Genomic DNA, 72089 nt, shown 5'->3' with positions numbered 1-72089 from the left:
GAACCTAAACCGTGGAGCATAAGAATTACAGACATGATGTCACGTTCCTGACCGGTTTTCTGTTATTTTGTATGTGTTTGACGGTCAGGGCGTGAGTTTGGGTGGGTAGTCTATGTTATGTGTTTCTATGTTTGTTAAAGGGTGACCTGATATGGTTCTCAATTAGAGGCAGGTGGTTTTCATTTCCTCTGATTGAGAGCCATATTAAGGTAGGTGTTTTCACATTGATTGTTGTGGGTGGTTGTCTCCTGTGTCTGTGTTTGTCGCGCCACACGGGACTGTCTCGGTTTGTTTGTACGTTCGTTCTTTTGTGTAGTCATTTTCCTGTTCGTGAGTTCTTCGTTTTATGTAAGTTCGCATGTCCAGGTCTGTCTACTCCGTTTTGTTATTTTGTTAGTTATTCAAGTTAGTTCGTTTTTGTCTTGTTTAAATAAATTCATTATGTCCCATTCCAACGCTGCATTTTGGTCGAATCCTTGCTCCTCCTCTTCGGATGAAGAGGAGGAGGAAATCCGTTACACATGAATACATAATCAAGCTCTGTTTGTTTGTGTGGATGTTGGATTAATTGGATTTGATGTGATACAGGAATGAGGAGAAACCATCATTGTTTTATGTTTCTAAATACGAGATTCACCGGCACAAAAGGCACATCTCTCTTTTATGGGCACTGTGCATCACAGCTGGATAGGCTGTGCTTCCGCTCTAAAAATCCATACCAATATTATTTCCGTTTAGACCTCCTTTCGTGGGTCTTAAAACGTCCTATTAGTGCTGCATGAAATTATTTAGTTTTTAAGGACGCACCTCAAATATTGCCACCCCTCCCACCTCAGCGCAAGCAAGCTGATGTTAGACAGGTAAATTGTCGAACCTTCCGGGTTTTTTTACATGACGAAATTGCAAACTAACGTGTGTTTGACACTTGCTGAAAATACAGCCCATGGTGTGCATCCCAAATGGTACCCTATTACACATTGCACTACTTTGACCAGAGCCATAGAGCCCTGCTATAACGTAGTGCATTATATAGGGAATAGAGTATAATATGGGATGCAGCCATAACTGATTGGAACATGTTCAAAGATTCATCCACCCAGGACTCATTCATCAACATTGAGGAACATACATCGTCAGTCACAGGCTTCATTAGGAAATGTGTTGTACCCACAATAACAATTCGGACATACCCCAACCAAAAACCCTGGATGAACGGAGATATCTGTACAATGCTGAGAGCCCGTACTGCAGCATTTAATGTCAGCAGAACGAACCCCAATGACTCGGTGGCGCACGACACGTACAAGGCAAGCAGGTAAAAGCTCTGCAATCCATTAGGGATGCAAAAAGACAATACAGACTCAAACGTATCACAGACTACAAAGGCAAATCCAGCTGTGCGGTGACCACCGAAGCCTCCCTCCTAGAGGAGCTTAACACATTCTATGCTCGCTTCGAGGCACACAACACCGAGCCATCCAGGAAGACACTTGCTACTCCGGATGACCAGGCCCTTTCACTCTCAAAAGAGTGAATACTCACAAAGCTGCCGGCCCAGATGGCATCGCTGGCCGCGTCCTCAGAGTGTGTGCTGACCAGCTGGCGGGTGTCTTCTCGGACATCTTCAACCTGTTCCAGGCTGTAGTCCCAACCTGCTTTAAGGAGAACATGATCGTCCCAGTGCCCAAGAATAACAAGGTGACATGCCCAAATGACTATCGCCCCGTTGGGCTCACCTCGATCATCATGAAGTGCTTCGAAGGGCTGGTCATGGCCCACATCAATGCCAGCATGCCAGGCACACTGGACCCACTACAATTTGCCTACCGCTCCAACAGATTCACGGTAGTTGCCATTTCGATCGCTATTCACACGGCCATAACACATCTGGACAAGAGGAACACCTATGTGAGAACACTGTTCAATGACTACAGTTCAGCATTCAACACTATTGTTCTCTCCAAGTTCGACACCAAGCTCAGAGCCCTGGGTCTGGATACCACCCTCTGTAACTGAATCCTGGACTTCCTGATGGGCAGACCACAGGCTGTGAGGATTGGCAACAACACCTTCTCCACACTGACTCTTAACACAGGGGCACCCCAGGGGTGTGTCCTCAGTCCTCAGCTGTACTCCCTGTTCACCTACAACTGCGTGGCTTTGCATGACACCAACTCCATCATCAAGAGAGTGTCCTGACCGATTGCATCACAGCCTGATATGGGAATTGCTCCTTTCATGACCTCAAGGCCCTCCAGCGGGCCGTGAATCACTGGGACCGTGCTCCCTCCCATCCAGGACATCTACTCGAAACGGTGCCGGAGGAAGGCACGCAGAAAAGTACGATACTACACCTGTAGGTGTTACTAATGATTTATCCTAATCATCCAGACAGAAAATACAACATTATGTGATTTATGTGAAAAGAGGACATAATACTTTCCTATCATTCATGTGAGGCTAAGCACAATCTCATTCTAAATGTAGGGTGATTCATCGAAAGAGACGAAGCCCTCCCAGTGCCTGAATGCCCTCACCTCAGAGTTTATCTGTGTTCATCTAGTAAACATGGGCGGCTCCAGGGACGGGCTTGAAGGTGCCGAAGCCCCCTTTAGCATTAGCACCCCAAAGAAAGATTGTATTAGTACAAAGATTGTATTAGCTACCCCAGTGAAAAGTTCCTGGTGTGCTAGTAAAGTATTACCATAGCCATATGCCTATTCTCTTTCCTGTGCTTTTTCCAGTGCTAGTAAAGTTGAATTATTGGGGCCAGAGCCATATGTCTATTCAAAGATCCACACATTTGTGTTATCTTTCCTGTCACATGTAACCTTTGTTTAGATCATCTACAGGACAGAGTGCAAACGTATTTAATGGTGATCTCAAAAGAAGGATGGAAGAGGCTACTTCGCCTACCCCCAACCCCCACTCCAAGCTTTGGATCTCACAGATACTAGTACGCGCTCGCACACACTCCATTACGAACTACGAACTTGACAAAATGATGTGCAGCAGTCCATGGCTGGCACGGTCTCTCCTACACAATTCCCCATGGTGTCATTTCAGTCCGAAATACACCACTTTGCAATTTCCGTTTAATTTCCATTTACTCACTTTTCGAGTTAAAGGTTAAAGCATGAATCTGTTAAAGTTCCAAAACGACATTATATTCATTAACCCTCATGGATAAACTATGGGATTGGGACTTTATGTTAAACATATGGACGAATCAGTTGATTTCTATTGGATTATCATACGTTATCATACATTCAATAAAGGAATGGGAAATCATTTATTTAAAATGTCCTAGACAGCCTGAAGCCTATAGCCTAATTTTTCAATGATTGGCTATTGGCCTACGCATCAATGAAAAGGACAATCATAATTTTATGAACGATAAGGGATTTTCCATGCATTCTGTTGAGCATTGTCCAATTAAAACACATTCATCTTAGTTAGATGTTTATTTTTCTGGAAAGATACACCCTTGATCCCTTTTATTATATTACAACAGTTAAAAATAAACATAAATAAAACATAAATTCCCATGAAGGAGAAAATACTAAATTAATTTGTTCTTCAAGTTAATTAAAAAGTCATTCCAAAACAGTAAGCCAGATAATATCTAAAGAAGTCAGATATACCTTATTATTATTATTTCGTTTTTTTGCTTGCGTAGACAAGTAAGTTAATTTTCACTGATCATTTCGCCACAATGAACATTTAAAAAGAAACCAGATGCAGCTATTCTAAACGTAATCATGCAGTCGATAACCAAGAAGGCAACATTTACCTATACAGATAACTGTGATTGATCAGACTACAGTCTGACTACAACATCCTAATACAAAGGTATAGTGTGCTCATTTAGAAGTGTTGGTAAGTTTTGTGCGCAACGCATCGCTTACAGTGTATCGTTTTTCCAAACTCTTTTGGAGCGTCATCATTTCAATATCTTGATGTAAATGAAGAAATCTGTCTCCGTTGAACGTTGGTTGTCCTCAACGAGACAGTAGGTTTTTGAGCGCAATTTCCGGCGGTGAACCGCGCTGAACCGTTCATCAGGTGTCCTTACATTTGCGAACTGAAGATTTTCCACTGAGGGTCTGCAGAACCTTCGAATAATCCGCCGCATTAGCTCTGCACATAGGAGTGCACTGATCTCATTGTTCTAAATCCGGACGTTGCCGAGTTTATCGGGAGAACTCATAAAAAAATCGTTCTGCCGGTTATTACAGACACTTGGATGCTTTGGTTGTCGTCTCCTTACAAATATCAAGGTTGTCAGTGAGTTGCACTTGAATGAAACGCACGCAAACACTAGGGGTCACCTTTTGCTAGAAGCAGTTGAGCATTCTCATAAAAATTGACCAGGCAATATCAAATCAAACTTTATTTGTCACATGCGCGAATACAACAAGTGTAGACCTTACTTACAAGCCCTTAACCAACAGTGCAGTTCAAGAAAGAGTTAAGAAAATATTTACCAAATAAACTCAAATAAAAAAACATGAAAAAAAGAAACACAATAAAATAACAATAAGGAGGCTATACAGGGGGGTACCTGTACAGAGTCAATGTGCTGGGTAAATGTTAGTCGAGGTAATTTGAACATGTAGGTAGGGGTGAAGTGACAATGCATAGATAGTAAACAGCAAGTAGAAGCAGTGTAAAAAACTAATGGAGGGGAGGTGTCAATGTAAATAATCCGGTGGCCATTTGATTAATTGTTCAGCAGTCATGGCTTGGGGGTAGAAGCTGTTAAGGAGCCTTTTGGTCCTAGACTTAGGGACACTGGTACCGCTTGCCATGCAGTAGCAGAGAAAACAGTCTATGATTTGGGGGACTGGAGTCTTTGACAATTGTGGGGGCTTTCCTCTGACACCGCCTAGTATATAGGTCCTGGATGGCAGGAAGCTTGGCCCCAGTGATGTACAGGGTCGTTCGCACTATCCTCTGTAGTGCCTTACCATACCAGGCGGTGATGCAACCGGTCAAGATTCTCTCGATGGTGCAGCTGTAGAACTTTTTGAGGATCTGGAGACCCATTCCAAATCTTTTCAGTCACCTGAGGGGGAAAAGGTGTTGTCGTGCCCTGTTCATGACTATCTTGGTGTGTTTGGACCATGATAGTTCGTTGGTGATGTGGACACCAAGGAACTTGAAACTCTCGACCTGCACCACTACAGCCCCGTCGATGTTAATGTGGGCCTGTTCGGCCCGCCTTTAGTATAGCAATCATACTGCATGATTTATATTGAGTGATGTTTCCAACTCAATAGGTTTTAGCTGGTATGAATAGGCCCATGGAAAATGGGAGTTGAGGTCTGAAAGGATATCAGGACCAGGCAGGCAGGCCCCTAGGGCACGAGAACACTACTGGTCCATTGGTGAGGACCCTCTGAGGACGTACAGTATCAGTATGAGGGAGATCTATATCAACAGCCTGGTCTCATAAACTAGACGTAACATAGTAAATGTAAATCTGGACACTCAAATGAGTATGATATGTTACGTTGGGTATGGTTACATAGGCCGGGGTGTATGGGTGTGCGTATAACACGAACATCTAGCAAACCAAAGGTTGCGAGTTTGAATCTCATCACGGACAACTTTAGCATTTAGTTAATTAGCCACTTTTCAACTACTTACTACTTTTTAGCTACTTTGCAACTACTTAGCATGTTAGCTAATCATTCCCCTAACTTTAACCCTTTTAGCTAACCCTAACTCTAACCTTAACCTTTTAACCTAACTCCTAAACTTAACCCTAACCCCTAGCCTAGCTAACGTTAACCAGCTCGCTAACGTTAGCCACCTAGCTAGAATTCATAACATATCATGCGCTTTGAAAATTCGTAACATATACGAATTGTAATTAGTAGCATTTCATACAAAATGGGTGATGGACATCCACAAATTAATACATATCATATGCAATGTAACATATCATACTAAATGGAGTGTCTCAGATTTACAGTACCAGTCCAAAGTTTGGACACACAATCAATCAATCAATCAATCAATCAATCAATCAATCAATCAATCAATCAATCAATCAATCAATCAAGTTTATTTTATATAGCCCTTCGTACATCAGCTAATATCTCGAAGTGCTGTACAGAAACCCAGCCTAAAACCCCAAACAGCAAGCAATGCAGGTGTAGAAGCACGGTGGCTAGGAAAAACTCCCTAGAAAGGCCAAAACCTAGGAAGAAACCTAGAGAGGAACCAGGCTATGAGGGGTGGCCAGTCCTCTTCTGGCTGTGCCGGGTGGAGATTATAACAGAACATGGCCAAGATGTTCAAAATGTTCATAAATGACAAGCATGGTCAAATAATAATCAGGAATAAATGTCAGTTGGCTTTTCATAGCCGATAATTAAGAGTTGAAAACAGCAGGTCTGGGACAGGTAGGGGTTCCATAACCGCAGGCAGAACAGTTGAAACTGGGACAGCAGCAAGGCCAGGTGGACTGGGGACAGCAAGGAGTCATCATGCCCGGTAGTCCTGATGTATGGTCCTAGGGCTCAGTTCCTCCGAGAGAGAAAGAAAGAGAGAAGGAGAGAATTAGAGAGAGCCAAGATTTTCAAAATGTTCATAAATGACAAGCATGGTCAAATAATAATCAGGAATAAATGTCAGTTGGCTTTTCATAGCCGATCATTAAGAGTTGAAAACAGCAGGTCTGGGACAGGTAGGGGTTCCATAACTGCAGGCAGAACAGTTGAAACTGGAACAGCAGCAAGGCCAGGTGGACTGGGGACAGCAAGGAGTCATCATGCCCGGTAGTCCTGACGTATGGTCCTAGGGCTCAGGTCCTCCGAGAGAGAGAAAGAAAGAGAGAAGGAGAGAATTAGAGAGAGCATACTTAAATTCACACAGGACACTGGATAAGACATGAGAAGTACTCCAGATATAACCAACTGGCCCTAGCCCCCCGACACAAACTACTGCAGCATAAATACTGGAGGCTGAGACAGGAGGGGTCAGGAGAAACTGTGGCCCCATCCGATGATACCCCCGGACAGGGCCAAACAGGAAGGATATAACCCCACCCACTTTGCCAAAGCACAGCCCGCGCACCACTAGAGGGATATCTTCAGCCACCAACTTACAATCCTGAGACAAGGCCGAGTATAGCCCACAAAGATCTCCACCACAGCACAAACCAAGGGGGGGCGCCAACCCAGACAGGAAGATCACGTCAGTAACTCAACCCACTCAAGTGACGCACCCCTCCTAGGGACGGCATGAAAGAGCACCAGTAAGCCAGTGACTCAGCCCCTGTAATAGGGTTAGAGGTAGAGAATCCCAGTGGAGGGGAACCGGCCAGGCAGAGACAGCAAGGGCGGTTCGTTGCTCCAGAGCCTTTCCGTTCACCTTCACACTCCTGGGCCAGACTACACTCAATCATATGACCTACTGAAGAGATAAGTCTTCAGTAAAGACTTAAAGGTTGAGACCGAGTCTGCGTCTCTCACATGGGTAGGCAGACCATTCCATAAAAATGGAGATCTATAGGAGAAAGCCCTGCCTCCAGCTGTTTGCTTAGAAATTCTAGGGACAATTAGGAGGCCTGCGTCTTGTGACCGTAGCGTACGTGTAGGTATGTACGACAGGACCAACTCGGAAAGATAGGTAGGAGCAAGCCCATGTAACGCTTTATAGGTTAACAGTAAAACCTTGAAATCAGCCCTTGCCTTAACAGGAAGCCAGTGTAGGGAAGCTAGCACTGGAGTAATATGATCAAATTTCTTGGTTCTAGTCAGGATTCTAGCAGCCGTATTTAGCACTAACTGAAGTTTATTTAGTGCTTTATCTGGGTAGCCGGAAAGTAGAGCATTGCAGTAGTCTAGCCTAGAAGTAACAAATGCATGGATTAATTTTTCTGCATCATTTTTGGACAGAAGATTTCTTATTTTTGCAATGTTACGTAGATGGAAAAAAGCTGTCCTTGAAACAGTCTTGATATGTTCGTCAAAAGAGAGATCAGGGTCAAGAGTAACGCCGAGGTCCTTCACAGTTTTATTTGAGACGACTTTACAACCATCAAGATTAATTGTCAGATTTAACAGAAGATCTCTTTGTTTCTTGGGACCTAGAACAAGCATCTCTGTTTTTTCCGAGTTTAAAAGTAGAAAGTTTTCAGCCATCCACTTCCTTATGTCTGAAACACAGGCTTCTAGCGAGGGCAATTTTGGGGCTTCACCATGTTTCATTGAAATGTACAGCTGTGTGTCATCCGCATAGCAGTGAAAGTTAACATTATGTTTTCGAATAACATCCCCAAGAGGTAAAATATATAGTGAAAACAATAGTGGTCCTAAAACGGAACCTTGAGGAACACCGAAATGTACAGTTGATTTGTCAGAGGACAAACCATTCACAGAGACAAACTGATATCTTTCCGACAGATAAGATCTAAACCAGGCCAGAACTTGTCCGTGTAGACCAATTTGGGTTTCCAGTCTCTCCAAAAGAATGTGGTGATCGATGGTGTCAAAGGCAGCACTAAGGTCTAGTAGCACGAGGACAGATGCAGAGCCTCGGTCTGACGCCATTAAAAGTTCATTTATCACCTTCACAAGTGCAGTCTCAGTGCTATGATGGGGTCTAAAACCAGACTGAAGCATTTCGTATACATTGTTTGTCTTCAGGAAGGCAGTGAGTTGCTGCGCAACAGCTTTTTCTAAAATTTTTGAGAGGAATGGAAGATTCGATATAGGCCGATAGTTTTTTATATTTTCCGGGTCAAGGTTTGGCTTTTTCAAGAGAGGCTTTATTACTGCCACTTTTAGTGAGTTTGGTACACATCCGGTGGATAGAGAGCCGTTTATTATGTTCAACATAGGAGGGCCAAGCACAGGAAGCAGCTCTTTCAGTAGTTTAGTAGGTAGGAATAGGATCCAGTATGCAGCTTGAAGGATGATGGCTCCGAAAGCCTTTTGGAGTGGGTCTGTGGACTTTTCCATATGAATATTAAAATCACCAAAAATTAGAATATTATCTGCTATGACTACAAGGTCCGATAGGAATTCAGGGAACTCAGAGAGGAACGCTGTATATGGCCCAGGAGGCCTGTAAACAGTAGCTATAAAAAGTGATTGAGTAGGCTGCATAGATTTCATGACTAGAAGCTCAAAAGACGAAAACGTCATTTTCTTTTTTGTAAATTGAAATTTGCTATCGTAAATGTTAGCAACACCTCCGCCTTTGCGGGATGCACGGGGGATATGGTCACTAGTGTAACCAGGAGGTGAGGCCTCATTTAACACAGTAAATTCATCAGGCTTAAGCCATGTTTCAGTCAGGCCAATCACATCAAGATTGTGATCAGTGATTAGTTCATTGACTATAACTGCCTTTGAAGTGAGGGATCTAACATTAAGTAACCCTATTTTGAGATGTGAGGTATCACGATCTCTTTCAATAATGGCAGGAATGGAGGAGGTCTTTATCCTAATGAGATTGCTAAGGCGAACACCGCCATGTTTAGTTTTGCCCAACCTAGGTCGAAGCACAGACACAGTCTCAATGGGGATGGCTGAGCTGCCTACACTGACTATGCTAGTGGCAGACTCCACTAAGCTGGCAGGTTGGCTAACAGCCTGCTGCCTGGCCTGCACACTATTTCATTGTGGAGTTATAAAATATATTTTATACTACTCATTCAAGGGGTTTTCTTTATTTTGACTATTTTCTACATTGTAGAATAATAGTGAAGACATCAAAATTATGAAATAACACGTGAAATCATGTAGTAGCCAAAAAAGTGTTAAACAAATCAAAATATATTTTATATTTAAGATTCTTCAAAGTAGCCACCCTTTGCCTTGATGACAGCCTTGCACACTCTTGGCAACTGACTGGCTTTCTTGATGTTTATAGTATTCTCTCTGGTATGCAATCTGGTTTACGCTCAGGTTATGGATGTGTCACTGCAACCTTAAAGGTCCTCAATGATGTTACCATTGCCATTGATTCTAAGCAATGTTGTGCTGCTATTTTTATTGACTTGGTCAAAGCTTTTGATATGGTAGACCATTCCATTCTTGTGGGCCGGCTAAGGAGTATTGGTGTCTCTGAGGGGATCTTTGGCCTGGTTTGCTAAATACCTCTCTCAAAGAGTGCAGTGTATAAAGTAAAAAAATCTGCTGTCTCAGCCACTGCCTGTCACCAAGGGAGTACCCCAAGGCTCAATCCTAGGCCCCACGCTCTTCTCAATTTACATTAACAACATAGCTCAGGCAGTAGGAAGCTCTCTCATCCATTTATATGCTGATGATACAGTCTTATACTCAGCTGGCCCCTCCCCGGATTTTGTGTTAAATGTTCTACAACAAAGCTTTTTTAGTGTCCAACAAGCTTTCTCTACCCATAACCTTGTTCTGAACACCTCCAAAACAAAGGTCATGTGGTTTGGTAAGAAGAATGCCCCTCTCCCCACAGGTGTGATTACTACTGCTGAGGGTTTAGAGCTTGAGGTTGTCACCTCATACAAGTTCTTGGGAGTATGGCTAGACAGTACACTGTCCTTCTCTCAGCACATATCAAAGCTGTAGGCTAAAGTTAAATATAGACTTGGTTTCCTCTATCGTAATCACTCCTCTTCCACCCCAGCTGCCAAACTAAACCTGATTCAGATGATCATCCTACCCATGCTAGATTATGGAGACATAATTTATAGATCAGCAGGTAAGGGTGCTCTTGAGCGGCAAAATGTTCTTTACCATTCGGCCATCCGATTTGCCACCAATGCTCCTTATAGGACATATCACTGCACTCTATACTCCTCTGTAAACTGGTCATCTCTGTATACCCGTCGCAAGACCCACTGGTTGATGCTTATTTTTAAAACCCTCTTAGGCCTCACTCCACCCTATCTGAGATATCTACTGCAGCTCTCATCCTCCACATACAACATCCGTTCTGCCAGTCACATTCTGTTAAAGGTCCCCAAAGCACACACATCCCTGGGTTGCTCGTATTTTCAGTTCGCTGCAGCTAACGACTGCAACGAGCTGCAACAAACACTCAAACTGGACAGTTTTATATCAATCTCTTCATTCAAAGACTCAATCATGGACACTCTTACTGACAGTTGTGGCTGCTTTGCGTGATGTATTGTTGTCTCTACCTTCTTGCCCTTTGTGCTGTTGTCTGTGCCCAATAATGTTTGTACCATGTTTTGTGCTGCTACCATGTTGTTTTGCTACCATGTTGTTGTCATGTTGTGTTGCTACCATGCTGTGTTGTCATGTGTTGCTGCCTTGCTATGATGTTGTCACATCTCTTTATGTAGTGTTGTGTTGTCTGTCTTGTCGTGATGTGTGTTTTGTCCTATATTTATATGTTATTTTTATTTTTATTCAATTTTTTTATTTAACCTTTATTTAACCAGGTAGGCAAGCTGAGAACAAGTTCTCATTTACAACTGCGACCTGACCAAGATAAAGCAAAGCAGTTCGACACATATAACAACACAGAGTTACACATGGAGTAAAACAAACATACAGTCAATAATACAGTAGAAAAATAAGTCTATATACAATGTGAGCAAATGAGGTGAGATAAGGGAGGTAAAGGCAATAAATAGGCCATGGTGGCGAAGTAAATACAATATAGCAATTAAAACACTGGAATGGTAGATTTGACAGTAAATGAGTGTGCAAAGTAGAAATACTGGGGTGCAAAGGAGCAAAATAAATAAATAAATACAGTAGGGGAAGAGGTAGTTGTTTGGGCTATTTATAGATGGGCTATGTACAAGTGCAGTGATCTGTGAGCTGCTCTGACAGCTGGTGTTTAGTGGTAGTGAGTGAGATAAGTGAGGGAGGGAGATACGTGTTTCCAGTTTCAGAGATTTTTGTAGTTCATTCCAGTCAATGGCAGCAGAGAACTGGAAGGAGAGGCGGCCAAAGGAGGAATTGGCTTTGGGGGTGACAAGAGAGATATACCTGCTGGAATGCATGCCACGGGTGGGTCCTGCTATGGTGACCAGCGAGCAGAGGTAAGGCGGGACTTTACCTAGCAGGGTCTTGTAGATGACCTGGAGCCAGTGGGTTTGGCGACGAGTATGAAGCGAGGGCCAGCCAACGAGAGCGTACTGGTGGCAGTGGTGGGTAGTATATGGGGCTTTGGTGACAAAACGGATGGCACTGTGATAGACTGCATCCAATTTGTTGAGTAGGGTGTTGGAGGCTATTTTGTAAATGACATCGCCGAAGTCGAGGATCGGTAAGATGGTCAGTTTTACGAGGGTATGTTTGGCAGCATGGGTGAAGGATGCTTTGTTGTGAAATACGAAGCCGATTCTAGATTTAACTTTGGATTGGAGATGTTTTATGTGAGTCTGAAAGGAGAGTTTACAGTCCAACCAGACACCTAGGTATTTGTAGTTGTCCACATATTCTAAGTCAGAACCGTCCAGAGTAGTGATGCTGGACGGGCGGGCAGGTGCAGGCAGCGATCGGTTGAAGAGCATGCATTTAGTTTTACTTGTATTTAAGAGCAGTTGGAGGCCACAGAAGGAGAGTTGTATGGCATTGAAGCTCGTCTGGAGGGTTGTTAACACAGTGTCCAAAGAAGGGCCAGAAGTATACAGAATGGTGTCGTCTGCGTAGAGGTGGATCAGAGACTCACCAGCAGCAAGAGCGACATCATTGATGTGTACAGAGAAGAGAGTCGGCCCAAGAATTGAACCCTGTGGCACCCCCATAGAGACTGCTAGAGGCCCGGACAACAGGCCCTCAGATTTGACACACTGAACTCTGTCGGACAAGTAGTTGGTGAACCAGGCGAGGCAATCATTTGAGAAACCAAGGCTGTTGAGTCTGCCGATGAGGATGTGGTGATTGACAGAGTCGAAAGCCTTGGCCATGTCAATGAATACGGCTGCACAGTATTGTTTCTTATCGATGGCGGTTAAGATATCGTTTAGGACCTTGAGCGTGGCTGAGGTGCACCCATGAACAGCTCTGAAACCAGATTGCCTGGCGGAGAAGGTACGGTGGAATTCGAAATGGTCGGTGATCTGTTTGTTGACTTGGCTTTCGAAGACCTTAGAAAGGCAGGGTAGGGTAGATATAGGTCTGTAGCAGTTTGGGTCAAGAGTGTCCCCCCCTTTGAAGAGGGGGATGACCGCAGCTGCTTTCCAATCTTTGGGAATCTCAGACGACACGAAAGAGAGGTTGAACAGGCTAGTAATAGGGGTTGCAACAATTTCGGCAGATATTTTTAGAAAGAAAGGGTCCAGATTGTCTAGCCCGGCTGATTTGTGGGGGTCCAGATTTTGCAGCTCTTTCAGAACATCAGCTGACTGGACTTGGGAGAAGGAGAAATGGGGAAGGCTTGGGCAAGTTGCTGTGGGGGTTGCAGTGCTGTTGACCGGGGTAGGGGTAGCCAGGTGGAAAGCATGGCCAGCCATAGAAAAATGCTTATTGAAATTCTCAATTATAGTGGATTTATCGGTGGTGACAGAGTTTCCTATCCTCAGTGCAGTGGGCAGCTGGGAGGAGGTGCTCTTATTCTCCATGGACTTTACAATGTCCCAGAACCTTTTCGAGTTTGTGTTGCAGGAAGCACATTTCTGCTTGAAAAAGCTAGCCTTGGCTTTTCTAACTTCCTGTGTATATTGGTTTCTAACTTCCCTGAAAAGTTGCATTTCACGGGGGTTGTTCGATGCTAAGGCAGAACGCCACAGAATGTTTTTGTGTTGGTTAAGGGCAGTCAGGTCTGGAGAGAACCAAGGGCTGTATCTGTTCCTGGTTCTAAATTTCTTGAATGGGGCATGCTTATTTAAGATGCACGAGCTCTGATGATAGATGGGGGGCAATCAGTTCACATATGGTATCCAGAGCACAGCTGGGGGCAGTGGGTGGTCTATAGCAGGCGGCAACGGTGAGAGACTTGTTTTTAGAGAGGTGGATTTTTAAAAGTAGAAGTTCAAATTGTACAGACCTGGATAGTAGGACAGAACTCTGCAGGCTATCTCTGCAGTAGATTGCAACACCGCCCCCTTTGGCCGTTCTATCTTGTCTGAAAATGTTGTAGTTAGGGATGGAGATTTCAGAGTTATTGGTGGTCTTCCTAAGCCAGGATTCAGACACGGCTAAGACATCCGGGTTGGCAGAGTGTGCTAAAGCAGTGAATAAAACAAACTTAGGGAGGAGGCTTCTAATGTTAACATGCATGAAACCAAGGCCTTTACGGTTACAGAAGTCATCAAAAGAGAGCGCCTGAGGAATAGGAGTGGAGCTAGGCACTGCAGGGCCTGGATTCACCTCTACATTGCAAGAGGAACAGAGGAGGAGTAGGATAAGGGTACGGCTAAAAGCTATGAGAATTGGACGTCTAGGATGTCCGGAACAGAGAGTAAAAGGAGCAGGTTTCTGGGGGCGATAAAATAGATTCAAGGTATAGTGTACAGACAAAGGTATGGTAGGATGTGAATACAGTGGAGGTAAACCTAGGCATTGAGTGATGATGAAAGAGATATTGTCTCTAGAAACATAATTGAAACCAGGTGATGTCATTGCATGTGTGGATGGTGGAACTGAAGGGTTGGATAAGGTATAATGAGCAGGGCTAGAGGCTCTACAGTGAAATAAGCCAATAAACACTAACCAGAACAGCAATGGACAAGGCATATTGACATTAAGGAGAGGCATGCTTAGCCAAGTGATCATAAGGGTCCAGTGAGTAGTGAGGTTGGTTGGGGTCACGGCGATTCAGACAGATAGCCGAGCCATGGGAGGCAAGCTAGCAGAAGATGGAGGTCTGTTTTTAGCCACCCCGTGCGTTTCCGTCGGTAGATTAGTGGGGTTCCGTGTGGTAGAGGGTACCAATCCAATTGTCAAAATAGTTATAGTTATAGTGGCCCAAGAAGATTGTTCGATAGACCTGTTCAGATAGCAGCTGATATGCTCAAGACAGCTAACGATTAGCGGGCCGCAGTTAGCAGATGGGCGTTCAGGTTACGTCGCGATGGAGGGGCCAGTTGAATAACTCCCTCGGGCAGATAACGTCGGTATTCCAGTCGTGAAGGCCCGGTGGGGCTCCGCATAGGCAGTAAAACGGGTCCGGATAGGTGATTGTAGCCCAGGAGTGGCTGATGGAACTCAGCTGGCTAGCTCCGGGATAATTGGTGTTTGCTCCGGAATCGACGTTAGCCAATAGTCACTCGGATAGCAGCTGCAAGATCCAGGTGTAAATGTCCAGAGCTTGCGGTAGAAATCCGGGGATATGGAGAGAAAATAGGTCAGGTATGCTCTGGTCTGAGTCGCGTTGTACAAAACTGGCGATAGCTTTCTGAGCTAAAGGATAGCTGATGACCGCTAGCTGTGGTTAGCTGAATAATAACGTTAGCTAGTGAGCTGGCTAACTTCTGGCTAGCTTCTATTGTGGATTTCGGATACGAGGTGAATAATACTTTGGGGAAAAAACAGATCCGCACCACATTTGGTGAGGCAGGTTGCAGGAGAGTGTTTTGAAGTTGAGGTTTTAGAAAAAAATATATAAAAAGATATGCGAAGAAAAAGATAAAAAGATATTAAATATATATACACGGGACAAGACGAGGACAAAGGACGTCTGACTGCTACGCCATCTTGGAAAGAGGTAATGAGGAGATGATGAGGAGATGGCACGTGGGTACCTGCTTCTTATATATATATATATATATATATATAAATAAAAAAATCTCCAGTCCCCACAGGAGGTCTTTTGCCTTTTGGTAGGCCAACATTGTAAATAATAATTTGTTCTTAACTGACTTGCCAAGTTAAATAAAGGTTAAATAAAATAAATACAAATAAATGGCCTAGGCTACAGCTAAACGGTAGGTTATGATGCAATATGGAGGTAGCCAGTGCCAGTCGTCTGTTTGTGCTATCATGCCAACTCCTTGTCACTCATTGTCATGCCAAATGTTTGGTTTGACAATGAGCAATGGAGTTGGCAAAATTACAAACAGATCTGGGACCAGGCGAGCACGAACTACAACATTGTCAATGATCTCTGTCACATTTTTTTAATGTGACAGGTTACGGCAAGTTTCTTTGTAGTTATTGTAGATATTCATGTCTTACAATCTGCTTTGTTTTCAGACAGTATTTCTGTTTCTGTATGTACTGTAGACCTAAGAATATAAACTTGTTGCATAGAAATGTGTTATGATATTTGATAAGGGCACACAATCAATATAGAACTCTGCAATCAAAATGATTAGATTATCCTGAAATTGTAGATGTAATTGAATCCTGGATGATGTATTTTTTATTAGTTATAATGAGGAGATTAATAATTGACTACCAATGGTTTTAATGTGCAAGAACTGTAATGGAGATGGAGGGGGTGGGGGGACTGATATAAATAGTCATTTTTGCAACCATAAATATACCTTCACAGACATGAAAGGGTAAACGATAAAGCAACTACTAATAATAACAACAACAACAACAAATTGCTACTTTGGAGCCACTCGAAGCACACCCTCTGCTGAAGCTCTTCAGTAGAATATTAATAATTATATGTGTTTACATGTATGTTTAAAGTAACAGCTGTTCAGCGTGTGAATATAGAAAGCCTGTTTGGTTAAGGCTGAGAGAGGGGAATGTGCTCTTGTCATAGGGTGTATGGCCTATACTTTATCAGGAGTGCTTGCACAGTCAGAGATGTTGGCTCAATGAATAACTTCCTACTGAGAAATTTCGAATTAGTACTTGCTCTCTAATTAACCTACCACACTAGTGTTGTGAGACTATGTGAGGTAATTTGACATACACCCTCCTGTCCAGGGGGTGTACTTGTACATCAAGCTGCCTCACACAGAAACAAAATATTTTGTTAGGCTCCTGCTCTATGGGCCGCTCTGGCTCGAAGCTTTACTTACTTAATGTGCCTAAATCTCCCTCTCCAAGAAAGCTGAACACGTTGGTCAGGTATCAGCTGCTCTGTCCATTTCTATTTTGCTTTCAAATGGACAAAAAACATTATCGATTGGAGCAGCTTGTGTTTTTTCGCTGCCTGTCTGACACTTCTGGACTTCACATGGGAGCCATGCTGCCAAAACAAGCACAGACAGACAGACAGACAGACAGACAGACAGACAGACAGACAGACAGACAGACAGACAGACAGACAGACAGACAGACAGACAGACAGACAGACAGACACAGACACAGACACAGACACAGACACAGACACACACACACACACACACACACACACACACACACACACACACACACACACACACACACACACACACACACACACACACACACACACACACACACACACACATCATCATCAGTCAGTGCCTGTCGCTTTGCTACAAATGGAGTGCTGTGCTGAATGTGCTGAAATTGCCCCCCTGTGATCTTTTGTGAACATGACAGTGGGCTTAGGGTACAATGTAATGAACAGGTGTGCCGATGAAAAGGGCCTTGGCGGAGTGTTGATAACGTAATGAAATTATGCCAAGTCTGTATGAATGAACACTTGCTGGGGAGGGAGATAACACACAGCCTGAAGCAGATGCAGAGAGCAGGCATGATGAATGGTACTGTATCTTTGACATAAAGGAGCAGAAAGCAGTAATCAGAGGACCTTGGGTCTGGTATATCAAAATGAGTGTATTTTATCTCAACCAATTCAATACCTCAGTGTGGTAGAGTACCAAATCAAATCAAATCAAATGTTATTTGTCACATACACATGGTTAGCAGATGTTAATGCGAGCGTAGTGAAATGCTTGTGCTTCTAGTTCCGACATTGCAGTAATAACTAACGAGTAATCTAATCTAACAATTTCACAACAACTACCTTATACACACAAGTGTAAAGGGATGAAGAATATGTACATAAAAATATATGAATGAGTGATGGTACAGAACGGCATAGGCAAGATGCAGTAGATGGTATAGAGTACAGTATATACATATGAGATGAGTAATGTAGGGTATGTAAACATATAAAAGTGGCATTGTTTAAAGTGGCCAGTGATACATGTATTACATAAAGATGGCAAGATGCAGTAGATGGTATAGAGTACAGTATATACATATGAGATGAGTAATGTAGGGTATGTAAACATTATATTAAGTGGCATTGTTTAAAGTGGCTAGTGATACATTTTTTACATCAATTTTTCCATTATTAAACTGGCTGGAGTTGAGTCAGTATGTTGGCAGCAGCCACTCAATGTTAGTGGTGACTGTTTAACAGTCTGATGGCCTTGAGATAGAAGCTGTTTTTCAGTCTCTCGGTCCCTGCTTTGATGCACCTGTACTGACATCGCCTTCTGGATGATAGTGGGGTGAACAGGCAGTGGGTCGGGTGGTTGTTGTCCTTGATGATCTTTATGGCCTTCCTGTGACATCGGGTGGTGTAGGTGTCCTGGAGGGCAGGTAGTTTGCCCCCGGTGATGCGTTGTGCAGACCTCACTACCCTCTGGAGAGCCTTACGGTTGTGGGCGGAGCAGTTGCCGTACCAGGCGGTGATACAGCCCGACAGGATGCTCTCGACTGTGCATCTGTAAAAGTTTGTGAGTGCTTTTGGTGACAAGGCAAATTTTTTCAGCCTCCTGAGGTTGAAGAACTTCTTCACTACGCTGTCTCTGTGGGTGGACCAATTCAGTTTGTCCGTGATGTGTACGCCGAGGAACTTGAAACTTACTATTCTCTCCACTACTATCCCGTCGATGTGGATATGTGCTGTTTCCTGAAGTCCACGATCATCTCCTTTGTTTTGTTGACGTTGAGTGTGAGGTTATTTTCCTGACACCACACTCCGAGGGCCCTCATCTCCTCCCTGTAGGCCGTCTCATCGTTGTTGGTAATCAAGCCTACCACTGTAGTGTCGTCCGCAAACTTGATGATTGAGTTGGAGGCGTGCATGGCCACGCAGTCGTGGGTGAACAGGGAGTACAGGAGAGGGCTCAGAACGCACCCTTGTGGGGCCCCAGTGTTGAGGATCAGCGGGGTGGAGATGTTGTTACCTACCCTCACCACCTGGGGGCGGCCCATCAGGAAGTCCAGTACCCAGTTGCACAGGGTCTCGAGCTTGATGACGAGTTTGGAGGGTACTATGGTGTTAAATGCTGAGCTGTAGTCGATGAACAGCATTCTCACATAGGTATTCCTCTTGTCCAGATGGGTTAGGGCAGTGTGCAGTGTGGTTGCGATTGCGTCGTCTGTGGACCTATTGGGGCAGTAAGCCAATTGGAGTGGGTCTAGGGTGTCAGGTAGGGTGGAGGTGATATGGTCCTTCACTAGTCTCTCAAAGCACTTCATGATGACAGAAGTGAGTGCTACGGGGCGGTAGTCGTTTAGCTCAGTTACCTTAGCTTTCTTGGGAACAGGAACAATGGTGGTCCTCTTGAAGCATGTGGGAACAGCAGACTGGGATAAGGATTGATTGAATATGTCCGTAAACACACCAGCCAGCTGGTCTGCGCATGCTCTAAGGACGCGGCTGGGGATGCCGTCTGGGCCTGCAGCCTTGCGAGGGTTAACACGTTTAAATGTTTTACTCATGTCGGCTGCAGTGAAGGAGAGTCCACAGGTTTTGGTAGCGGGCCGTGTCAGTGGCACTGTATTGTCCTCAAAGTGAGCAAAGAAGTTGTTTAGTCTGTCTGGGAGCAAGACATCCTGGTCCGCGACGAGGCTGGTTTTCTTTTTGTAATCCGTGATTGATTGTAGACCCTGCCACATACCTCTTGTGTCTGAGCTGTTGAATTGCGACTCTACTTTGTCTCTATACTGACGCATAGCTTGTTTGATTGCCTTGCGGAGGGAATAGCTACACTGTTTGTATTCGGTCGTGTTTCCGGTCACCTTGCCCTGGTTAAAAGCAGTGGTTCGCGCTTTCAGTTTCGCGCGAATGCTGCCATCAATCCACGGTTTCTGGTTTGGGAATGTTTTAATAGTTGCTGTGGGTACGACATCGCCGATGCACTTGCTAATAAACTCGCTCACCGAATCAGCGTATTCGTCAATGTTGTTGTTTAACGCAGTGCGGAACATATCCCAATCCACGTGATCGAAGCAATCTTGAAGCGTGGAATCAGATTGGTCGGACCAGCGTTGAACAGACCTGAGCGTGGGAGCTTCCTCTTTTAGTCTCTGTCTATAGGCTGGGAGCAACAAAATGGAGTCGTGGTCAGCTTTTCCAAAAGGAGGGCGGGGGAGGGCCTTATATGCGTCGCGGAAGTTAGAATAACAATGATCTCGGGTTTTACCAGCCCTGGTAGCACAATCGATATGCTGATAGATTTTAGGGAGTCTTGTTTTCAGATTAGCCTTGTTAAAATCCCCAGCTACAATGAAAATGCAGCCTCAGGATATGTGGTTTCCAGTTTACATAGAGTCAAATAAAGTTCGTTCAGGGCGGTCGATGTGTCTGCTTGGGGGGGAATATATGCGGCTGTGATTATAATCGAAGAGAATTCTCTTGGTAGATAATGCGGTCGACATTTGATTGTGAGGAATTCTAAGTCAGGTGAACAGAAGGACTTGAGTTCCTGTATGTTGTTATGATCACACCACGTCTCGATAATCATAAGGCATATCCCCCCGCCCCTCTTCTTACCAGAAAGATGCTTGTTTCTGTCGGCGCGATGCGTGAAGAAACCAGCTGGCTGTACCGACTCCGATAGCGTGTCTCGAGTGAGCCATGTTTCCGTGAAGCAAAGAACGTTACAGTCTCTTGTGTCTCTCTGGAATGCTACCCTTGCTTGGATTTCATCAACCTTGTTGTCAAGAGACTGGACATTGACGAGTAGTATGCTCGGGAACGGTGCACGATGTGCCCGTCTCCGGAGCCTGACCAGAAGACCGCTTCGTCTGCCCCTTTTACGGCGACGTTGTTTTGGTTCGCCGGCTGGGATCCGATCCATTGTCCTGGGAGGTGGGCAAAACAGAGGATACGCTTCGGTAAAGTCGTATTCCTGGTCGTAATGATGGTGAGTTGACGTTGCTCTTATATCCAGTAGTTCCTCCCGACTGTATGTAATAAAACCTAAGATTACCTGGGGTAGCAATGTAAGAAATAACAAGCATTAGGGTCAACTCAGTTGCAACTTGCCCTGCATTTGCTGTCAGAAAGTACATTCACATACTTTAATCTCAAGTGAATATCCAATCCATTATTTTTGATTCTGTAGGGTAACATGTACTTCAATTGTATAATGATCATGAAATTGCAGGCCTATCACATGCTAGAAAAATCTACACTACCAGTCAAAAGTTTTTGAACACCTACTCATTTACGTGTTTTTCTTTATTTTTACTATTTTCTACATTGTGGAATAATAGTGAAAACATCAAAACTATGAAATAACACATATGGAATCATCACCACTACAGGCCCCCATTAACATCGACGGGGCTGTAGTGGAGCGGGTCGGGAGTTTCAAGTTCCTTGGTTTCCATAATACCAATGAACTATCATGGTCCAAACATACCAAGACAGTCGTGAAGAGGGCACGACAAAACCTTTCCCCCCTCAGGAGACTGAAAAGATTTGGCATGGGTCCCCAGATCCTCAAAAGGTTATACAGCTGCACCATCGAGAGCATCCTGACCGGTTGCATCACAGCCTGGTATGGCAACTGCTCGGCATCTGACCGTAAGGCACTACAGAGAGTAGTGCGAACAGCCCAGTACATCACTGGGGCCGAGCTTCCTGCCATCCAGGACCTATACAATAGGCGGTGTCAGAGGAAAGCCCATAAAATTGTCAGAGACTCCAGTCACCCAAGTAATAGACTGTTTTCTCGGTACCGGAGCACCAAGTCTAGGACCAAAAGGCTCCTCAAAAGCTTCTAACCCCCAAGCCATAAGACTGCAGAACAATTAATAAAATCGCCACCGGACAATTTACGTTGACCTCCTCCTTTTTGTACACGGCTGCTACTCGCTGTTTATTATCTATGCATAGTCAATTCACCCCCACCTACATGTACAAATTACCTCAACTAACCTTTACCCCCGCACACTGACTCGGTACCGGTACCCCCTGTATATAGCCTCATTATTGTTATTCTTAGTGTGTTACTTTTTATTATAATTTTTTATTTTAGTCTACTTGGTAAATACTTTCTTAACTCTTCTAGAACTGCATTGTTGGTTAAGGGATTGTAAGTAAGCATTTCACGGTAAAGTCTACACTTGTTATATTCGGCGCATGTGACAAATAAAGTTTGATTTGATTTGATTTTGAAAAACCATCAAGCGCTATGATGAAACTGGCTCTCATCAGGACCACCACAGGAATGGAAGACCCAGAGTTACCTCTGCTGCAGAGGATAAGTTCATTAGTCCCAAAAAAATGTGTCACAGAGTTCAAGTAACAGACACATCTCAACATCAACTGTGTGAATCAGGCCTTCATAGTCTAATTGCTGCAAAGAAACCACTACCAAAGGACAACAATAATAATAAGAAACGTTCTTGGGCCAAGAAACACGAGCAATGTACATTAGACCGGTAGAAGTCTGTCCTTTGGTCTGGACCCCAAATTGGAGATTTTTGGTTCCAACCGCCTTGTTTTTGTAAGACGTGGTGTGGGTGAACGGATGATCTCCGCACGTGTATTTCCCACCATAAAGCATGGAGGAGGAGGTGTTATGGTGTGGGGGTGCTTTGCTGGTGACCCTGTCTTTGATTTATTTAGGACTCAAGGCACACAACCAGCATGGCTACCACAGCATTCTGCAGCGATACGCCATCCCATCTGGTTTGGGCTTAGTGGGACTATCATTTGTTTTTCAACGGGACAATGACCCAACACACCTCCAGGCTGTGTAATGGGCTATTTTACCAAGAAGGAGAGTGATGTAGTGCTGCATCAAATGACCTGGCCTCCACAATCCCCCGACCTCTACCAAATTGAGATGGTTTGGGATGAGTCAGACCGCAGAGTGAAGGAAAAGTGCTCAGCATATGTCAAATCAAATCAAATTGTATTAGTCACATGCGCCGAATACAACCTTATAGTGGAATCCTTACTTACGAGCCCCTAACCAACAATGCAGTTTCAAAAAAATATGGATAAGAATAAGAGATAAAAGTAACAAGTAATTAAAGAGCAGCAGTAAAATAACAATAGTGAGACTATATACAGGGGGGTACCGATACATAGTCAATGTGCAGGGGCACCGGTTAGTTGAGGTAGTATGTACATGTAGGTAGAGTTAATTAAAGTGACTATGCATAGATGACAACAGAGAGTATCAGTGGTGTAAAAAGGGGGGGCACTGCACATAGTCTAGGTAGCCATTTGACTAGATGTTCAAGAGTCTTATGGCTTGGGGGTAGAAGCTGTTTAGAAGCCTCTTGGACCTAGACTTGGCGCTCCGGTACCGCTCGCCATGCGGTAGCAGAGAAAACAGTCTAGGACTATTGTGGCTGGACTCTGACAATTTTTAGGGCCTTCCTCTGACACCGTCTGGTATAGAGGTCCTGGATGGCAGGAAGCTTGGCCATGGTGATGTACTGGGCCGTTCGCACTACCCTCTGTAGTGCCTTGCGGTTGGAGGCCGAGCAGTTGCCATACCAGGCAGTGATGCAACCGGTCAGGATGCTCTCGATGGTGCAGCTGTAGAACCTTTTGAGGATCTGAGGACCCATGCCAAATCTTTTCAGTCTCCTGAGGGGGAATAGGTTTTGTTGTGCCCTCTTCAAGACTGTCTTGGTGTGCTTGGACCATGTTAGTTTGTTGGTGATGTGGACACCAAGGAACTTGAAGCTCTCAACCTGCTTCACTGCAGTCCCATCGATGAGAATGGGGGCGTGCTCGGTCCTCTTCTTCCTGTAGTCTACAATCATCTCCTTTGTCTTGATCACGTTGAGAGAGAGGTTGTTGTTCTGGCACCACATGGCCAGGTCTCTGATCATCAAATGTTAGTGATTAATTTGATCTCTATTTCTGCTTTTTGTGACTCCTCTCTTTGGCTGGAAAAATGGCTGTGTTTTTCTGTGACTAGGTACTAACCTAACATAATCGTTTGGTGTGCTTTCGTCTTGAACAGGTGATCAGAATTCCGGTGATTGGGATCTGGAGAGTGCGCTGCGTTCAGGGGATCTATGTGTTTGAGAGTATGAGCTGGAAAGTGGTCTGGAAAGTGAGCTGCATTCAGGGGATCTATGTGTTTGAGAGTGTGAGCTGGAAGCAGACGTTAAACCTTGATGGTGTGCAGACCGGTTTTATATTTTTCTTAATGATTTCGCACAAACCAGAAAAAAATGCAACAATATGTCTGTGAAACTTGCTTTATCTTGGCCAGGTCGCAGTTGTAAATGAGAACTTGTTCTCAACTGGCCTACCTGGTTAAATAAAGGTTAAATATTATTTTTATTTTTTTTAAATATTTTTAAATACAACTATATATTCAGTATTATGAATGAATTGTTGTTTATTTAGTAGCATTTCGTACTGTAACTGATTTTACTAATTGCATTTGTGCTGTACAAAGTTAGGTGCGCTATTTGATAGATTTCCCCGCTCCCCCTACCTCGGGCTTTCGGTGGGGAGACCTGAGATCGGGGCGGCTGCCCATGTCACCTATACCTAAATCCCCATGTCATCTATACCTAAATCCCCATGTCACCTATACCTAAATCCCCATGTCACCTATACCTAAATCCGGCACTCCTTGAACTGACAGATATCATGTCGTAGATGCAAGTCCCACTCAGGTTTCCTCGTGAGTTTGTTTAAGTACTTTATAACCACTGTACATGTACAGCAAGGCCAATTGCCTGAATGACACGTGTGAAAAACTCCCTGTGGCTCCCCCAAAACTAAGAGCTGTCTACTGCCCACTATGACTCCCCTCCTCATTCCGGTGCCAAGGTGTCTGGCTGTTGAACTCCCTCACCTCCCTGACCTTGGTCACCTGACCTCTGATTGGTTGACATCTGGTGATTATCCAAGCCAATTACCTGGTTTGGACCAATTCAGGCTGCTCTGACCTCAGTCTCCTCCAGCTGCACAGAGAGAGCGGATGCTCTTCTGTCTCTGTGCTGTTCCCTTTCACCTCTGGACTTCTCCATCCAAGGACTATTACCCCTGGACACATTTACTCTGGTCTCCTTTAGTGTGTTTGCGTCACCGCCTAAAATACCACACATCACGCTTCACATCAGATATTATCTTCACACATCACTCCTCTCCTCCTGTTATGCTGGTGTGTGTTTAGGCTGGCAATAAGCCTGTGTTCTTTACCGTTGTCTTCTACTGATCCATCTCCCTCTTACCGGGGACCTAGGGTCGTTTTTCCATCTACCTTTTACTAGCAACTCTATGGATCCACCTCTCACCGGGTGGCGCTCTCTTTCATGCATTGAAAAAATCTGATAGAATGATAACACACAGACAATTTGAAAAGTTCTTTATCACAGTGGTGCAGGTCTTTTGGAGCGATGGTGGAAAACATTATTCACACATATTTGGCCTGTAAAAAAAAAATAAGATTTTAAATGGACAATATTGAGTAGATTCTGTATACACGTTATAATCTATTAATAAAATATTTTTCAGCTGTAGAGATTTGAATCTCACACAATCACTATATTTACTATTCCATCCCTCCTCCCAGGAAAGGCTGCCCGTATGCGACCTGCTCCAGATAGGTATCAAAGCAAGTAAAAAGACATTGGACTACTACACAGCTTTGATGAATGCTGTTACGGTAATGAATCACAATCTCATAAAGATGTAACTAGAGGTCTGAAAGGAAGGGAACTGAGGACGACAAGTTGTGGGTGCACTCCAGCAAGACGTTAAAAGCCCAGGGCTGCGTCTCTTAAATAGTGCACTACATTTGACCAGAGCCCTGTGGGGCTCTGGGAATAGGGTGCCATTTGGATCAGAATCCATTAACCTTGGTGACCCGACCCAGTGGCGGAGCAGCTAAGTGTTAAGTGCTCTAAACAGGAAACATCTCCTTGGGAGTGTCAGGCAAGCAGGGGACTTGTTAGCATCATGTTGCGTTACATTGGATTAGGTGATGTTATCCGGGGCAGTGTGTGCGTGGTCTAGTCTAGTAGGCAATTAATTTCAGGCCTGCTACAAGTCGGGATGACTTGTGGAATTAGCTACTATAACTCTTCATGGATTTTAAAATGAGGTTAGAATGACTCAAACCATTTGACACTGTACTAAACCAGATCTTTCCCCTAGTATCTGTATTTTTCACTCACAATTAAGAGAGATGATTACTTTATTGTCTATGTCCACAGGAAAAGGAAACATGTCTCTCTGCATTATACCAACCCCCCCGAGACACACATACATACAGCCACCTTAAGGTTGGAGCACAAGGTCAACTACAGTGCAGCACCCCTGTAGCAGCCTTCTGAAAACCAAGGCAGTGAAACGATTCTTGGACGCCGACATGTTGCCATTGAAAGGAAACATATCTGATATGTGAGGAGACTTAATAGTCCAAAAGGTTACCAATGATCAAAGACACACAGGAGCAAGAGAGAGAGAAAGGTTACAACCACTGCATCATGGGAATGCAGAGGAGAGACAAAGCTGCTGTGCAGTGCAAAGAAGAACAATTTCTAAGCAGGTTTGCGTTTTTCGTCATGAATCATGTTCTAGCTGGCACAGTCACAAAGTAATAAAATCAGATTTTAAATCTAACACTAACCTTAACCCTAACCTTAACCATACTGTTAACCCTAATGCGTAACCTTAACCTTAAATTAAGAATGATGAATTCATGAATTGTTATAATAGACAATTTTGACTTTGTAGCTGGCCTATCTAAGGGGAAATCGCTCAATTCTGCCTCCAGGACACTTTCTAACGGAATGCCTGGAGGGTGTTTAGTAATCATAACCTCTGCTAAGCACTGTTTACAGAGTACAGAGTCATCTTTAGTTGTCTGGCAGTGAGCCAGCCAAGGCCACATCCAACTTAACAAAGCCATCTGGAATGTTGCCGGAGTGTGAAACAGGGAAAGGACACCCTGCACAGAGGGATAATTGGAGAAATAAAGATCTGTCATTTGCCAGACTTTTGCCTATCAGTCCTGGGCAGAGGCTAAGCCAGGCTAGCTGATAAGATAAAATCAAATCAAATCAAACTTTATTTGTCACATGCGCCGAATACAACAGGTAGACCTTACCGTGAAATGTTTACTTACAAGCCCTTAATGGGGGCCTGTTCGGCCCGCCTTTTCCTGTAGTCTACGATCAGCTCCTTTGTCTTGCTCTCATTGAGAGAGAGGTTGTTGTCCTGGCATCACACTGCCAGGTCTCTGACCTCCTCCCTATAGGCTGTCTCCTCGTTGTCGGTAATCAGGCCTACCACTATTGTGTCGTCAGCAAACTTAATGATGGTGTTGGAGTCGTGTTTGGTCATGCAGTTGTGGGTGAACAGGGAGTACAGGAGGGGACTAAGCACGCACCACTGAGGGGCACCCGTGTTGAGGATCAGCATGGCAGATGTGTTGTTGCCTACCCTTACCACCTGGGGGGCGGCCCATCAGGAAGTCTAGGATCCAGTTGCAGAGGGAGGTGTTTAGTCCCACTGTCCTTAGCTTAGTGATGAGCTTTGAGGGCACTATGGTGTTTAACGCTGAGCTGTAACCAATGAACAGCGTTCTCACATAGGTGTTCCTTTTGTCCAGGTGGGAAAGGGCAGTGTGGAGTGCAATTGAGATTGCGTCATCTGTGGATCTGTTGGGGCGGTATGCAAATTGGAGTGGGTCTAGGGTATCCGAGATGACGCTGTTGATGTGAGCCATGACCAGCCTTTCAAAGCACTTCATGGCTACCGACTTAAGTGCTACGGGCCGGTAGTCATTTAGGCAGGTTACCTTAGCTTCCTTGGGCACAGGAACTATGGTGGTCTGCTTGAAGGTATTACAGACTCGGGTCAGGGAGAGGTTGAAAATATCAGTGAAGACACTTGCCAGTTGGTCCGCACATACTTTGAGTACACGTCCTGGTAATCCATCTGGCCCCGCGGCTTTGTGAATGTTAACCTGTTTGAAGGTCTTGCTCACATCGGCTACCGAGAGTCTTATCACACAGTCATCTGGAACAGCTGGTACTCTCATGCATGCTTCAGTGTTGCTTGCCTCAAAGCGAGCATAAAAGGCATTTAGCTCGTCTGATAGGTTTGCATCACTGGGCAGCTCGGATCTGGATTTCCCTTTGTAGTCCTTAATAGTTTTCAAGCCCTGCCACATCCGACAAACGTCAGAGCCGGTGTAGTAAGATTCAATCTTAATCCTGTATTGACGCTTTGCCTGTTTGATGGTTCATTTGAGGGCGTAGTGGAATTTCTTATAAGCGTCCGGATTAGTGTCCCGCTCCTTGAAAGTGGCAGCTCTAGCCTTTAGCTCAATGCGGATGTAGCCTGTAATCCATGGCTTCTGGTTGGGATATGCACATACAGTCACTGTGGGGACGATGTCATCGATGCACTTATTGATGAAGTCGATGACTGAAGTGGTATACTCCTCAAAGCCACTGTAGCGTAGCATCCTGACCACTTTCGTATTGAGCAAGTCACTGGTACTTCCTGCTTTAGTTTTTGCTTGTTAACAGGAATCAGGAGGATAGAATTATGGTCAGATTTGCCAAATGGAGGGAGAGCTTTGTATGCGTCTCTTGTTGTAGAGTAAAGGTGGTCTAGAGTTTTTTCCCTCTGGTATTACATGTGACATGCTGGTAGAAAAGGGATTTAAAACCTCTTAAGGATCGGACCCTTTTCAAAAATATTGCCCAAAATGACATACCCAAATCTAACTGCCTGTAGCTCAGGACCTGAAGCAAGGATATGCATATTCTTGATACCATTTGAAAGGAAACACTTGGAAGTTTGTGGAAATGTGAAATTAATGTAGGAGCATATAACACATTAGATCTGGTAAAAGATTATGCATCATCTATGAAATGCAAGAGAAAAGCCACAATCTATTATTCCAGTTTAGGCGCAATTTTGATTTTGGCCACTACATGGCAGCAGTGTATGTGCAAGGTTTTTTTTATACTTGTTGTATCAAGTCTGCCCAAATGTGCCTAATTGGCTTATTAATACATTTTAAAGTTCATAACTGTGCACTCTCCTCAAACAATAGCATGGTAAGCTTTCTGCCCATATCAGATATGTCTATATCCTGGGAAATGTTATTGTTACTTACAACCTCATGCTAATCACATCAGCGCACGTTAGCTCAACCATCCCGTGGGGGTGACACCGATCCTGTAGAGGTTAAGTTTCCCTGCATTAAATTCCCCGGCCACTAGGAGCGCCACCTCTGGATGAGCATTTTCTTGTTTGCTTATGGCCTTATACAGCTCGTTGAGTGCGGTCTTAGTGCCTGCATTGGTTTGTGGTGGTAAATAGACGGCTACAAATAATATAGATGAGAACTCTCTTGGCAGATAGTGTGGTCTACAGCTTATCATAAGGTACTCTACCTCAGATAAGCAATACCTTGAGACTTCTTTAATATTAGACATTGCGCTCCAGCTGTTATTGACAAATAGACACCAGACGTAGCTTCTCTGTCCTGCCGATGCATAGAAAATCCCGCCAGCTCTATATTATCCACGTCGTCGTTCAGCCACAACTTGGTGAAACATAAGATATTAAAGTTTTTAATGTCCCATTGGTAGTATAATCTTGATCATATATCATCCATTTTGTTTTCCAACTATTGCACGTTGTCCAATAGAACGGATGGCAGTGGAGGTTTCTCACTCGCCTACGAATTCTCAGAAGGCAGCCCGAACTCCACCCCCTTATTCTCCATCTTTTCTTCACGCAAATGACGGGGATTTGGGCCCGTTCCCGAGAAAGCAGTATATCCATCGCGTTAAAGAAAAAATCTTCATCCAGTTCGAGGTGATCAATCGCTGTTCTGATGTCCAGAAATTATTTCCGGTCATAAGAGATGGTAGCAGCAACATTATGTACAAATTAAGGGGGAAAAAAGTTACAAGCAACACAAAAAAACTAACAAAATAGCACAGTTGGTTAGGAGCCTGTAAAACGGCAGCCATCCCCTCCGGCACCATGTGCAGGTCACACGCTGTATATAAAAACAACTACACTCAGACAGTCCTCGGTAGCTCAGTTGGTAGAGGAAGGTGCTTGTAATGCAAGGATCGTGGGTTTGATTCCCGGGACCACCCATGCATAACATTTATGCACCAATGATTTATATATACACTAGATGACCAATAGGTGGTGCTGTTTTGAAGCCACCATGCCTCCATCATGGCACCATTGTAAAAAATATTTTGGAAGCTACATAAATGTATTTATTAATGTATTGTTTTTGCCACATGCATTATATTACAGACACCTTAGTGCATACTTTTAAATTATATCATGTGGGCTAAACATAAAAAACTTAAGTATATAAAAACATTTTCCTTAAAGTATAATGTTTTGAAAGTTCCAATATGGCTGACCGTTGGCTTCAAAGCCTCTCATTGCCCAGTACATAGCATCAGCAATCCAGGGTTTATATACATCATTGGTATGCACGCATGACTTTAAGCTGTTTTGGATAAAAGTGTCTGCTAAATGGCATATATTACTATTACATATAGTATTATACTGTATCTTTATCTGAGACCAGGTTGCTTGACAACAATAAGGATAATTACTGGGAGCATTTAAGTTGGTGTTTAAGTCATTTGAAACAAGCCCGTGACAAGGATACTTCAAGGATAACAGATGGTGTGAGCTAATATTGGAGGAAAGCAAGAACTCCATTAATGTCATGGCATCTCATTATAGAAAAATAGGTGTTTACATGAGTAGATGTTAATAGTGTGAAAATGACAGTGTGAGAAATAGCCTCAGATTGTGCGGAAGTGATTAAGGAAAGCTCATGTTTCTTTCTTTACCAGCTTAGACAGTGAGTTAAAGTGTATCTGTAACGTATTGCGTTCTTCCTGCAGAACTAAAAAAAAGTATATTTCTATGGTTCTACCGATCACCGTCATAATGCACCCCATGCCTAGGCAGAAAATATTCCAGCTGCAAAAAGACGAAAGCAATGTTTGGTCGAAATACTAAACAGTCGACTTTTTGATAATCTGATTAGAATTGCAAATGAGGAAGTCAAATATATTTTTTAAGTGAATAAAAGGAAACGCAGCTTCCACCCGTAATATTGAAAATCAATGAGAGAGGACGAGAGAGATGAGTCTTCACACAGACAGAAAGCCCATTTAGTCCATCTCTCATATGAAATTATCATTGCCATTTCTTGGTTATTATCTAAAGCAAGATGGCTTTTGCTCACAAAAAGTGCTGTATTAGGTCCCAATATTTCACATATTACTGCATCCAGCAGTCAAGGAATATCTTTAAAAACTCTTAAAAGTATCAACATGATCCAACTGACTTGGTCTAGATAATTGATTCAGCCCCATACAATTACGTTTATTGAAGCACATCTTGGAGGACCTCCAGGAATTCCTATTTCCAAGTAAAACAATACTGGAGGGATGAAATGTCAGGGTTTGCATATATTACCCATGTAGCCATGGGTGTAGTGTGCCACCAGCTTGTGCATTGTTGAATTAGTTTGGGGATAAGATCCCATGGGAGCTGTACACTTTTAATGGAAAGCCATATCAGAAAGTCTATTTACGGCATCTTACTTTGATAACAGTAATGTGTATGTAAACTACATGACCAAAAGCATATGGACACCTGCTTGTCGAACATCTCATTCCAAAATCATGGGTATTAACATGGATTTGGTCCCCTCTTTACTGTTATAACAGCCTCCACGCTTCTGGGAAGGCTTTCCACTAGATGTAGGAACATTGCTGCGGGAACTTGCTTCCATTCGGCCACAAGAGCATTATTGAGGTCGGGCACTGATGTTGGGCCATTAGGCCAGGCTCGCAGTCGTGCTTACAGCCCAACACCATGCAGGACGTTTGGCATTTGCCAGAGAACACCAATATGGGCAAATTCGCCACTGGCGCCCTGTGCTCTTCACAGATGAAAGCAGGTTCACACTGAGCACATGAGCACATGTGACAGACGTGACAGAGTCTGGAGACGCCATGGAGAACGTTCTGCTGCCTGCAACATCCTCCAGCATGACCGGTTTGGCGGTGGGTCAGTCATGGTGTGGGGTGGCATTTCTTTTTGGGGCCGCACAGCCCTCCATGTGCTCGCCAGAGGTAGCCTGACTGCCATTAGGTACCGAGATGAGATCCTCAGAGCCCCTGTGAGACCATATGCTGACACATGCACATTTGTGGCCTGCTGGAGGTCATTTTGCAGGGCTCTGGCAGTGCTACTCCTTGCACAAAGGCGGAGGTAGCGGTCCTGCTGCTGGGTTGTTGCCCTCCTACGGCCTCCTCCACGTCTCCTGATGTACTGGCCTGTCTCCTGGTAGCGCCTCCATGCTCTGGACACTACGCTGACAGACACAGCAAACCTTCTTGCCACAGCTCGCATTGATGTGCCATCCTGGATGAGCTGCACTACCTGAGCCACTTGTGTGGGTTGTAGACTCCGTCTCATGCTACCACTAGAGTGAGAGCACCGCCAGCATTCAAAAGTGACCAAAACATCAGCCAGGAAGCATAGGAACTGAGAAGTGGTCTGTGGTCACCACCTGCAGAATCACTCCTTTATTGGGGGTGTCTTGCTAATTGCCTATAATTTCCACCTTTTGTCTATTCCATTTGCACAACAGCATGTGCAATTTATTGTCAATCAGTGTTGCTTCCTAAGTGGACAGTTTGATTTCACAGAAGTGTGATTGACTGTGTTGTTGACATTGTGTTGTTTAAGTGTTCCCTTTATTTTTTTGAGCAGTGAATATATATATATATATATGCACCAATATATATATATTATTAATAACCTTATCAAAACTTTGGAGATGTAAACTGGGGCACAATATGGAATTTGTCCATCTTGGAACAGTTCACATAGGTGCAGAATGGGCGAGGAGCTGTCCACATTGGGACTGGACTGGACTGATGTCTTCTCTTAATTATAGCATGTCGTAGTTGACATGGAACGGGTGAGACATTGCAATCACCCTTTAAGGCTCCGTCTGGCCTAGTGGGAGTATGAGGAGTTTGGGCTTGAAAGGGAAAGATAGCTTTAATAAAGAACGAGTCTGACTCTGAAGAGCATTTCTACTGGAGTAGGCCATCATCCATCCCTCTCAAGTTAATTGATTACTTCTGAGTGTTCATTAGGTCAGGAACAGGTTCATTAGGTCAGGAACAGGTTCATTAGGTCAGGAACAGGTTCATTAGGTCAGGAACAGGTTCATAGGTCAGGAACAGGTTCATTAGGTCAGGAACAGGTTCATTAGGTCAGGAACAGGTTCATTAGGTCAGGAACAGGTTCATTAGGTCAGGAACAGGTTCATTAGGTCAGGAACAGGTTCATTAGGTCAGGAACAGGTTCATAGGTCAGGAACAGGTTTCCTTGCGTCTAATTCGGTAACTCGGGAAAGGAGGGCCATGTAGGGATAAATGTCACCTATAGACAGCAGGTTCCTATTGGTTCTCCATGGGTCAACCATCGCAAGGATTCCACAGAACCATAAATCACTACAAATCTGTCCCGGAAATCAGCCCACAGTCTGTGCTTGCATGACTTATTATGTGCACGATGGGCCTCGGTCAAAAGTAGAGCGCTATGTAGGGGAATAGGGTGCCATTTGAGACTCAACATCATGGGTGGCAGGCTGAAAAGAGCTCATTAGAGTGATTAGATTGTTTCTATACTTGCCAAATTTTTCTGGTTAACCTGAACCGTTCATTATGATGGCCATATTTCACATTGATGTGACGTAACAGAAGAGGAACAAACTTTAAGCATAGAAATAGAATGAGTAGAACAGGCTTGGAACCACTGACTATTATGGTATAATTGACCTGAATGGGAATGCCTGTTCTATTTATTCTAATTATATGCCTTTAGGAACTCTCCTCTGCTGGGGATTAGTCAAAGGAAGTCACATGCAGAGCAGTGGCCATAGGTGTGTCATCATTAGTGCTGCTAATGCCATGTCATTGAAATAACATTCAACCAACGTGGAATAGACGTTGAATTGACATCTGTGCCCATAGGGATGGAGATTCAATTTAAATACCCTTCACCAAAGTGGAAACAGTAGCTAATACTGCCTGACAACAACCAACATTTGACGTAAATAAACTTGGGGTTTTCCCTATACTTATTGTCCACTGCAAACTGAGTCACACCAAAGCAAGAGTCTCTTATCAAGCTTATTCTTACTGGCTTTAGCCATTTTGAGCTTGACAAGCCCTTACCCTACCTACAATCATTATGTAAGTTGTTCAAACAGCATATTATGACTTTAATTATTCTATTCCATATGGAATGATGAAACATGGCATTTAATCTTTAAAAACCTCCGTTTCCAGAATTGATCGTAGAATAAAACAACACAATCGGATCTGCTGTTCTCTTGTTCACTATACTCTCCCTCCTCCTGTATCCTTGTATCACCCAAATCTAAGAGTATCTAATTACATAGAAAAGAGCGTCCAATGTATGATGCTTGTTTAAGAATTATCGGGGGGGAAACAAAACAACAATAATGGTAACAGCATCCAGACAGCATCCATACATAACCATGGTAAACAAAATAGCCCGTTGTCTATGACACACACACTTGATGTTCTATATTATTATCTCTCAGGGACTAAACATTATCTCTATCATTATCTCTCAGGTAGTAGTCTAGAGCTAATTCACCCAGCGCTGCTCTACAAAGATCCTAAGTGCACACCATTCATTAATTTCAAATGGCTCCCTTTGAACTCTAACTTTGTTTTGAACAGTAGGGGCCTTTAATATGATTTATTTATTAATATATTTTGTGTTCATTTCTCTTCTCTCTTGTGGTGAGCTTATCACTAATAAGCCTGTGGCTCACCAGGGAGAATATTTAATTAGACTACAGGTCCACCACAGGTCTGATTTACAGTCCCCCTTTTCCTGTCAGTACCCATAAGCCACTGCACTACCAGACAGGTGAATAGATCAGTGGGAGAGGAGAACATCTACCTCAGATACAGATAGAAAACTAATACGTAGGTTAGTGTAGTGATTGCTGTTGCATTATTCAAATGGATTCACATCCACAGCTTCTCAGGGTGTGTAAGTAATATGAACCTATAGCCGAGTAGACTAGAAATGGTGTTTCAAATTCTTGATAGAGGGGAGCTTTGGAATTCAGTTCTGCGCTGCTACTTTGATCAGTCACCTGTCGTCAGGAAATCAGGAAAAGAGGCATGAGTACAGCACAAGGATCTAATGGGCAGCAGTACTTGTCTGTATATGGAAGTCTGCATCAGACAGATGCTACCTCGATACAAGAGTGGAACCAAGAAGAACACTAAACAAAACATTGTTGTGGAGAAAAGAAGCAGTAGGTCAAAAAGTCCCAATCTCCACTGCATTGTGTGCATAAGAATGGTTTCCTGGATGTGCACTTTGTGAAGAATATGCTTTAAGATAAACTAAGGTCCTACTTAGTCCAAGCCTGTAAATGAAATGGAGTCTGGGAGAGTTATGTCTGCGACAAGGTCAGACAAATACTTTTCCATTAACAGCTCTCTGAGCCCAGCAAAACACAGTGGGGGTGAAATATGATGCCGCCCTGAGATGTCTACCAAGCTGCACAAAATGTAATCCTCCTATTGTTGTTGGGGTACCCGTTAAAGATAAATAAATCTATCTAAAGAGGAAATGGTTGATAGGAAATGGTTGATATGGCTGCTATTGTTCATTAGACCGTGTACAATTGACACGCTATATTAGTTATATGGCGATTGGCGAGGCATCACACCTAATAGGATATTTTTTTCCCCTTAATCATATCACAATTAACTTAGGAAAGGAGGGCCATGCAGGGATAAATGTCACCTATAGACAGCAGGTTCCTATTGGTTCTCAATGGGTCAACCATCGCAAGGATTCCACAGAACCATAAATCACTACAACTCTGTCCCGGCAATCAGCCCACAGTCTGTGCATGCATGACTTATTATGTGCTCAATGGGCCTTGGTCAAAAGTAGAGCGCTATGTAGGGAAATAGGGTGCCATTTGGGAGGGAGCTCATGACTCAACATCATGGGTGGCAGGTTGAAAAGAGCTCATTAGAGTGATTAGATTGTTTCTATCCTCGCCAATTCTGGTTAACCTATATTAATTATATGGCGATTGGCGAGGCATCACACCTAATAGGATTTTTTTTTCTCCCTAAATCATATCACAATTAACTTATAATAGTTTTTTTTATTACAACTTTTCTGAAATATTGTATTAAAATATACAAATGAGGTAATATCTCATTAAATATGTGCATGTTTGCATATACCTGTCACCCCCTGGCCTTAGAGAGCAGTTTTATTTCTCTATTTGGTTAGGTCAGGGTGTGATGTGGGGTGGGCATTCTATGTTTTGTTTTCTAGGTTTCTGTATTTCTATGTTTTGGCCGGGTATGGTTCTTAATCAGGGACAGCTGTCTATCGTTGTCTCTGATTGAGAATCATACTTAGGCAGCCTTTTTTTCCCCCCACCTAATGTGTGGGTAATTATTATTTTCGTGTGTGTTTGTGTGCACTTCGGTTGCGTCATGTTCTTTGCTGTTGACATGTTTGTTTTGTTGGTTAAGTTTGTCACTCCTATTAAAAGAGGTGGAACGACATGCACGCTGCGCCTTGGTTGTTTTATGACAGGGAGTTTGAGGATAGCGAGCGTGACAATACCGCAAATACATTTTTCTGGACACTGGATGAAGTTTTCTTAAGACACTCCAGGACTGAACTTTTGTAGAGCAGATTGTGGATATATAATTTTTTCATATTTCTAGCTGTAAAATACTCAAGACTGTATTTCTTTTGCGTATTTGCAATAACAATTTTATCTACAATCAAAATTTGACAACATATCAACAATTCTCTCTATACAAGACTGGAAAATATATCTATGCATAACCACAATTTTTTTTGTGAAGGCAGATGCTTCTGAAGCTGAGAAATGTGTTGGCGTGTGGGAAGAGTTTGACTTTCGGGAAATGGCAGTTAAAGAGAAGTACAATATATTTTGCCTATCAATCGCTAAACGGCTAATTAGACCTAATCACAATCTCTTCAAACTAAGTTACTACATATAGTTCAGTTTGTAACATTCTCTATGAAATGGCAATTTAAATTATGTATGGTTGATTACATGAAATGTTGATGGTAGTATGATAAACACAAGAAGAAAATAAGAATTGCATAAAGTTTTTAAAAATTTTACTTTTACTTTTTGAAAGTACTAGTATTTGAAATGTTTACTTTTTGTAGGTATCAAAATATCCCAAAATTGATAAGTTGATGAAAAAATTAAATTTTAGCCTGTGTTTTACCCTAAAGAAAACACAGGTAGGTAGTGGTGAATATTAGTGTAGCAGAGGGCAATTCCTAGTAGTTGTTCATAGTAGATATTAATAGAAAACATAAATCATATAAGTTGAAAATGCTTCTATATGTAAAGCAGGACAAAATCTGGGTGCACAAAGAACCACTTTATTCCATTGATTAAATTATTATATTTCTGTGGCTATGACACACTTGACCTTGAGCAGCATTAACATTGCCTTAATGATGTGACAAGTTTAGACAGTCATTACTGTCAGTGAGCCAATCATCCACGGTGCAGACATATTTCATTCAGACTTGAAAGCTGAAAACTGAGGTGTACATGGCTGACTCACCTCACCTCACTAAAGTCACTGACTGTGCTGCTGCCGGAAGCCCTGCAGTGATGAGAGTGAGCCAGAGCCCTGGTCAGGATAAGAGGCACTGTCCAATGGAACGAGGGCCCAAAAGCAGTGCTCTATATAGGAAATAGGGTGTCATTTGTGATGCAACCACTGCCTTTATGAAGCTGGCGAGTTGGATGATTGTCTAATGACCTTGGTTGAAGTTAGGAGCAAAAGAGATCGCTTGTACCCAGTAAGCAAAATGAAGTTGAAAGGACGTCTTTTAGGTGTCTTTTCCAGACATTGCGAGCAAAACAGATAGCTTGTACCCAGTAAGCAAAATTATGTTGAAAAGCCATCTTTTAGTTGTCTGTTCCAGACAGATGTCAGGTCCCAGAGTGGTGTGGGGAAAAACAATCTGAGGCCCATAGTTTTTCCTGATCTAACCAGGTAAAACTCCAGACCTTATACGGTATGACGTGATTAATCTGTTGTAAAAAGGTTTAATATTACTATTTTTTACATTTATTTAACTAGGCAAGTCAGTTAAGAACAAATTCTTATCTACAATGACGGCCTACCCCTACCAAACCCGGACGACACTGGGCCAATTGTGTGCCGCCCTATGGGACTCCCAATCACGGCCGGATGTGATTCAGCCTGGATTCAAACCAGGGACTGTAGTGACGCCTCTTGCACTGAGATGCAGTGCCTTAGACCGCTACGCCACTCGGGAGCCCTAATGTGGGCTATGATGGGACCGAAGATTTTCGAATCAGGTCACATGGTTTTAAAAAACTCCTGGAAAAACTCCTGGCCTTGGGGAGGATGAAAACCCTGTTAAGCTGCAGCAACCTTGTACTTGTTCATATGAATTATATTTTAAAGAAGGACTATAGGGGTTTCCTATACACAGACACAGAGAAAGCAGCATGGTTGGATAATAAAACTCACAGGGCTGAGCTTGCTTTATGCAGGTTTGCATCATGTAGTACTGCCCTATGCAACTGTAGGCTTAATAAAAAATGTACTCACAGTCTATGTCAGCTGTTGTGTTTATTCATTAACTCCCGTTAATAATTTTGGATTGAAAAAGTATAGGTAGCCTAGTCAGCCCACGTTTGAATATAAACCAAATTTGATCCCATTCACATTTTCTCACAAACAAACGGGCTATAATTACACAACGTTATCGACTTAATTTACCCTGGCCAGAGGGACATGGTGCATAGTAGCAAACTTTTTCACTCAGACCCCCCTTCCACCATTGGGGAACAGCCTGCGTGCATGCCACGTCTATTTCTATGGGCACAAGCACTGTTAATGAAACAAACTGTTTCAGGTTTAAATTAAAGCTTATTTCCTGCAATTCTACACATTTTGTCATGGGGTGCAGAGAACATTTTGCCATTTTAAAGCTTATTTGCGTGCAATTCTATAAATTTTGCCATGTCTAATGTGTATTCATGTGATATTTGAGTGACTCAAACAGAATAAAATCTATGGGCTAAAAAACCGAGCTAAAAAACATTAGCTGAAATGGGCTAGTTTATCTGGATATTTCTTACAAGTTATAAATAGCTCTCTGAGGTATACAATGACTGAAATGACAAGAGGAAAACTGATGATGCACTACCCAATTTCGAAATTGCACCCTGTGCATTCTACTATTACAACTTTCGAGAGTAAGTTGAATGCCAGTTCCCAGGCCAAAAAATACTGGTGGAAAGTGGAGAGCTTTTTTGTATTGTGCCCCGCCCGTACAACCAGCAAATTTACGGGAATCTGATTGGTCAAGACACGCAAAGAGCCAACAACAGCACTCCGATGTGAAGGAAAGAGAAATTGTGCGGGATTTGACAAATCATGAAGCAAATCGATTTGAAAAACAGCGCTTTGTGTCAATATATTTTATTAAATTGAACCAAAAGCGATGCCACACCTGATTGAAAAGTGCTGTGGCAAATGCTGCCTCGCCACATGTTTTCTGACGGCCCTGCGTTGATGTTAGGTGCATTTTAGGTGCTGAATGAAAGGTGTATATGTTTTTCGTTTCTTTTTTCCCGATGTGGAAAATCCGTATTTTTCAGTCGTTGATTCTAGTAAAAACGGGGTATTATTCTAATGAGCTCCCCTCCCAAACAAGTACAAATTTGGTCGGTGCGGAACAGATCAAAATCTGAACGAATCATGGACGTCTAGGCTATGTTTTACAAGTTTGAACATCAGAGTACAGTACGGCACAGTTTAGTACAGTAGAGCACAGTAGAGAGTAGAGTAGGGTACGGTATGGTATGGTACAGGACTGTGGAGTGTTAGTCAGTAGATTAGAGTGCAGTACGGTACAGTACAGTATAGTTTAATTCAGTAGAGTAAAGTACAGTAGAGAACAGTACAGTACAGTATAGTTTAATTCAGTAGAGTAGAGTAAAGTACAGTAGAGAACAGTACAGTACAGTATAGTTTAATTCAGTAGAGTAGAGTAAAGTACAGTAGAGAACAGCACAGTACAGTATAGTTTAATTCAGTGGAGTAAAGTACAGTAGAGAACAGTACAGTACAGTATAGTTTAATTCAGTAGAGTGGAGTAAATTACAGTAGAGAACAGTACAGTACAGTATAGTGTAATTCAGTAGAGTAGAGTAAAGTACAGTAGAGAACAGTACAGTACAGTATAGTTTAATTCAGTAGAGTAGAGTAAAGTACAGTAGAGAACAGTACAGTATAGTGTAATTCAGTAGAGTAGAGTATAGTAGAGAACAGTACAGTACAGTATAGTTTAATTCAGTAGAGTAGAGTAGAGTATAGTAGAGAAGAGTACAGTACAGTATAGTGTAATTCAGTAGAGTAGAGTAAAGTACAGTAGAGAACAGTACAGTACAGTATAGTTTAATTCAGTAGAGTGGAGTAAATTACAGTAGAGAACAGTACAGTAGAGTATAGTGTAATTCAGTAGAGTAGAGTAAAGTACAGTAGAGAACAGTACAGTACAGTATAGTTTAATTCAGTAGAGTAGAGTAAAGTACAGTAGAGAACAGTACAGTACAGTACAGTATAGTTTAATTCAGTAGAGTAGAGTAAAGTACAGTAGAGAACAGTACAGTACAGTATAGTTTAATTCAGTAGAGTAGAGTAAAGTACAGTAGAGAACAGTACAGTACAGTATAGTTTAATTCAGTAGAGTAGAGTAAAGTACAGTAGAGAACAGTACAGTACAGTATAGTTTAATTCAGTAGAGTAGAGTAAAGTACAGTAGAGAACAGTACAGTACAGTATAGTTTAATTCAGTGGAGTAAAGTACAGTAGAGAACAGTACAGTACAGTATAGTTTAATTCAGTAGAGTAGAGTAAAGTACAGTAGAGAACAGTACAGTACAGTATAGTTTAATTCAGTAGAGTAGAGTAAAGTACAGTAGAGAACAGTACAGTACAGTATAGTTTAATTCAGTAGAGTAGAGTAAAGTACAGTAGAGAACAGTACAGTACAGTATAGTTTAATTCAGTGGAGTAAAGTACAGTAGAGAACAGTACAGTACAGTATAGTTTAATTCAGTAGAGTGGAGTAAAGTACAGTAGAGAACAGTACAGTACAGTATAGTTTAATTCAGTGGAGTAAAGTACAGTAGAGAACAGTACAGTACAGTATAGTTTAATTCAGTAGAGTAGAGTAAAGTACAGTAGAGAACAGTACAGTACAGTATAGTTTAATTCAGTAGAGTGGAGTAAAGTACAGTAGAGAACAGTACAGTACAGTATAGTTTAATTCAGTAGTGTACAGTACAGTTTAACCCTCCTGTTGTGTTCGTTTCATGTTAATTAATTCTGTGTTCCCGGTCCAAAATGACCACCCCATTATAGATGATTATAAATCCATAATAATACATATATTATCACCTAATGTTGTGTTAGATTTTTGAGTTTTGAACTTCTATTTGCTATTTATGGTCAGCATGACCTGAGCTCATACAACTCGTTTTTGAGTTTAAAAAAAGCATAATGTATGGATTATTTTGACAATAACAAGTACTCAGATGAAACATATTGTGCTATTTATCACAGACTACTTTGTGTCAAAGTTTAACAAGGACTCTCTCCTCCTCACCAGTGTCATGATCAAAGGTATGATCAAGAGTCTCACATACAGTATATCGTTTGGTCATTGTGCTGCCACTGAATGAATTGTGAGCAAGGCCTCAAAAAAGCTTTATATACCAGAGCTGCGAGAAAAGTTCTATATATTATTGAAACAATATTGTGATTATTTGCGAGGGTTAAAGATTCCCGTGAGGGTTGCCATGGAAGCCAAGAGGTGTGTGTGTGTGTGTGTGTGTGTGTGTGTGTGTGTGTGTGTGTGTGTGTGTGTGTGTGTGTGTGTGTGTGTGTGTGCGTGCGTGCGTGCGTGCGTGCGTGCGTGCGTGCGTGCGTGCGTGCGTGCGTGCGTGCGTGCGTGCGTGCGTGCGTGCGTGCGTGCGTGCGTGCGTGCGTGCGTGCGTGTGTTCAAACATACATGCATGTGGGGGTCTGGGAGAGGAAGTCTGTCCATCTGATGAATGGGCATGTGCTGAACTCAATTTTATACACTAATTGTAGTCTCACCCATTAATTTCTAATGACCGGTCATTTTTGACTGGGAACACCACAGGTATACAAAAGTTAAATAAAACACCCCAAATTTTATGAAAATCTTCTAAATGTATTTGTGTGTTCAGATGCCCTGTGTGGACAAAGTCATGAAACCTTATGACAAATCAGATTAAATTAACAAAAAAGATTCAGAGAGAGAACTTGTAAATTGGTCCAATTCGACCTGAACACAGCAGGATGGTTAATTCAGTAGAGTAGAGTACACTGTACTTTACTTCAATTTACTGTACCCTACTGTGCTCTACTGTACTGTACTGTTCTGTAATGTACTATGCTTTACTTTTCTTTAATGTACTGTGTACTGTACTGTACTGTAATGTACTATACTCTGCTGTGCTCTACTATACTGTATTGTGGTGTACTGTGCTGTCCAAACTTGTGAAACATAAATTACTAGGATTGGTTCAGATTTGGTCCAGCCCGGACCAGACCAAATCTGAACTAATTATAGACTGATCTGGACCAGATCAAAAATCAACTTTCTTGGACGTTGAAATCAAGCGCCTGTAAATGCTTAGTGGGTATAGATGTCGGAGAACTCTTGTTTTGTCAATCATGTTGGATTGTTCTCTGAGGGCAGAGCATGCTTCCCTTCAGGATAATCAGATGAAAAGGTTGTTAATAAATCACATGTACATGAAGATAAATGATTCTGACATCGCAGTGCACTGGTTGTAGGATTTGACCTCAGAGCAGCCTGTTCCTGTTCAGCAGTAGTCAGTTAGTGTGGGTCTGCATCCCATTGGCTCTGATCAAAAGTAGTGCACTAGGGAATAGGATGCCTTTTGGGATGCAGTTTGCAAGATTGGTTTTGACCTCTGAGTCTGTTAGGTTTGGGGTTTGTGGAATGGAGGAACAGCTTGATTGTTGTGTGTAACAATTTACTTCGAAGACTCTCCAGAGTCTCTGATTGCTCAGCTCAAATATAGACAATTAGATTATTGTATTTTTTTCTCTGCCCTTTAGTGAACCTGTTTAATATGTGCTCTAAATGATGATTGGAACGAGAACATTGTTTTTGGCAGCCAAACTTAATCTTCGAGACTTCATTTCAGAAAATCAGAATACAATTCACAGTGGGTCTCTATTTGTAGTATGGTGAAAGAGCCAGCCAAAGAGAAAGCATTATTACAATACAACCTCTCTGTCCGTATTAGCAGATTCTGAGCAAGCTGTGTATGCCAGAAGAACAGTAGCATTGCAGTACTGCAGCTGTGCTTCTGCACATGTTTATCTGCAGGGGTTCTCTGGCTCTGGCTGTCCCCAAACCCGGAACCGTTGAACTGTGCAGGATCCAGAGACTCCAAAAAACGCACCCTATTGCCTATATATACAGTAGTGAACTACTTTTGACCAGAGCCCAAGTTCTTTTTACATTTTGGATACATATCCACATACATATCCAAATCCCCACATCTCTCCCAGAACGTATTACTTGCGTGCAGCGATTATTTCACGGTTTTGGACGTCTTGTCCTAAATCCCCTAAGTCTTCCAGATGCACTGCAGCCCGACACATGAAAACAAAAGTAATTCAGAATGATGCAGAATGGCTAGCTAACTGAATTGTCCTCATACAAAATGAAAAAACGCTTATTATAGTACTGCAATTTAACAAACCAGTGGTGTGAGGGATTTATTTCTAAGCAAAACAGAAAATGAAGATTTTTCGTCATTACTCTCTGAGGCGAAGTAACGGGGGAAGAAATGTGGTTTCTGACAGTAGATCCTCACACTTTGCATTCTGAAATATTCCATTGGCACGGTGCCATATATTTAGATCTGCATATATGGCTCTCCATTGGCAGGCGCACACCTTTCATATTTTCACAGCATTGAATATGAAAACATTCCATAGGCAAATTAATTTGCATTAAATGCCTTCCTTAGGCATACATTTACTCTACAATTACAAAGGCATCCTATTCAATATTGTACCTTCAGCCACGAGTTCTTCTTTCAGCCACGGGTTCTTCTTAATGTGAATTAAGAAGAACTCGTGGCTACAGTGAGCATGTGCTAACATGCTAACAGTAACTGGCTTAGACAGCACCAGTCGCCACACCTGCTTATTAAAGGTGTTGAGGAAATGTCCACTGTAGCTAATGCTCCAAACTGGCAGCAGTCCTGCGACTGCGACTCTGTCTGCTCCCGGCTCCGTCATCACTGGAACCGAACATTGACAGAAGGCCAGGCGGGAGGCAGGGCAAGTTGACCCCTGGATCACATTTGACATTTAATCACCTCCAAAATTATTGCCACCCTTCATAAAGACTGTATAAAACAAATAATACAAATACTGAGCTAATTGTATGCTCCCAAAATGTAGAAATGTTGATTATTTTATACTAAAACAAATTCTAAGAGAAAGAGATTTTATTTTACAAGTAATACTTTTTATTTTTCAGAAAGATAGGTATCAAAATGATGTTTTTACGTATTTTATGTTTAAATTGTGTTTTTCAATACTTTGTGCACCCTCCTGCTGCAATGATAATGGCACTGAGCCTTTTTATATAATGTTGTTTAAGATTGGAGAACACATTGGTAGGGATCTTAGACCGTTCCTCCATACAGAATCTTTCCAGATCCTTGAAATCCTTCATCTGCACTTATGGACTCCCCTCTTCAATTCAAACCACAGGTTTTCAATGGGGTTCAAGTCCGGAGACTGAGATGGCCATTGCAAAAGGTTGATTTTGTGATTTTGATGTGTGCTTGGGGTCATTGTCTTGCTGGAAAATCCACTTGTGGTCAAGTTTCAGCCTCCTGGCAGAGGCAACCAGGTTTTTGGCTAAAATGTCATGGTACTTTGTGACCTTAAAGCAGCAATCAGCAGGTGAAACAATAACAAAGTGTGTCTTCCCGCCACTGCTTCAGTAAAAAGCTGAGGGACGGAGCTGGAGAAATGTAACCACTATCAAATTCAAAGACATCGCTATGGATGCAAGGAGTGACCATTATTTGTGCCGAAATCCAAATGAAAGGAAAGTTATCTTGCAAATTCAGCAGGCTATGGTGTGAAATAGGCTTTCAGAAGTGCCATCTTTAGTTTATTGGTAATCAAATTTGATTCGTCAATTGCTTTGTTAACAACAGGTGTAGACTGTACAGTTAAGTTCTTACTTACAGGCCCTTCCCAAAAAGGCAGCGAGAAAGACAATAGAGAAATAATAGAAAGTAAAACCTGTTGGTTCCAGACTTGGTGCATCGGTACCGCTTGCTGTGCAGTAGCAGAGAGAACAGTCTATGACTAGGGTGGCTGGAGTCTTTGACAAATTTTAGGGCCTTCCTCTGACACCGCCTGGTATAGAGGTCCTGGATGGCAGTGAGCTCGGCCCCAGCGATGTACTGGACCATACGCCATACCCTCTGTAGCGCCTTGTGGTCGGATGCCAAGCAGTTGCCATACCAAGAGGTGATGTAGCCAGTCAAGATGCTCTCATTTGTGCAGATGTATAACCTTTTGTGGATCTGAGTGCCCATGCCAAATCTTTTCAGCCTCCTGAGTGGCAAGAGGCGAGGTCGTGCCCTCCTCACGACTGTGTTGGTGTGTGTGGAACAGGATAGATCCTTAGTGATGTGGACACCGAGGAACTTAACTTACTTATCGTTAATGTCATCTTTAGTGTGCTTATCTATGCACAAGCTCCTTTTTTCCCACGCCTATAGATTTTTTTTAAAGTCATATAAAAGCGTTACATTGTGTGAAGTTTAAAATGCATTCTGCCATTACTAAATGTGTAATGTGATATATTTTAACTTTTTTTTTTACACAAATAAACATTGAATTAATAAAATATTTAATCAGTTGTCTTCCTCAAATATAGGGGATGATGACGCAATCTTTGCAAAAGGGAAGGAACCTGATTTCATTGGTCCTCAACTCGTGGCTCAGTACTTTCATTCAAGGTAAGTGGAGTTAGCCTGCCCCGGAGCAGGTTAGTTCTGGAGGATTTGTTGCCATAGAAATGTACCTGGCTTAAAGGTGAGCCACTTTCGTATGGTCAGTTATCCGAGTTGAAGTCACAGTTGACTGAAGATACCTCGCTAACTCCTCAAACCTGCTTCGTAAGATACCCCTCAGGACCAGTGGAATCTAAACAGCTCCATGATATCAAATATCTGGCACAATATGTTACAGTAGGTATGAGGCTAATTTCAGCATACGCATCTTTCTTTGGCCAAAGACCTTTATTACCATCTCATATCACCATAGCACTTGGTTACAGTCCACATGCCAATGCCATTTAGCAAGCTCCAGGCATTTACATTTGTTGGTTACTGTCAATAAAAGCTCTAAATAGGGAAGAGGGTTCCATTTGGGACACAGACAGTAGGCATTATGCGATGCTGGGGCCAATTGACAGCACATGGCTGCATCTCAGTGGGAGGCTCCATCAGGCTGATTATGAACACAGCCAACCTCCCTCCTATCGTTTCTACTGCCTGTATCTGTGATTGAAATGCACTGTATACAGAATCGTGTTGTGGACCCCCCCAAAAATATTTTTCATGTGTCTGTCACAAATTTCGCATAAGTCATTTGCGTCTATTTCACAATAATTAGTGATAGTGGGTTGGATTATACATTGTGTCTCAGGGGATCTGGTGATGGAGTCAACAGCCGGCCAAATATAGATATTTCTGGAAGTCAGCCCCGCAAAGAGGAAAAGTGGTGTGATTATGTTAGATTACTGCCAATCAGCGTGTCAATTATCAGTTAAATGGATTGATTTATGTAAATAATGCATGGTAATGTATATGCTGTCTCATTTACAAACTGAAGAGGTGTCAATGAGTGGTAATGGCTGTAATAATAGGAGTAACAAGTACTTAGAGATAATCGTTTCAGAAGGTGCAGTGTTCAAGTCTCTCTCTCAAACCTATTTATACGCAGCTATTTATTTAAAAGAACATTCTCACTCTCACTAAATATTGCTGCGTTTTATTTCTCAGGCCGAACCCTAAAACAAGAAGGGACTGAATGACAACTAGATAAAACTGCTGTATTCAGAAGGATTGTGACAGTGTTGTGACAGACCAATCAATATCTCCTGTTCCACCGCCCACTTGTTGCCACCGCCCACAATTTTTTCACGGGACCTCTGGTGCACAATTTTTTTATGGGCCTAATATTAAAGACGTCATTAACAGTAAAAACTATTATGACCTTTTAATTTGGCATGAACACAACCAGTCATGATGTTTTCATCTTATTGTCAAACAAATCACTTCAAAAAGTACTTCAAAAAACCTTCAAAAAACCTGCACATGTTCATCCACTCCAAAATAATTCCAGCATCCAAACAGTGCACCAGCCATTGGATGAATGGAAAGGGACATCTGTTACAAAACACCAAAAAGTGTAATGACATTCGGCGATTGTCATTGGGTCTACACTATTGTAGCCTCAATTAATTGATGCGTCTCGCTTGACAAAAGGACCTTTTCTCACACCTGAAAAGGGGCTTAAATACGGGACTTTCCCGGGATGACAAGTGCAGACACATGGGGAATTAAAAAAAAAAACTTGACACAGAGGTAGGGGTGTTTGTTAAATTTGGAATAAGCTTTTATTTTCATATTTACCACTACAGCAGTACAAATTGCCCTTTTAACAAAAAGGAGAATGGTTAAATTAGTCCAAAGTTGGACTTTTGTTGCATTTAAGGGGGCTCATCTCTCATTCAAGGGGGGGTTTAGCCCCCTGCTGGCACCCTGTAATTCGCAATGCGGGATTTTACAGTTACTCTGCTTATTCAAACAATTATTATTGAGAGGACAAAATGAGACAATTGCAGAAAGGATTTGGATATATGCTATAAAAGCCTGTCTTACAGAGACAAATTGTCAAAATCCCAGATTTAACAACACTGAATAATCAGCTAATACAGATATTGGGTTTTGTCCTAAATGGAATTAGCCTGTGTTAAATAATCCATGGCAGTAGCAAAAAGTGTTCTTGTTCTGGATCGATGACATTAACAAGCTCTTAGTGGCCCACCTCCATCTGTTGTCTTCCAATTCTGTCTTCCAGTTCTCTTCCAAGAAGAAAGAACAATGTCCCCAAACAGACAATAACAGTATGACCATCACCATGTGACGTTGTGGCTCTAAATTACTCCTAGCAACTCACCCTTATGTGTGCTAAACTTAATTGGAAATTATTAATTTGATTCAATGCAATTTCATCTTTGAGGAAAGACAGTGAAGTAACTTCCATAGAATCTTCAAACCAATAAACAAACCCTTCCCCCTGAAAAGATGTGTTGTTTATACAGGATGCTAAGTCTCAGTTCCGGAGAACTTTGTCCAAACTTTCCCGTGGGATCATGGCACTTGTTGCTTTCCCTTGGAAATTCAATGATTTGACAGGCCTATGTAAAAAAAGTCACACACAATAGTGTCAAGTAAAGTGAACAAAACAAACAACAAAATACCAGCCAGCACAACAAAATAATTTTGCCTGTCTTAAAAATGTGTTAGAGTGTTTTAGAGCATGTTGCTGCTCATTCCAGAGGTTATGAGGGACTCTAGAAAACCCCCAGAGATTTATTAAAGGATCAAACCAAACCAGAGTATCATTCATCTGGCACAGGAACATGATTGAACTCATAATTATTTATAATTAGGTCCCAACTGTCATATTTGTTTTGAAAATCTCAAAGGGGCTTAGTGTTTGAACCCTGTAGTGTACAACTTAAAAGTGTCTGGCTATTGGTTAGGTTTCCCCATTGGTGCTCCAGTCCAATGTGGTGACTGTTATTATGCCTTGGGCTGTGGCTAATGAGCACGAGTGGTCACAGCTTAAAACCCTCTTAAAACCTCTATGGGATCGGTCCCCCCCACGGGACGGTTGAGCTAACGTAGGTTAATGTGATTAGCATGAGGTTGTAAGTAACAAAAACTAGAAAATGTATTAATAAACCAATTAGGCACATTTGGGCAGTCTTGATACAACATTTTGAACAGATATGCAATGGTTCATTAGATCAGTCTAAAACTTTGCTCATACACTGCTGCCATCTAGTGGCCAAAATCTAAATTGTGCCTGGGCTGGAATAATACATTATGGCCTTTCTCTTGCATTTCAAATATGCATTTACCAGATCTAATGTGTTATATTCTCCTACATTAATTTCACATTTCCGCAAACTTCAAAGTGTTTCCTTTAAAATGGTATCAAGAATATGCATATCCTTGCTTCAGGTCCTGAGCTACAGGCAGTTAGATTTGGGTTTGTCATTTTAGGCGAAAATTGAAAAAAAGGGTTGGATCCTTAAAGGAGTAGTTGACTTATAAAAATATTTTGGGGGGGTATTTTACCTCCTTTTTCTCCCCAATTTCGATCTTGTCTCATCGCTGCAACTCCCCAATGGGCTCGGGAGGTGAAGTTCGAGTCATGCGTCCTATGAAAAATGACCCGCCAAACCGCGCTTCTTAACAACCCGCCCGCTTAAACCGAAGGCAGCCGCACCAATGTGTCGGAGGACACACCGTTCAACTGCCTTCCTCATTCGCAACGTTATATTCCATTTTGTTGGACTCAAGCGATACATTTCCGTATGCGAGCATGTAAATGCTTTCTCGTATCACCACAATGGGAAAGCATGCGCATGCTCTCACACAGAAAACTATCGCTTGAGTCCAACAAATTGGAACATAATGTTGAGGATAAAGTTCTGAATTACAAAATGTACAACATCTAAAGACCTGCATCACTACACTGAGCGCTTTGCCGTATAGCCGTAAAGGACGTATTTGTCACGCCCTGACCGTAGAGATCTTTTTATTCTCTATGTTTGGTTGGTCAGGGTGTGACTCGGGTGGGAAACTCTATGTTCTGTATTTCTATGTTTTGGCCGGGTATGGTTCTCAATCAGGGACAGCTGTCTATCGTTGTCTCTGATTGGGAATCATACTTAGGCAGCCTTTTTTCCTTTTGGATTTTGTGGGTAGTTGTCTTTGTTAGTGGCCTGTATAGCCCTAGTAAGCTTCATGTTCATTTTTGTTGTTTCTTGTTTTGTTGGCGACATTTATAATAAAGAAAAATGTACGCTCACCACGCTGCACCTTGGTCCGGTCATTTCCACCACGACGGCGTTCGTGACAGTATTTGGGTGTTTTTGGTGCCTTTATTCATGTTTATCCACTGCAGAACGAGCAATAAGAAAGTAATTGCTGATGTGGTGTTTCTCAAAACCAAGTGAAAAAAAGTGTCTGGACGCAAAAATAGAGATTTGTTTCAAAACCACTCCTTCAAGAGTTCATGATCCAATAATTTTTGCAATTAATTTTACATTAAATCAAATCCCTTTAGAGAGTGAACTGCTAAGGGTTCACAGGACATTTGGTCATGAATCGTGATCCCAAAATGTTTCTGATTGTTATTTTAATTGAGCCATAAGAGGATTCAGATTCAGAAAAGGACTGAACCCTTGAGCAATGACATATAATTTCAGCTTATATTTCACTATTAAAAGTCTTTCTTGCATTTAAAAATCCCTTTGGGGAGTAAACTGCTTGAGGGTTCACAGGACATTTCCAAAGACTGGACCCAACCACTCCAGGTTCAATCAATGGTCAATGTCATGTCATCACAACCATTCCTACTTTCCCCATCTTTATTTCTGGCAAGCATAATGGATTCTCTCTGAGTGATTATGATTCATCTGACTGGACCAGTGGGGGACTTAACCCAATAATCAACCCATGGAATAGATTTTCCTGCTCTGCAAACACAGAGTCCCATTTTTAACATTTCAACAACATGTTCAATAACTGTTAGACAAATCAGACTAACAGATGGTAGCCTACAGTATGTTACAGAGTTCAACAGGTCTGATCACCAATAACCAGGTTTAGGCAATGTATGAATGTTCCAACAAATGAAGGAGAAATCCACAAACATCTGGTCTCTTTCACTCCTCTTATGTCCGGGCCCCACAATGTGAGTTTGGCATGATATTGGTGTGATTTTTCTTTTCTCTGTGAGGCCCATATCTGTTGGCTGGCTGGTAGGACAGGTCTCTGCTGAACCTCTGAGCACCATACATGGGCAAGCACAGCTTATAGCCTTTCTCTCAGCTGTGAACCTAATTCTGCCTTGGATGGCACTATTCATGAATCTATTGCATAAAAAAAGCGAAGTGGTAAGATGAAACAAGGATCTAGCCTACATCTTGACAAGCTGGGACAAAGCATCGAAAAGCATAATTGAGGAGCAAGCCAAACAGTAAGCCAAAAAGTTCCTTTTGGACTATTTTATTCATTAGAGTATATTCTGCTCTATATGTAATTCCATCAGTTTACTACAAGTGCATTCTAAAATCAGAGTTTTTAAGGTCACAATTTAAGGGCACCTTGAAAACATCAGCATATAATAGCTTTCCTCTAGGAATGGGAAATGCTGTGTCTTTGCCCTACACACTAAAAAATGAGGGTTCCTCAAGGGTTCTTTAGGAAGGGTGATGGTTATATGTGGAACCATACTGACCCAAAGAACCCTTTGAGCCCTTCAATGGTTCTTTGCAGTTCAAAAAATGGTTCTTTCCTCTTTTAGTAATAATTCAAATGTATGGACGGAGGCTCATTTGAATATTTTGGGGCGTGGTTTGCTAACAACTCTTTTTGTGCAACCATGAGTGAGAGTGTCATTCTAGTTTATGTATTCTGTTGTGTTATACAATTATGTATATGACTATGAACAGTGATAGTGTAAATATTAAAGACTCATGTATGGCCTTGTGTTAATTGAGAAGGATGACTAAATCAACGGTTCTCAATTCTCTCCTCGGGGACCTTTAGCCATCCCAAAGCTAGCACACCTGATTCAACTTGTTACTAAACACAATAATAAAACCTATGGAATTTAAAAAATATATATAATATGGTTTTTAAACCAGCATAAAAAAAGACATGAATGGTTCTACAAAGAACCTTTGATATTGAGAATGGTTCTAAAATGAATCATAAAATAAGGGGTCTACAGTATATAGCACCAAAAATGGATGTAACCATAGCAGAACCCTTTTTTGGTGCTATGTAGAAGCTTTTGTTAATGGTCCTTAATAGAACCATTTACGACCTTGGGAAAATGGTTCTCTATAGAACCTTTAAAAATGGTTAAAAGCCAAAGAATCCTTATTTGGCATTATATAGAACTCAGTGGAGGCTGCTGAGGGGAGGAAGGCTCATAATAATGGCTTGAATGGAGCGAATGGAATTGCATCAAATGCATGGAAACCATGTGTTTGATGTGTTTGATACCATTCCACTTACTCCGTCCTCCCCAATTAAGGTGCCACAAACCTCCTGTGATAGAACCATTTGTTTTTATTGTGTATGATGAACAAGACTATTTGATGAATTTGATTATGAGGAATCTGAAGATCAATCACAGGTGCCCTGTTTATCTGCTTAGGCCATAGAGGTCAGATCCATATTTATTTTTTTACATTGAGACGAATGTTCCACGTGAACTCTGTTAACCCCCACATTAATCACACTGTGTGAGTGCATCCAAATTGCACCCTATTCCCTGGTCTTTATGGTGCACTACTTTTGAGCATACGGCTTTTGTAGTGCAGGACATAGGGAATAGAGTGTCATTTGGGACACAGAATGTTTGAAATATTTATTGATTGAACATTTGAAATAGCCCTTGCGTATTCATATGTGGTAAAGACCTGGAGTCATTTGTCCCAGTAAAAGTGACACATCTTTACCAATTACCTATTCTCACATCCTCTGAGAAGTACAGTATATCAATGTCTACCTTTTGAGGTAAACACTTAAACGGAGTTCCAATCTTGAAAGATACAGATAAAGATTGAAGCAGCGAACAAACCCATTTGACCTATAAGCCTTAAGAAAGTATTCACACCCCTTGACTTTTTCCATATTTTGTTTTGTTACAGCCTGAATTTAAAATGTATTACATTCCGATTTTTTGGCACTGGCCTACACACAATACCCCATAATGTCGAAGTGGAATTATGTTTTTAGACATTTTTACAAATGATTTAAAAATGAAAAGCTGAAATGTCTCGAGTCAATAAGTATTCAACCCCTTTGTTATGGCAAGCCTAAATAAGTTCAGAAGTAGAAATGTGTTTAACAAGTCACAGAATATGTTGCAATTTCTATCAGCATGTTAAACGTGCAACCAGAGGGGAAAAAAAACTCTAGACAACCTTTACTCCACACACAGAGAAGCGTACAAAGCTCTCCCTTGCCCTCCATTTGGCAAATCTGACCATAATTCTATCCTCCTAATTTCTGCTTACAAGCAAAAATTAAAGCAGGAAGCACCCGTGACTCGGTCAATAAAAAAACGGTCAGATGAAGCAGATGCTAAACTACAGGACTGTTTTGCTAGCACAGACTGGAATATGTTCCGGGATTCTTCCGATAGCATTGAGGAGCACACCACATCAGTCACTGGCTTCATCAATAAGTGCATCAATGACGTCGTCCCCACAGTGACTGTACGTACATATCCCAACCAGAAGCCATGGATTACAGGCAACATCCTCACTGAGCTAAAGGGTAGAGCTGCCGCTTTTAAGGAGCGGGACTCTAAGCCGGAAGTTTATAAGAAATCTTGCTATGCCCTCCAACAAACCATCAAACAGGCAAAGCGTCAATACGGGACTAAGATCGAATCATACCACACCGGCTCCGACGCTCGTCGGATGTGGCAGGGCTTGCAAACTATTACAGACTACAAAGGGAAGCACAGCCAAGAGCTGCCCCGTGACACAAGCTTACCAGATTAGCTAAATTACTTCTATGCTCGCTTTGAGGCAAGTAACAGTGAAACATGCATGAGAGAACCAGCTGTTCCGGACGACTGTGTGATCACGCTCTCCTCAGCCAATGTGAGTAAGACCTTTAAACAGGTCAACATTCACAAGGCCGCAGGCCCAGACGGATTACCAGGACGTGTACTCTGAGCATGCGCTGACCAACTGGCAAGTGTCTTCACTGACATTTACAACCTCTCCCTGTCTGAGTCTGTAATACCAACATGTTTCAAGCAGACCACCATAGTCCCTGTGCCCAAGAACACTAAGGTAGAGAGGAGGTCAGAGATCTGGCTGTGTGGTGCCAGGGCAACAACCTCTCCCTTAATGTGATCAAGACAAAGGAGATGATTGTGGACTACAGGAAAAGGAGGACCGAGCATGCCCCCATTCTCATCGACGGGGCTGTAGTGGAGCAGGTTGAGAGCTTCAAGTTCCTTGGTGTCCAAATCTCCAACAAACTAACATGGTCCAAACACACCAAAACTTTCGTGAAGAGGGCACAACAAAACCTATTCCCCCTCAGGAGACTGAAAAGATTTGGCATGGGTCCTCAGATCCACAAAAGATTCAACAGCTGCACCATCAAGAGCATCCTGACTGGTTGCATCACTGCCTGGTATGGCAACTGCTCGGCCTCCGACCGCAAGGCACTACAGAGGGTAGTGTGTACGACCCAGTACACCCCTGGGGCCAAGCTTCCTGCCATCCAGGACCTCTATACAAGGCGGTGTCAGAGGAAGGTCCTAAAAATTGTCAAAGACTCCAGCCACCCTAGTCATAGACTGTTATTTCTGCTACCGCATGGCAAGCGGTACCGGAGCGCCAAGTCTGGGTCCAAGAGGCTTCTAAAACAGCTTCTACCCCCAAGCCATAAGACTGAATATCTAATCAAATGGCTACCCAGACTACTTGCATTGCCCACCCACTTTTATGCTGCTGCTACTGTCTGTTATTATCTATGCATAGTCACTTTAATAACTCTACCCACATGTATATATTACCTCAATTACCTTGACTAACCGGTGCCCCCGCACATTGACTCTGTACCGATACCGCCTGTATATATCCTCGCTATTGTTATTTTACTGCTACTCTTATTTTAATTATTTGTTACTTTATTTCTTATTTTCATAAAACTGCATTGTTGGTTAAGGGCTTGTAAGTAAGCATTTCACTGTAAGGTCTACACCTCTTGTATTCGGTGCATGTGACAAATAACATTTTATTTTATTTGATGGAGTCACTCTGTGCAATAATAGTGTTTAACAAGATTTTTTAATGACTACCCTCATCTCTGTACCCCACACATACAATTATGTGTAAGGTCCCTCAGTCGAGCAGTGAACTTCAAACACAGATTCAACCATAAAGACCAGTGAGGTTTTTCAATGCCTCTCAAAGAAGGGCTCCTATTGGTTGATGGGTAAAAAAATAAGCAGACATTGAATATCCCTTTGAACATGGTGAAATTATTAAATACACTTTGGATAGTGTATCAATACACCCAGTCACTACAAAGATACAAGCATCCTTCGTAACTCAGTTTGTATTTGTATTTATTATGGATCCCCTTTAGCTGCTGCCAAGGCACAAGATTTAGTTGAGGTTTAGAGTTTAGTGAATGATTTGTTCAAAATACAATGCTTTTTTATTTTTTGAAATATTTAGGACTAACTTATTCCTTGCAACCCATTCTGAAACTAACTGCAGCTTTTTGTTAAGTGCTGCAGTCATTCCAGTCACTGTAGTAGCTGATGTGTATAGTGTTGAGTCACCCTTTACTCAAAGCCAGTGGCATGTCGTTAGAAAAGATTGAAGAAAGTAAGGGGCTTAGACAGCTTCCATGGGGGAATTCCTGATTCTACCTGGATTATGCTGGATAGGCTTTCATTAAAGAACACCCTCTGTGTTCTGTTAGACAGGTAACACTTTTTCCACAATATAGCAGGGGGTGTAAAGCCATAACATATATGTTTTTCCAGCAGCAGACTATGATCAATAATGTCAAAAGCCGCACTGAAGTCTAACAAAATGTCTCTCAGCCAATTATCAGTCATTTGTGTAAGCGTTGTGCTTGTTGAATATCAGCATGCAAAAAGTCGGTTGTCAATTTGTTTACTGTAAAATAGCATTGTATCTGGTCAAACACTATTTTTTCCAAAAGTTTACTCAGGGTTAGTATCAGTCTGATTGGTCGGCTATTTGAGCCAGTATTGGGGGCTTTACTATTTTTAGGTAGAGGAATTACTTTTGCTTCCCTCCAGGCCTGAAGGCACACAGTAGACTTAGATTGAAGATAAGGAAAATAGGAGTGGCAATATTGTCCACTATTTTTCTCAGTAATTTTCCATCCAAGTTGTCAGACCCCAGTGGCTAGACAATAATTTGTTCACCTCTTCCACACTCACTTTATGGAATTCAAAATTGCATAATTTGGTCAGATATACTTGGATGTATAGTGTCAGGGTTTGTTGCTGGCATGTCATGCCTAAGTTTGCTCATCTTGCCAATGAGAAATCATTAAAGTAGTTGGCAATATCAGTGGGTTTTTGATGAATGAGCATGAGCCATCTGAGTCAATGAATGATGTAGACAATTTAGCCTTTTTGCCCAAAATCTCATTTGCCAGAGAGGAAGGAAACCGCTCAGGGATTTCACCATGGCCAATGGTGACTATAAAACAGTTACATCATTTAATGGCTGTAATAGGAGAAAACTGAGGATGGATCTGTCACGAACGTTGTCAAGGAAATGACCGGACCAAGGTGCAGCGTGGTCAGCGTACAATTTGACTTCTTTATAAATGTTGCCAACAAAACAAGAAACAACAAAAATGAACGTGAAGCTTACTAGGGCTATACAGGCCACTAACAAAGACAACTACCAACAACTAAGGTGGCAAAACAGGCTGCCTAAGTATGATTACCAATCAGAGACAACGATAGACAGCTGCCTCTGATTGGGAACCACACTCGGCCAAACACACAGAAATACAAAACATAGAATGCCCACCCCACATCACACCCTGACCTAACCAAATAGAGAAATAAAACGTCTCTCTAAGGTCAGGGCGTGACAGGATCAACAACATCGTAGTTACTCCACAATAATATCCTAATTGACAGAGTAAAAAGAAGGAAGCCTGAAGAGAATAAAATATTCCAAAACATGCATCCTGTTTGCAACAAGAAAATAAAGTAATGCTGGAAAAAATGTGGCAAAGCAATAAACTTTTTGTCCTGAATACAAAGTGTTATGTTTGAGTCAAATCCAATATTACACATGACTGGGTACTGAGTACTACTCTCCATATTTTCAAGCATAGTGGTGGTTGCATCATGTTATGGTTATGTTTGCAATGGTTTTTCAGGATAAAAAACAATTGGAATGGAGCTAAGCAAAGGCAAAATCCTACAGAAAAGCCTGGTTCAGTCTGCTTTCCACCAGACACCGGGAGATGAATTCACCTTTCAGCAGGACAATAACCTAAACACAAGGCCAAATCTACACTGGAGTTGCTTACCAAGAAGACAGTGAATGTTCCTGAGTGTTCGAATTACAGTTTTGACTCAAATCTAGAGCAAGACCTGCAAATGGTTTTCTAACAATGATCAGTGGTGACCCGTCATTCAGGGCAGGTGGGCAGAGCTCTACCTGTTTTGAGCCCTACCTCTTTAGCTAAAAAAATAATATATATATATACAGTTGAAGTCGGAAGTTTATATACACTTAGGTTGGAGTCATTAAAACACGTTTTTTCAACCACTCCACAAATTTCTTGTTAACAAACTATAGTTTTGGCAAGTCGGTTAGGACATCTACTTTGTGCATGACATAAGTAATTTTTCCAACGATTGTTTACAGACAGGCGTTCTGTCTCCTAGAGATGAACGTACTTTGGTGTGAAAAGTGCAAATCAATCCCAGAACAACAGCAAAGGACCCTGTGAAGACTCTGGAGGAAACAGGTACAAAAGTATCTATATCCACAGTAAAAAGAGTCCTATATCGACATAACCTGAAAGGCTGCCATAAAAAAGCCAGACTACGGTTTGCAACTGCACATGGGGACAAAGATCGTACTTTTTGGAGTCGATATCCTCTTGTCTGATGAAACAAAAATAGAACTGTTTGGCCATAAAGACCATCGTTATGTTTGGAGGAAAAAGGGGGAGGGTATCAAGCCGAAGAACACAATCCCAACCGTGAAGCACGGGGGTGGCAGCATCATGTTGTGGGGGTGCTTTGCTGCAGGAGGGACTGGTGCACAAAATAGATCACATCATGAGAAGGAAAATTATGTGGATATATTGAAGCAACATCTCAAGACATCAGTCAGGAAGTTAAAGCTTGGTTGCAAATGGGTCTTCCAAATGGACAATGACCCCAAGCATACTTCCAAAGTTGTGGCAAAATGGCTTAAGGACAACAGTCAAGTTATTGGAGTGGCCATCACAAAGCCCTGACCTCAATCCTATAGAACATTTGTGGGCAGAACTGAAAAAATGCGTGCGAGCAAGGAGGCCTACAAACCTGACTCAGTTACTAGAGTTAAATGTCAGGAATTGTGAAAAACTGAGTTTAAATGTACTTGGCTAAGGTGTATGTAAACTTCTGACTTCAACTGTATATATACAGTACCAGTCAAAGGTTTGGAAACACCTACTCATTCAAGGGTTTTTCTATATTTGTACTATTTTCTACATTGTAGAATAACAGTGAAGACATCAAACTATGAAAGAACACATATGGAATCATGTAGTAACCTAAAAAGTGTTAAAAAATCTACTCTAATGTACTTGTCATCTGCTCAGTTGTGCACCGGGGCCTCTCACTCCTCTTTCTATTCTGGGTCCAGCCAGTTTGCGCTGTTTTATGAAGGGAGTAGTACACTGCGTTCTACGAGATCTTCAGTTTCTTGGCAATTTCTCGCTTGGAATAGCCTTCATTTCTCAGAACAATAATAGACTGACGAGTTTCAGAAGAAAGTTCTTTGTTTCTGGCCATTTTGAGCCTGTAATCGAACCCACAAATGCTGATGCTCCAGATACTCAACTAGTCTAAAGAAGGCCAGTTTTATTGCTTTTTTAAACAGAACAACAGTTTTCAGCTGTGCTAACATAATTTCAAAGGGTTTTCTAATGATCAACTAGCCTTTTAAAATGATGAACTTGAATTAGCTAACACAACGTGCCATTGGAACACAGGAGTGATGGTTGCTGATAATGGGCCTCTGTATGCCTATGTAGATATTCCATAACAAATCTGTCGTCTCCAGCTACAATAGACATTTAAAACATTAACAATGTCTACACTGTATTTCTGACCAAACAAGGACATTTCTAAGTGACCCCAAACTTTTGAACGGTAGTGTACATGTACATATTACCTCAACTAACCGGTGCCCCCGCACATTGACTCTGTACCGGTACCCCCTGTATATAGTCTCCCTATTGTTATTTTACTGCTGCTCTGTAACTACTTGTTACTTTTATTAAACTGCTTTGTTGGTTAGGGGCTTGTAAGTAAGCATTTCACTGTGAGGTCTACACTCAATCAAATGTATTTATAAAGCCCTTTTAACATCAGACAATGTCACAAAGTGCTATACAGAATCCCAGCCTAAAACCCCAAACAGCAAGCAAGGCAGATGTAGAAGCACGATGGCTAGGAAAAACTCCCTAGAAAGGCAGGAACCTAGGAAGAAACCTAAAGAGAAACCAGGCTCTGAGGGCTGGCCAGTCCTCTTCTGGCTGTGCCGGGTGGAGATTATAACAATACATGGCCAAGATGTACAAATGTTCATAGATAGCCAGCAGGGTCAGATAATAATAATCACAGTGGTTGTAGAGGGCGCAACAGGTCTGCACCTCAGGAGTAAATGTCAGTTGGCTTTTCATAGCCGATCATTCAGATTTAGAGACAGCAGGTACGGTAGAGAGAGAGAGTTGAAAACAGCAGGTCCGAGACAAGGTAGCACGTCCGGTGAACAGGTCAGGGTTCCATAGCCGCAGGCAGAACAGTTGAAACTGGAGCAGCAGCACGACCAGGTGGACTGGGGACAGCAAGGAGTCATCAAGCCAGGTAGTCGTGAGGCATGGTCCTAGGGCTCAGGTCCTCCAAGAGAAGAGAAAGAAAAAGAAAGAGAATTAGAGGGAGCCTACTTAAATTCACACAGGACACCAGATAAGACAGGAGAAATACTCCAGATATAAACAGACTGACCCTAGCCCCCCAACACATAAACTATTGCAGCATAATTACTGGAGGCTGACACAGGAGGGGTCGGGAGACACTGTGGCCCCATCCGACTATACCCCCAGACAGGGCCAACCAGGCAGGATATAACCCCGCCCACTTTGCCACAGCCCACACACCACTAGAGAGATATCTTCAACCACCAACTTACTACCCTGAGACAAGCCGAGTATAGCCCACAAAGATTTCCCCCACGGCACGAACTCGAGGGGGGCACCAACCCGGACAGGAAGATCATGTCAGAGACTCAACCCACTCAAGTGACGCACCCCTCCTAGGGACGGCATGGAAGAGCATCAGTAAGCCAGTGACTCAGCCCCCGTAATAGGGTTAGAGGCAGAGAATCCCAGTGGAGAGAGAGGAACCGGCCAGTCAGAGACAGCAAGGGTGGTTCGTCGCTCCAGTACCTTTCCGTTCACCTTCACACCCCTGGGCCAGACTACACTCAATCATAGGACCTACTGAAGAGATGAGTCTTCAATAAAGACTTAAAGGTTGAGAACGAGTCTGTGTCTCTGACATGGATAGGCAGACCGTTCTATAAAAATTGAGCTCTATAGGAGAAAGCCCTGCCTCCAGCTGTTTGCTTAGAAATTCCAGGGACAATAAGGCCTGCGTCTTGTGAACGTAGCATGTAGGTATGCACGGCAGGACCAAATCGGAAAGATAGGAGCAAGCCAATGTAATGCTATTTTTGTAGGTTAGCAGTAAAACCTTAAAATCAGCCCTTGCCTTAACAGGAAGCCAGTGTAGAGAGGCTAGCACTGGAGTAATATGATACAATTTTACACCTGTTGTATTTGGCGCATGTGACTAATACAATTTGATTTGATTTCAATTTACATTTCGTTGAGATGTCAATTAATGTCAATTCAACGTGAAATCAACAAAAAATGTCAATGTCATTGGATTTAGGTTAAAAGTTGGGTGGAAAAAAAGTCTAAATTCCATTACATTGATGACTTTTTGCAAATCCAATCAGTTTTCCACATTGGTTCAACAGTCATCACATTGAACGGTCATCACATTGAACGGTCATCACATTGAACGGTCATCACATGGAAACAATGTTGACTCTACCAGTTTTTGCCCAGTAGGTTGTAAGGCTGAAATTGTCTTCAGTTTGGGGCTTGGGGACAGGGAAGAGAACCAAGGCAAGAAGAAAAACTGATACAAGTTATTATTATTGCCCTCGCCCTGGAAGACAGAGTGACAGTTTGGGTGCTCCTCAGACCCACAGGTGACGAAGCAGAACAAGTCTGAAGACACAAGTGCTACGGGAATGTGGAGTGAAACATTTAGCTTTTTTTTGAGAAGTGGCCAGTACCACAGGCAATATAATGGAAAGGTCTCTCAAGAGTTTTTTTTAAGTATCCTAGCAACATACCAGTATAGATGGAGATATAAGATGGTTGTTACTATGATTATGTCTGCATCCCAAATGGCACCCTATTTCCTATACAGTGCACTACTTTTGACCAGGGGCCATATGTGTGCCATTTGGGATAGTGCCAAGTTGCTTTTCTTTTGTTGCTTAAGGTCAAGCAATAACTTTTCATCCTGCCTGTTTTCCATACTGTTTGTGAACTAGTGTGCACCATGTGTTTGCATATGTATCCCCTTAGCATTTCTGTCTTCAGACTTGTTCTGCTTCTTAACCTGTGGGTCTGAGTAGCACCCAAACTGTTACTCCACCTTCCAGGGGGAGGGCAATAATAATCTTGACAGTTTTTATCATTTTTTTTGTTGTTGTTGGTTTTGTTTGGTTCTCGCTAATACTACTAGACACCTAGCAATTTTGTGAAGTTGGCTTTAGCTAGCCCAGATAGGTTCCCAATCTCCCAACCTCATAATTAGCTATCAAGTTAGAGTAGGTGGCTTGTCTAACTACAGATGTAGGATCTTAATTTGAGCCAGTTTGCTACAGCAGGAAAATAATCCCGCAGCAACAGGAAATGTGGATTATTATGTAGATTATAATAAGGGTTGATACATTTTTCGTTAGTGAAAATCAAGTGTGATATTTTTAAGTGGAAATTACAAACTTTAGAAGCCTTTTTAAACCTTGAATACTCTACAAGTTTTATTTTCCTGCAACAACAGGATGATCAAATTAAGATACAGCATCTGAATCTTATCTGGCATGCTTGCTGGCAAGGTTGGTAGCCTTTAGAAAAGCAAGCAATAACTAAATGTACTGAATAAGACTCACATTCCTTTCAATCATTTACCCAGATGTATTTATAGCATTTTTTGTTGTTGAGATAATCATATTTAGTTTCTATAAGAAAATAATCACCAGTCAGGAGGATACAGACAGCTGAAGAGGCATGCTTAGATATGCAGAAAAATAGACATCTTTTTGAATTAAGAATAATGATTATGTCTCTAGATTGCAGGAAAAGGCTGTTTCAGGTGTTTGAAAAATGCTAAATTACCCAATTTACGATCGGGGGTCCTAGCCCCCCTGGACCACCCCCCAGCTATCCTCACATACTTTGTGCCCCCTCCGGTTTTGGGAGTGCATGATGCCCCTGATTGAGCCAACAGGCTCTGAGACAGCCTCTAGCATCCGGCCCCCATTTTTTGTCATGGGGTTAAATTCATATGAAAAGGTGCATGGGATGGGCGGGATGAAAGAAAGGGTGATAACACACAGAAAGCTGTCATTGCTGCAATGCTATCACACATTTTCCAACTCTAGGGACATAGACATTCAGGAATATCACTATTAGACATAGTTAACCCAAGTGAGCCCATAAGACCCCACTGGCCCATAGACTATTAAAATATTCAAAATCAGACTGCGTAGACTAGCAAACCCCACGCTGGGAAAAAAATATTCTAAATTGAGGATGTTTTGCTTTCATTTGTGGAATTCTCAAACAACACAATAGGTAGGTCTACCATAAGAGCAAACAGCAATAGCCTATGAAATACATTGTCCATAGGGTAAATTAGAGTGGCGTATAAAGTGACACAGTATACGGGAGTTTCTCTTTGAGGCATATTGGGCCATAGAGTTCTCGATTCAGGATGCGTTGGGATACCCATCTACTGTTTACTTTGATTGCGTAACGCACTACACATCATAGAGACCCTATTCAACTCGGTATATTCAATTGTATTCTAATTCCTCATTCTATGCTACACATCAAGCTTGCGTCATAATAGCGTTTCGCGCACCTGCTACTTATGTGGCCCATAACCACCTGTAACGGTCAGATACAGTGTAGGTTTCTATCGGACAGAGCAGTAACGTTGCTTCAACCCCACGTTTTCCATTGGTAAAAGAGCGCGCAATCACCAGAAGAGCACTGGATCGAAGCGGACGCGTATCTTTCATATCCGAGTGATCATGACGATGTCTGACAGAAGAACTTAACATGTTTGCAACTTCAGTAGAATACCTGGGCCTCCGTGTGCCCCAGCTCCTGCAAACATTTGAGGAGGAGTTCGGCTCATATCGTGTCATCGGGCTCAACCTTTTCCTGATTCTCCTCTTGCTCCTGTTCTGGGCTATCCATCTGCGTAAAAACGATGTAAGTGCGCGCCGCCAGTAGACTTTACTTCTTTATGTAATGGTGTTTGACGCGGGACTATCAGCCAGGCTCTCACAAACTTCCCACAAACTGTTCCATGCCCACAAACATGAGAACTATAGCTGCAGTGGCGCTGTCCTTTTAGCACTGCGGAGTGACTACCACTATACGACCACGACCTCAGCTCTCCATATAAATGCATGCACTACAACTAGAATGTATATTTCAAAATCCTTATCTTATACACCCGTGCATTTTTTTCTTCACAGGATGATGTCTTCGGGGAGATAGACCCGTAAGTTTCATCCTTCATAAGTCATTGTGAATTCAAAGGGATCTTACATGTGGGTAAAATAAAAAAATCATGAAAATGAATAGCTCTGAACTCAACTTAAACCCAGTCTTATATTTTCTCTTTCAGAGAGCTGGTCAATAAGTTCACAGAGGGAGTGCAGCTCAACTACAGCTACCTCAAACAACTGGAGGAACTTCTGGACATGAAGAAGTTACAGATAGAGGACCTCACCTCGGAGATGGACCTGGACTGCTGCTCTGAATCCGAGTCGTGCTCTGACTCATGCTGCTCAAGATCATCTTCAAGATCCTCTTCTAGATCACATTATAGATCACATTCTAGATCTTCTGTATCCTCTAGATCTAGTGACGGCAGCACATGCCAAACCTGTAAGAAACAGCCTCCACCTGACAGGTTTAAATACCCAAAAGGCTGTAGTCCAGATAGTCAAGATAGTCCCTGCCCTCCGGTTAATCCTAGCCCAGTGGGTAGTCCTAGCTCAAAGGCCACTCCCTGCCTCCAGCTACCAGGAGGTGGGGATGATGAGGACAGTTACCATGGCTCCACGCTCTCCTCCCGTAGCTCCTCCTGCAGCTCCTCTAGGTACGTGTCTCCTTCTGACTCCCCTCTGCCCCTTGAATACCAGCCCAGCCCTCGTCAGCCTGCTGCTACTGGTTGGAGGCGAAACTGGACTTTGATGGAAACCAAAGTGGACTCTGTGGCTAGTCCTGTGGCAGCTCCTTCTACTGTCACGTTCCCTGACTGCAAAGACAGAGCTGCTGACCTCACAGACCATACAAACTGGTCCAAGACCACTCCAGACCATTCCAAGACCACTTCAGACTGCTCCAAGACTCCGACTGTGAGACAGATTCTGACGGTGAGACAGCTGTTTGAGGTAGTGCCGAGGAAAGCAGACCCACCCCTCCTGCACCGCTGGCACCGCAGACGCCTGGAACTCAACGTGACGCAGAAGGTCTGTAGAAATGTACTGTTAATCTGCATCCCCAATGGGACCCTATTTCCTACATAGTGTACAAATAAAGGAAATAGGGTGCCATTTGAGACACAACCACTACTGTTAAAATGTCTGGGTGATGAGTTGTTGGTTAGGTGTTCGTCTAAATGTACAAGTCTGTGAAAAGTAACATATACTCGGAAGACAATAAAACTAATCGAATCCTAACTATAATCTAAGGTGGCCCGCAATCGCTGGAGGATTGCCGTGCTGATGATCTCCATCGTTAGGTGGCTGCTTGCCGAGAGGCTGAAGGGAGGAGGCACCACCAGCTCAACCTCCCCCCCAACGTCCACCACTACCACCCACTCCAACACCTCAACCACCTCTCAGGCTAAGAAAGGATCCGAGATCATTAGGAAAACTGTCAGCATTCCAGCCTTCAGCTCGCAGGGTGTAAACCCTCCATCTCACTCCCAGGCTCCATGCCAGTTTCCAGGGTCGGAGGGTAAACTCTTTATGATGTACGCTCAGGGTGCCAAGATCCCCTTAATTTCCCAGGAGGTCCGGGAGAAGCTGGAGTCCCACGTCCGCCGCAAGCAGAGCCAGTGCCTCTGGGGCTTCCCCAAGCTGGTCACCAGGTATGTGGGCGACCTCACGCCCCTGCAGCCCCCCACCTCCTGCAGCAAAGGCAACTGGAAAATCATGGGCAATGTGACTGACCGCCAGGCAGTGTTCTCTGGACGAGTGCACCTCAACACAGAGTTCAGGTTGAAGAACAAGACTACCAAGCCAGCGGGGGAGCAGAAGGCTACTGCAGCTGTAGCTGCACCAAAGGACATCTCACCAGCCACCAGGACTGTGGAGAAGACTACCACCATCAGCACCATGCTCCAGCCAGCTGAGACTCATGCTACTAAACCACCCCAGACCAGAGCCACTCTGAACCAGCCCTCCCCTGTGATAACCTTGACCCCGGAGAGACAATGGCTGGAGAAGAAGGTGAGGAGTAAGTGTATGGAGGTAAAGCTCAAACACTTCCCTGGCATGGTCGCCCAGTCACACCATTCCGCCCTTGCCTGGACAACCAGCCAGCCAACCAGGAAGCCCACCCAGGTGGCAAAAGCCTCCACTGTTGTTCCGAAATGCCCCGCCCCACTCAGACAGAGAGATAAGGTATCATTCATGGACCAGGGGAAGCTGAGGCACCTGGCGGACAACCTGATCATGAAACACATGGAGCACCTTCAGAGACAGGGAGTGGCAACCCCTTCGACCCACACCCAGGGAGTGACAACCGCATCGGCCCTCTCGCAAAGCTCTCACAGCCTGGCCCTAGAGACCTCGATCGACACCACCGTCTCACATCCCTACCCTGCCCTCATTAAACAGCTGGTGCTGGTGAATGGTTTAGAACAAGGTGCCGGGGAGAGCAAGACACTGCAGGTTCCACAGCAGTACAATGTGAAGCCTAGCTCAGCCACAGTCAAGGTGAGAAGACGCTGCAGCATCATGTGAATCTGCAGCAGCATCATCCAGCACTGAGGTCCAGAGGGCTCCTGCTGCCTCCTTTGATTAGGCCTCCTCTCATTTCCTGCATATTTTAGCTAAAGATGTATCCAGAAGTGAATAGTATGTATTCTTTCTACCAAATACAGAGTTTTGCATTTCACATGATTTGACTCTGTTCTTTTTATTTATGACATTTTTTATTTAACTAGGCTAGTCCGTTAAGAACAAATTCTTATTTACAATGACGGCCTACCCCGGGGCCAAACCCGGACGACGCTGGGCCAATTGTGCGCTGCCCTATGGGACTCCCAATCACAGCCGGATGTGATACAGCCTGGATTCAAACCAGGGACTGTAGTGACACCTCTTGCACTGAGATGTACTGCCTTAGACCGCTGCGCCACTCGGGATACTCTATGAGTAGAGTATGTGTCTGTTCCTGATGAATATTAATTTGGGCTTATTCATTTCGGTTTGTTTTAAATACAACATGCATAGTTTAAAATACACAAAGTCAAAACTGAGTCTTAGATGGCCACATAGACACAAGCAAACACAGCTGACTGGAGATGAAATAGCAGGCATATTGATGCTATAATGCACTTTACAGTAACAAACTGACATGTTGAGCTATTTTGGTCTGAGGTGGTGCCTCTTGAAGGTCTACTGCCGCTTTTCATTTCCATCTCAGAGCCGTTAGCCCAATGAGCTCTTTTCCCAGTCACCCGTTTGTCCAGTTAGCCTATTGGAATGACAGGTGCAGGTCTATCTTTATGGATGTAAACAGACCAGTTCATTCCCCTGTGTTATGTTTCAGTTTATGCTTGTGGATTCCTCCAGATGTCAGAACAAAGCGACACTACCTTGGAGACAGTGAGAGCAGACAGACAGAGCTATACTCCCACTCCCTGTCGCACACCCCCCACATACAAGTATTTATATTTCGTGCACATGGAACAATACCAGAACAAAGAGAAGGGTACATGCTAAATTATGCCTGACCCCTTTAGCTGGAGTGTTACTATAAACAGCTAGGATTGACCAGTCAAAAGTAGTGCACTGTGTAGGGAATAGGGTGCAATTCAGGATGGGTCCCGAGTCAAGGAGTAGGACCTTGTTACTCAGCCTCCAACAAAGACAATGGAGCAGATTGAGAATACAGTGCCTTGATGAGGCTGATGCAGGAACAGTGCTATGGCTCTCTCCCTGGAGTCCTGTCACACGCTCCAGCAGACTGGGAATGAGAGGAGAGTAGGAGGGGGAAGGGGGGGGGGGCAGAGGGTGTTTGTCTCACTAACTGTGTGCTGCATCATCTTTTGACAGCTAACATTTACATCCCCACTGTGCTCTCTTGCTATTAATATATTTATGCTAATGAGAATCCCAAAACCCAGGTGTCAGCGATGGTAAAAAGGTCACAATAAATAGAGAAAGGAGCACAACCTGCAATTCTGAGCCACCTGTGCCATGCATGGAAACTCATGTGTCCCAAATGGCACCCTATTCCCTACATAGTGCAAAACGATTGACAAGAGCCCTGGGCTCTTGGTCAAAAGTAGTGCACTACATAGGGAATAGGGTGCCATTTGGGGGCACAGTCTTATTCATTATATGCCAGGATATTCCAGAAGATCGTTCTTCTCAGATACGCACTTCAACAGATGTGACACATACCATGCTTCAATGTATTATGCAGTGCCCCCTAATCTGATTTTGATGAGAAAGCCAATAATGATGAGCTTAGTAAACAGCCCTGCACACAGTTTCTAGCAGGCAGCTGTGGCTGAGAAGGAAACAACAGAGTTGGTCGCTGTGGGTGAAATATATTGTTGGACTGGGACCCAGAGATACCCTTGAAAATGCTGAGCCTGATGTACAGGAAGGAGATCACACCTCTCTCTACAGCCCGTACACAGAACTGATGTAGCACACAGTTGGCACAATAGTCACTTGTGATACAATAAAGTTATTCTGCACAAAAATAAATAGCAACATACAATGGTTGTGTAAAACTGTTATATCACAAAAATATCAGCTGTATCAAAACCATTGTGTCAAATCATCAATTGTACATTCTTAGTGTCTATGGGGTCTACGAGTAGAATTCTATGTAGATAACCTGGCAAAACGATAGACTCAACGTTGCCAGGATGGATGCTGATGTTCCTCTCTTTTACGAAGTGAATGAGATATGTAATATTGATACCCACTGCCCTGCACTCAGGGTTACAGCTCTGTGGTCAGAATGATAACATCATGAGCACATCATCAGTACAGGGGAAACGGTCTCGAATACAGTTGCTTTCATTCCCCTGTGGTGCTGTGAACGACACCATTCTCTGTGATCCTGCAAACGACATTGAACAGAGAGACCTTGGGGAAACAAAAGCAAGGAGACTTCTTGATAATTGGTTACCTTGGTGAGGTTTTCATAGCTCAGCCACGTCTCTCATGTCAGTGGCTCTTTTCATAAGTGTACTGGCTGTTGCCAAGGTAGAGAGTCACATAACATCAAACCAAAGGACACTTTAACATCAAACCTCTCAGTAGTGTCACTATGATTCACTACTCTGCTCTGATGTGACCACAGCAGACCATGGGAGGTACTTCAGCTGGCAACTGGCCCTCAGAACCAAGGCACATGCTATGGTGCATTGGAAGAAAACTTGTAGGAATCCCAAATCCCTCAGAAACCGCTCATTAATCAACACCGTTGCAGTTCATCTTAATGCCCTTAAAATGGGAAGTACTAATTCCACTAAGGGCAGCCAGCAGAAGCAAGGCATGACACATCCCTCTTCTGCTACCTGTGGCTTCAGTCTCACACAAGGCTGCCTATTAAAGCCACCACACAATTATAAATTACATTTTCAGTTTGTGACATGAATATCGCACACAATGGAACACACCAAATTAAAAAGTCATTGCCCTTGATGAATATTCAATGTTATGAGGTTTTTGCTATGTGTAAATGCCCCCCATTCGTTAGGGTGGCTAGGTTCTCATTTCAAGGTGTCAGCACAGTGGCTTGAATATACTGGATAATTATTTTCTCTCAAGCTTTTGGATGCATTTCAAATGATCAGTCGCACCCGACCCTTGTCCTTGCGCGCCTACAGTACATCTATTCAACAAACAAATGGCTTTTGCCTTTCTGTTCCTCTGCTCTTTGTTCCGCTGGATGGACAATATTATGCAAAGCAGATCATGATAATGTATGTAAAACACCCCACTGTGAGCCACGGCATAAAATCCGATATTTATAAAAGAGGGTCACTTTCAAAGTGCGCTTTCTCAGGAGTTTATTGAGAACCACCTGTTCTGATGTTCTCTGACATCACTCGCACCTGAGGGGATGGAAAAGGAAAAACCGATCGAGGCACGTTTTTATCATCAACCCCCTTGAGAGGTTGACTCTAGCGTCCGCCCTAAAAAGGCAGGTCTGTTGCAGCATCACCTTTCCAGCTGCCTGGAGATTTAATTAGCAGCAATACCAAGAGCAGCATGTCACTGCTGCACTCATCTCTCGTTTCATCTCCCAGGCTTCAGATAGTGACATGATTGACAATGCTGTATACGTCCCAAAATGGCACCCCATTCACTCTATGGTGCACTACTTTTAACCAGGGCCAACAGGGAAATTAGGTTGATATTTGGAACTCAGACCCTGTGACCAAACACAACAAAGAATCTCATTAATCATGCAGAGAGCAGAGGGCATCAGAGGGAGACCAGAGCTGTAAGTGGGAGTCAAACAGTCTGGCTGGCAATGGGACAGTCAGTGGCAAAGCTAGAGGCACTTCTGAGGGAACTGTATGGTAGGGGCACAGATTGTGGTAACTAAGTATGTGGCCTGGATCCAAACTAAATTGTAAGAAAGGCTGTTCTATGAAGGCTATCTCCTGGTTCTGTAGCACGAGGCAGTTTGATGCACCAGTACAACCCCAGGACAGGACGCTAGTCTGCCAAAAGGGGCTTATCACACAATCCATTTCCTTAACGCTGAGTGCCAAGCAGAGGCATCGGTCACATTTTTAAAATATTTGGTATGACTCGAAACTGAATTGCTCCAATTGAAAAATTTGGTTTGGATCCAGGCTAGTAACTGTGGTCATTTCATATATCACTTCCTCCTAATCTTCAATTATGTAATGCACTATAATACATGTCCAGATTCTGGTATACAGTATGGATAACATCTAGTGAAAATCTTCACCTGGAGTTTCTTTTGATAGCCTAAACAACAGAATACAAGCTTCGTTTACAACCTCCCAGTTAGGGGGAGTGACGAGCTCTACAGCAGAGTCTCAGCACTCAATCGCTGGTTGAAAACTGTTTTCTGCCCCTCCCAAAAGATAGAATTTGTAGATAATTGGCCCTCTTTCTGGGACTCACCCACAAACAGGACCAAGCCTGACCTGCTGAGGAGTGACGGACTCCATCCTAGCTGGAGGGGTGCTCTCATCTTATCTACCAACATAGATAGGGCTCTAACTCCTCTAGCCCCACAATGAAATAGGGTGCAGGCCAGGCAGCAGGCTGTTAGCCAACCTGCCAGCTTAGTGGAGTCTGCCAATAGCACAGTCAGTGTAGTCAGCTCAGCCATACCCATTGAGACTGTGTCTGTGCCTCGACCTAGGTTGGGCAAAACTAAACATGGCGGTGTTCGCCTTAGCAATCTTATTAGGATAAAGACCTCCTCCATTCCTGCCATTATTGAAAGAGATCGTGATACCTCACATCTCAAAATAGGGTTACTTAATGTTAGATCCCTCACTTCAAAGGCAGTCATAGTCAATGAACTAATCACTGATCATAATCTTGATGTGATTGGCCTGACTGAAACATGGCTTAAGCCTGATGAATTTACTGTGTTAAATGAGGCCTCACCTCCTGGTTACACTAGTGACCATATCCCCCGTGCATCCCGCAAAGGCGGAGGTGTTGCTAACATTTACGATAGCAAATTTCAATTTACAAAAAAAAAAATGGCGTTTTCGTCTTTTGAGCTTCTAGTCATGAAATCTATGCAGCCTACTCAATCACTTTTTATAGCTACTGTTTACAGGCCTCCTGGGCCATATACAGCGTTCCTCTCTGAGTTTCCTGAATTCCTATCAGACCTTGTAGTCATAGCAGATCATATTCTAATTTTTGGTGATTTTAATATTCACATGGAGAAGTCCACAGACCCACTCCAAAAGTCTTTCGGAGCCATCATCGACTCAGTGGGTTTTGTCCAACATGTCTCTGGACCTACTCACTGCCACAGTCATACTCTGGACCTAGTTTTGTCCCATGGAATAAATGTTGTA

This window comes from Salvelinus namaycush, chromosome 24 (genome assembly GCF_016432855.1).
Source record: "Salvelinus namaycush isolate Seneca chromosome 24, SaNama_1.0, whole genome shotgun sequence".
NCBI lineage: Eukaryota > Metazoa > Chordata > Actinopteri > Salmoniformes > Salmonidae > Salvelinus > Salvelinus namaycush.
The sequence above is the reverse complement of the archived record's forward strand: the minus strand, read 5'-3'. Positions refer to the sequence as shown.